Source organism: Ascaphus truei, chromosome 12, assembly GCF_040206685.1.
Source record: "Ascaphus truei isolate aAscTru1 chromosome 12, aAscTru1.hap1, whole genome shotgun sequence".
Lineage (NCBI taxonomy): Eukaryota > Metazoa > Chordata > Amphibia > Anura > Ascaphidae > Ascaphus > Ascaphus truei.
The window spans coordinates 39,789,097-39,859,727 of NC_134494.1; the positions used below are offsets into that span (position 1 = coordinate 39,789,097).

A 70,631-nucleotide genomic window follows, 5' to 3' on the forward strand; every position below is an offset into this window, starting at 1 on the left:
TTAAAACAGATAAGAAGCACAGAGTGACACACTGTGAGTGCTCATTTGCATGTCTTTACCCAGAATCCCTGGTTGCAGTGTAAGCACTGTATGCTGAGAGATAATGGGGAAGGACAGGGTTGCAGACCTGGCTGAGACGTGCAAGTGAACCACAAGTGGAATTTTTGTTGTTGTTGCTAATTTCTAAGGCCAATTAATGTGTTACTTTTCCCTGGCTATCTTTTGTATAGTAACGTCTGTGATGTAATCTTCCCACAATAGCGTGAATTTGCAATCACTAAACAACATTACAAATTCCAGTAGGAAGTGTAAACATTCGAGAGCGGGAAACGTTTCAGTAACATATAATTAACTCCTTTTATTTATCCGCTACCCACCCCACCTCCTCCTTCTCACGTACTCTGCTCTCCGTAGTCAGCACTGCTGTTCTTGTGTTCAAACGCACACATACTATTATAGGCAGGAAAACGGTTTCTAATTCCATTAACTGCTACCAAAATCTTCATTATTTACTCTCTTACGTACAATTGCAACATATTTGTTTTATTGCTATGGATTTAGATGTACTGTCTTCATTTTTTCGCACGTAATGTGGGAATGCTAAAGATAGCGTTATTATAAGTTGGTTGAATTTTATTTTCTAAAGCATCTTAATGAATTGAAAAAGAGTGTCAACTGGGTTTAACGTGATGTATTAATCCCGGTGTCGGGAACAGGGGGGATTTCTCACTGGGTGTCCCCCACGTGATTGTTATTCCTGTTACTCAGGTTTGCGAGGAAGAGTACGGGGTAATGGGCTGTGATGCCACAGTGGCGTAACTACACCTTTAGGGGCCTCCAGACGAGGCGTCATGATGTCACTGCGTCACATGGCGTGACGTCCTGTCACTATGACGTCGCAACGCCATGGAGGAGGGCTACTGCCTCTCCGGCAATCAGTTTAATTGCTGTGGGGAGGAGGGTGGGGCTCTGTAACCACTCATGGAGGGGTCATCAATAGTCCATAGGGAGGACCCCAACTCTCTTTGGGCCCCCACTCAGATGGGGCCCCCGGGACATGCCCGGAATGTAGCTACACCACTGGAGAGAGTTTTAAGAGAAAGAGAGAGATGCCAGACTGTTAGAAATTGTATCCTAAGGCATGGGAGCGCAAACATTTTAAGCTGCGCCCCCCTGCCATGCCTCCCTCGGTCTTGCGCCCCCTCTCCTATCTTCCAAATGACGCTCCGGGTCACGTGATGTCACGTCACCTGGCCCCTGGCGTCACGTCACATGACCCCGCAGCGTCATTTGATGCCGCGTTGCCATGGAGACGCGTCTGAAACAAGGTACGTTTCCTTGTTGCAGAGGCCTGGCGCGATCCCCCGGCATTATATTAAATGTCTGGGGGAAGAGCACGGGGCCTCTGCAATGGCCCGCGCCCCCCCAGATAAAACCCCCCTCCTCCCCCCCCAGTTTGCGTACCTTAGGAATATATGAGTGATTGATTATAATGGCAGCTGACTCACGCGGCTATCCGATAGTAAAGGGCGGGACTAACACCTAAAGATAGAGCTACTGAGATAGATTTCAGATTTGGGAAGAGGAACAGATCTGTGATAATTTAGGACTATGCCGGAGTCAGCGGCAGATTTCCAGACAGACAGACTTGCCGGTGTCTACCGCCTCCGTTCTGCCGCCCTGCTTCTCCTTCAGAACCCTGCGTCAAATGACGCCGCGGACGTCACCAACGTGACATTGCCCGTGTATGGTAACGCGACATCATGACGTTGGTTGACGCTCGATTTTGAAGGCGAAGCAGGGCGGCAGAACAGGAGTGGTCGGCACATGTACCTAAGTTCTTCCCATTAGGTCCACTAGGCTTAAGAGCGTGGCAAAGGCAAATGGCAAATGGGGGCGGACCTGACACTGAACGTGATGACTTCTGAACTTCAGACAAGTTTGAGTTCCTTATACTTATATGAAAGATGCTATTCATACGATCCAAACAGACAAAGACACATGGTGAGGCCTTATTCAGCGATAACACTCAGAATAGGCAATGCCCACGGAGGTTTGTTTTTCTCTGCATGAAAACTTAGCAGATTTGCACAACAGTTGGGACAGGAATCCATCGGAGAGAGGAACACCAAAGAATGAAGAACGGATACATCAGGAAGGACAAATGACAAGTCGCCGTCTTGAAGACCACATGTAAAAACTGAACGCTGACATTTCTATCTTGGAAGAAGATATGATGGCAAATAACACAGACACACGTTGAGGAGGACACATTCATCGTTTGGTTTTACTTAGAATGACCATATTATTTTACCTTCTCCCAGACGCCCCCAGCCAAGTGCAACACAGAGGAAACCTGGGTCAAACAAATCGTCTGGGTTCGGTAAACATGCTGGTTGGATGTTCTCATCTAATGGGGCAAAAATGTAGGCTTACATAACCACACATGCTAAACCCCCTAATCGTCACAAAAGGGGTAACAAGGTAATAGCCCACCCAGTCCGCCCATTCTCCTATCCGCTACGAAATCTTAGGCTCTACTAGCCCCGTACTTAGGTTCTACCAGCTTTGCTGGGAAGATATTCCATGAACATCAGTTACCAAAGGTTATGTTGCCATCCAACTCCAGCACCGCGATGTCAAAGTTGATTGGTTGGCTCGGTTTAAAGTTGGGATGCCTGATGATGGTTTTTATGGAGAATCTCTTTTCCTCCGGCTCCTTCGCGGTGAGGTCAAAGTCTCCAATGAAAACTTGTAAATAGCTTAAAACGTTTCTGTGAATGACAAAGAGTGATATGGAAGGTTTGCCCCACTGTGGTGTCAGTGTTTGGGGTCTTTACCAGGTAGGTATTTGAGAGGGCAGAATCATATGAACTGGACCAGAACGTGACTGGCACAAGTTTGTCCACAGGGAGGTGTCCAACTCTAGAGGTGTCCACTGTTCCCATCTCGGAACTTTCACAATGTAAAAATGGGGGCTGTCAGCCAAGGGAGGGGGGGACAGGAGGAGGGGTACAACTTGTGCATCGTTGCCACATTCCCTTTAAAAGTGCAATCCCGCTAGCTGACCTAAAAACAACATTTTGATGGACATACGTAACCATGCTTGACGCAAAGCATAGCTGCTTTATCTTTGAAAATTAAGCAACATTTCTTTTTCAGAGAACCCCTAAAGGTAAGGTGTAAGACGTGACTAATCCCCAAGCAAATCTCCAAAACCGCATAGGGGGTGAGGTGGGGAAGTAAGTTCTTACATAAGGGGATGGGGGAGTAAGTTCTTACATAGGGGGATGGGGGGAGTAAGTTCTTACATAGGGGATGGGGGGAGTAAGTTCTTACATAAGGGGATGGGGGAGTAAGTTCTTACATAGGGGGATGGGGGGAGTAAGTTCTTACATAGGGGATGGGGGGAGTAAGTTCTTATATAAGGGAATGGGGGGAGTAAGTTATTACATAAGGGGATGGGGGAGTAAGTTCTTACATAAGGGGATGGGGGGGGGGTAAGTTATAACATAAGGGGATGGGGGAGTTAGTTCTTACATAAGGGGATGGGGGAGTAAGTTTGTACATAAGGGGATGGGGGGTAAGTTTGTACATAAGGGGATGGGGAGTAAGTTCTTACATAAGGGGATGGGGTAAGTTCGTACATAAAGGGGATTTAGGGAGTAAGTTCTTACATAAGGGTATGGGGGTAAGTTCTTACATAAGGGGATGGGGGGTAAGTTCTTACATAAGGGGATGGGGGAAGTAAGTTCTTACATAAGGGGATTTAGGGAGTAAGTTCTTACATAAGGGGATGGGGGGGTAAGTTCTTACATAAGGGGATGGGGGGAGTAAGTTCTTACATAAGGGGATTTAGGGAGTAAGTTCTTACATAAGGGGATGGGGGGAGTAAGTTCTTACATAAGGGGACGGGGGAGTAAGTTCTTACATAAGGGGATGGGGAAGTAAGTTCTTACATAAGGGGGGGGTAAGTTCTTGCATAAGGGGATGGGGGTAAGTTCGTACATAAGGGGATGGGGGGGAGTAAGTTCTTACATAAGGGGATGGGGGGAGTAAGTTCTTACATAAGGGGATGGGGGGGAGTAAGTTCTTACATAAGGGGATGGGGGGTAAGTTCTTGCATAAGGGTATGGGGGGGTAAGTTCTTGCATAAGGGGATGGGGGGGGGAGTACTTCCCCTTTAAAATATATGTCCATCTTTCTGAACATGGCTGATTTCAGTTACAATTGTAAAGGATGGTTTAAGTCAGGGGCGGGCAACTCCAGTCCTCAAGGGCCACCAACAGGTCAGGATATCCCTGCTTCAGCACTGGTAGTCAATTAGTCCCTGCTTCAGTACAAGTGGCTCAATCAGTCCCTGCTTCAGCATAGGGGGCTCAATCAGTCCCTGCTTCAGCATAGGTGGCTCAATCAGTCCCTGCTTCAGCATAGGTGGCTCAATCAGTCCCTGCTTCAGCATAGGTGGCTCAATCAGTCCCTGCTTCAGCATAGGTGGCTCAATCAGTCCCTGCTTCAGCATAGGTGGCTCAATCAGTCCATGCTCCAGCACAGGTGGCTCTATCACCTGTGCTGAAGCAGGCCTGTCCTGAAAACCTGACCTGTTGGTGGCCCCTGGGGACTGGAGTTGCCCACCCCTGGTCTAAATCATGTAATAGAAAAATAATTTGGGAATATAACAGCGCGCAAATGCATTAAACCCAAACGTCACAAGTCCCCAAAAGTAAGGCGAGGGAGTTGGTTAAAGGAATAAGCCAATTTTCACAGCATTGTAAACAGAGCCGCACCTTCACCCAATGAAAGTAATGACCTCCAGAGCCCTTACCTGTCAGACACACAATGAGCGGCTGTGACCACGTAGGTAGAGCTCACAATGGTTCCTCCGCAGAAATGTTGCCCATTGCGCTTCAGAGAGGCCTGTGCGAGATGAATGATTACGTGGACACCTTTCTGTAACTAGTGACTCTCGGCCGTCCATGCATCATGGGACATTAAGCTGATGGAAAGGGCATCAATGTTTAAAGACGCATCCCTTCCACGCGTGATCTGCTGAGTCTCAGCTCAATATACTGATTTCATGTGTTGAATTGAAAGGGTCAGATTGAAAGTTGCAACTCCCCCTGAAATGTATTTTGTATTAACCTTGCCTGACCACGGGAGCTCCTCTGTGGTCCCCCAATATCTGGGGACACCTAGGTCTTTCCTAACAATAACTTCAGACATAGCAGCCAAGGTCACCAATAGAAAGTCGCAATATCAGCAGTTTTCTATTGGTCCCTCATTCCCTCTAGAGTGTAAGCTCTCAGGATCAGGGCCCTGATTATCTCTTTGTAACGGTTTGTCCATGTTTGTGCTCACCTGTATGTAACCGTTTGTATCATGATCATTTCTTTGTGCCCCCATTGTACCGCGCTGAGCAATATGGTGGCGCTTCACCAATAAACCATAACAATGAAACCCAGTAGGTGCTCTTTAGTGTCACAGAGTACCATCGCTCACAAACAATTACACAGTGAGTCCGGAATAAAACATGCACTTACTATCCATGGATGTTGCCCTTTAGTTGCTGATTTTCCTCCAACAATTCGCGATTGTATATTGTAATTCATTTTATCAGCGTGTTGTGTGAGCTCGCCGCATCGACAAGCTATTTCAGAACAACAAGAGATTCCGGTCAATAACACACGTTTGGTATCGCTTTATCAGCCAAGCACAAAACGCTTTACTGGTTGTTAGCGTCTCAGGGCAGGAATAACTATGTGCCAGTTCTAATCCTGCATTCTTACATTCTCCCCTAACTTTGCAGTGCGGAGTGCCAGTGACGCTGTATGAATAATAATGTTGAAAATAAGCTGCAGTCTCTAGGTGGAAAGCGAACATATGCCCCATCTAAGGACTTCTGCTATCCATGGACCTAAAGGATGGATCATCTTCTAATTTATTATACCAAATCAAGTCAGCAAAACCCTGCAAATATGGGAATTTCAGAAGAAGTTTGCACAGTGAGCATCTCGAATAGACCCAATAGTTTTGCACATGGGCTGAAACCCCACTTCTACCTGGCAACTTATGTTCCCACTTGAGATAAAAGGAGAATACTTTTGACAACACGTTTGATATTTATTTCACAATTAAACCGTGGTTTTCAATCCCCATCCTAGGGACAACTTAGCCAGACCAAGTTTAACGAATAATCAATGAATTTCCAAGTGCCTTTGCTCTCTTGTTATATGTGAATGTGTAACTAGCTGGATATCCTTAAAATATGGTCTGGGTGAGGTGTCCAGAGAAGAGGCTAGAGACACATTGATTGATTGATTATTAGTATATACAGGCATACCCCGCTTTAAGGACACTCACTTTAAGTACACTCGTGAGTAAGTACATATCGCCCAATAGGCAAACGGCAGCTCGCACATGCGCCTGTCAGCCCGTCCTGAACAGCAAAACCGGCTCCCTACCTGTACCGAAGCTGTGCACAAGCGGGGAGACTATAGAGCCTGTTACAAATGCGTTATTTACATCAGTTATGCACGTATATGACGATTGCAGTACAGTACATGCATCGATAAGTGGGGAAAAGGTAGTGCTTCACTTTAAGTACATTTTCGCTTTACATACATGCTCCGGTCCCATTGCGTACGTTAATGCGCAGTATGCCTGTACACAATATAGCATTTAAAGGCATGTTGTACATATTTCTCTGAAATTGGAACCTGCTGGAGGATTTGACAGTGAAGAATGTGATTAGGATCGGGAAAGAAAAAGGAAAGGCAGAGAAGCGATACCAGGCAGATTCATTACACAACACAAAAAAGTGTTGCTCGTGCTACTGCTGTTTTGTGACTCCAGTAGCATAAAGTACGTTTGTGCCGTTTGGTGAATCTGGCGGCAAGTGATACCGAAGCTATTGTATCTCATGGCTTGTACTGCTCTACACGTTGGTGCGATGTGCCTACCAAGCCAATGGAACCACCAACAGACAAGAGTTTCATTCTCATTATTCAAAGGTCCGGCCATGATCCCTAGAGGAGAACTGACAACAGAAATGGGTGCCGGCCAGTAGAAACCAGGTCATCATTCTCCCCGCTCATTGGCTTGCACCGTAACAATAGCAAACCAAAAACACTAAGAAAACAAGGCGTAACAAACCCAACAGTCGACTTCAGAGTCTCCTATGGTTGTGCCCTTACCTTTGCCTGGGTCCAAAGGTCCCGAATCCCCTTTCCTCAGAAAGGCCATCCATGCCAGTGTGAGCAGGATCGTTCCGATGGATCTTTTTCTTGCTGGCATCTTGGTGAATTTAGCAAACCAGGAAGCGGCCAGTAGTATTTTTATAGAGGGAGAGAGGGACACGGTGGGAGAGTCGACATTGACTAATTAAGGATCCAGTTAATTATTGACTCGGCCGAAGCACTTGTAGAGTCTTCAAATGTAGCCAAGCATTGTACCTATTCCATTCGCAGGGCACGGCTGTGCTGCTGCGCCCCTTCTTAATTCAAAGCTGTGTCCATGCGTAGGTCGAAAGTAAGAGACAGCCCGGTAATTGTTCTTCACCAAAATCATTAACATTCGAGTCGCAAATAACTATAACCCGCAAGTCTGTGCTTTCGGCTAGTAATTTAACATGCGGGGCGGATCCCGTGCTCGACAGCAGAGTGGAGCAGAAAATGCTGTCTGTAAAAAACGCATCGCTTACCTTTATACCACCTGTTTACATGGACAGTGACTGCAGACGAAAGCCCATGTGGTCCATCCTTCTACACGCGTCCAGTCCTCAAGGGCCACCAACCGGTCAGGTTTTAACAATATCTCTGCTACGGTAACATTATCTATTGTTACAGTTTGCAGCCCAAACTGCTGGGAACATTGGCAACAAATGATCGCAAACAGGAAAATGTTGCAAAGATCTTGCACTGCTGAAGCCGGCGACAGAAATCAAAGGATGCTCAGTAAATGAAAACGCATTAAAAATGGCATTGAGAGTTGAATAATAATTTTTTTTAAATAGTCACTATTATCTAATACTACAGAACTGATTTATTTATTATTTTAAAACCATAAGATTTCATATTTTGCTGCTCTAATTAGCTGAAGCTTCACCACTGGCAGAGATCGGTAAAACAGGTACAGTGCTGCTAAATAGGCACCGTCGGAGGGTTTACTCTGTTTATCTTCTGTATATTAAAGTATAATACAGTGTTATTGTACTTTTAGATCTTAATTAAATTAAGAGCAGTCAACTGAACATGTGCGGGATTTATTCATCTCCGTGCCTGGAACAGGGATGGATTTCACTGGGCCTCTCCCTATTATAATCTTTAAGGTTCTCCAGGCGTTTCTCATATGGCTTTTAATTTAAAATCTGTATTATTTGCACGACTTTCCTTGGGATTTTTCGTCCTCTTAAGTCCTAAATCCATTTCTCAGAAAGGAAATCATTAAGAAAAAAGAAAAAAAAATTTTTTCAGCAAATGACACAGAAGCAAAAAGAAATCAAGTCTCCAAATCTTTGTATTTGCTTTACAAATCGTTTAGCACATATTTAAGCAGAAGACACTGACCATATCTTCCGAGTGAGAGAAAAGCAGCCGCTTTCTGGAAAAATATTGTTCAATCAATGTGTGAGAAACGCGTAGCGGACTTCTTACTGTTCAGATCAGGCACCTTGCCATCTGGTTGCCATTTGGTTACTATATGTCGCTTGGTGTATTTTATACACTCGGCCAGCCTTGTTGGGAGAAGTGGCAAAGTTGCGGAGACGCGGCGGACGTGGCGGACTACTTCATACGGGAATCAAGATGACGCGCGAGACCCGGAAGTAACGCAGTAGTATTGCAGAATCGGTTAATCCCCGTGCGCAGTACTGATCGGTACAAGCTCGGCATCCACCTCCAGACCCAACGTTAACCGGCACGGCAAAAGGAGCTCTGAACTTTTATTTACTACTGGACTTTTTACCTCTTACACGTAAGTCACTACTTGCATTATTTACTGCATTTGTTAATACATATTCCTTCACCCTTGGCTCCTGTGCTTTTTCCTTTCTGGAAAAATAAATAAATAAAACCGTTACGAGCAAATATTCCAGCAAAAAGAAGAAAGATTACATGGAGCACGCGGCAGATTGGTTAAGGGACAACATCATCAAACACACGGATGTAATATTGAAACGAGGTCGTACGTCAGCAAAACAATAAAAACTGCTGTTCCGCAGGCTAGCAACACAACCACTTGTGTTAAGAAACAGGTCAGCCAGAGGTGCCAGCATGAGTCCATCGGCTCCATAAGGGCTGTAACGGCCGGACCGGCTGGTGGGGGCTGGCCGTGGGAGGGAAGAGGGGAGGCAGGCTAAGGGCTGGGGACGCCCTCCACGCCCACCGTCAGTGGGTCTTGGGGAGGGTTTAGAGGGGTTTACAAAAGGGGGAACGCTGGACTAGGAGGACAGAGAGTTCCTGCCATGGAACCAGGTAGGGATATCGGACTGATGGACCTGGTACAAAAGTCGCCAACCCCTCCCCCCGTATCTGGAAATCCTACCTGGGCACTTGGCAATCATCGCTCTTGTTCAGAAAAGCGTCTTGAAGAGAGGTGGCAGCATACTGCTCCGGAGGTTCCTGCAAGCCCAGAAACGCGTCAGGGAAACGCACACCGGGGCAGGACACATGCTGGCGGGGTGGGCCATTTTTTCTAAAACTACACAGCCTCAAAGGCATCACCAAAGATCTCATAGTCAGGAGAATCCTGGTAGGCTGGGATAGGGGGGAAACTGGAAAGGCAGATCGAAGGGAAGCAATAACGTTGGACAGACAGCAGGCATTTTTTGGCACCTTCTGAGTCGGCGAGCTGGTGGCGGCTTCGAAACAACGAGCGCTAATTCAGTGTTTGTTGCATGCGAACGTAGTCCTCAACCAAATGCCGATCACGTGAAAAATACACAGGTCCAAAACAGATCAGGGTGGGGGTATGGACCCCAAGGTATTTGGGATGCATTCATTTAGGATTGGGGCAGTGACAGCAGCTGCTCCGGAAGAGGGCTCCATGGTAGAGCAAATCAAAAAGCTGGGGAGGCGAAAGTCCAACACGTATAGGTCTTACATCAGAGCCAAAGGGCCCTCAAATCTGTGACACTGTTATGTCTTCTACCAGGTGCAAGCGGTAAAACCCAGGAAGTGTGGATAGTGGGCCACTCATTGGTTTATTAGGCATAGGACAGGGTGAGGAAGCAAGATCTGGGCCCACACCAGGGCCTAGGAAAAGAGAGGATGTATCTGCGATGGCTGGGGAACAGAGGTATGTGCTGGGATGACCTGCTCCCAGCCCTGGCATAGGCCCTAACCGATTTCAAGGCAAGACCGGGCATCACTCTGTGGCACCTGGTTGGGAATGATCTACCGCAAAGCAAATAATTGGAACTGATTTATCAGTGGCAACCAGACTGCGCCCATTTAAAGGCCCTGTGGAGGAGGGTAGTAATCTTCTGGCTGGAAATCATCCCATGAATGACATGGAGGGGGATAACAAACTGGGTGGGCGTGGGCAAATCCAGAAAGAGCATAAGCACAGCCATGGGCAGGCTCATCCTTGCTTGCAGTGGAATAGTACTCAAGAACGGGGAGATTAATACAAGAGACGGAAGTTGGCGCAGGCAAGACGGGGTGCATTTGTCGGACATGGGGCTGGATACATTCCTTGCGAATATCAAAGGGATCTTGCAGGAAGAAGCGGGGGAAAAGGTCACAGTTTAGGGGGGAGTGTCAGCCCTAGCTTTACCAGTCCACAGCGGCAGAACTTCCGCGTCAGCCATGCTCAGCGGTGATGCTAAGGACAGGCAAAGGTGCGGGTGCCTGCTGTGCCGGAGGGCGCGGGTAGAGCCCAAACTAGGGATTGATAGACTGGGGGCAGCGGTGGTGCCGTCGGGCCTGCTATGCCCAATCTAAGCGTGGGGAAAGCAGGATGCCGTCCGAAACGGCTGGGTCTGTGCTGCCATGAAAAGGGGGACTGTGAGCGAAAGCATCCTGGGCAGCTAGGGGGCGGGGAGGGAGCGCAGCCGAAAGGTGGCGGACTAAGATCTACGCCTTCGATATGGGAGGGGTGGGTGAAAAGGCTCCCCCCCCTGTTTTGCCGCATTGAGGCAACGGGCCTCACACATTAGGGCAGTTTTTGGGTTTTTAACATGTGGTTAAAAATAAATCTGTGACCTTTGTCTTCTAACCTAATGAGCTGTCTCGTTTATTACGGTGTTGGGGTCCTTATTGTAATGGAGGATCGGAGCATTAAACCTTTTGGGTTCTTCTCACTAAGGACAGTTATGAGTGTCACGTGTTTGTGTGGCGTTATCTTAGCTGCAATTTACTTTGCTTTCCAACATGTTACTGCTTTATATGTTGGGTTGATCTGCTAAAATAGGTAATCCAAGCGCCTTTAAAAAAAAAAAAAAAAAAATTACATTTTATTTTACACAGGATTGGAGCATGGGGTCTCTGGCGCAGAACGCCATTAATTTCACCTCTGTAGACCCCCTGCTTCCATAGATACTTACCTCAGAAGGGGGTGCCAGTATCTCTCTGCTTTTTAAAGCTACCGCATCACGTGGGCCAATAGGAAACCGCACCGGATGACATCACGGCTTCCTATTGGCCATAATGTGAACCCTGCTACCTAACCGGGGAGGCTGCCGGTACTCCCTATGAAGGTAAGTATCCCTGGAAGCAGGGGGTGCCTGCAGCTGAAATTACTGGGGTACAGCTCCGGAGCCCCCCCCCCCCCCCCCCGCTTCAATCCTGTGTAAAAAAATAAAAATAAGGGTTACAAAAAAGCGCTTGGTTTGCCTCTTTAAATGTATATGACCTTGGTTAGTCAACCTTCAAAGTTAATGTAGCTACCGAACGCCATGATAAGCCTGGGCCATATAAGAAGCACACGTGCGTTTTATTGCCCTAGAAGGTGCAGCATTGTCCCCATTAAAGCGTAATGATTTTGGAACTCACTCTGGCTCATTAATTGTTTCAAATCTGCTTGCTGCTAAATTACCCAAAACCGGACCCTCAGCCGTGCTGTTCCCAGTGAATGACATGTTCCACGGAACATTCTCAGTGTTTCGTTGCCCAGGGAGAATGCCTTGTACGAGCCCACAGTCTGGTAAGAAGGGGCGATGTTTACGCACAGGAAGAAGAGGTGTGAACTTTATGGCAAGTACACACATATCTGTTTTGGGCTCATATGTATCAAAGCAAGAGTAAAAAACGCGTCCCGGTGTATTCACAAAGCAAAATCCCATTGAAAACAATATGGTTTTCTCTTTGATACAATGTGTGTGCCCCAAAATTGCACTAAGTTTCCCTTGGGGGGGGGGGGGGGGGGGCGGGGGAGGGGGGGAGGGAGGAGGGGGGGTTTGATGCCTGAAATTTGCTAACGTCTGTAATAATGTGCTTGTCACTTAAATATCCTTGTTATTATGTGCTTATTACTTACATATCCTTGCTATAATGTGCTTGTCACTTAAATATCATTGTTATAATGTGCTTATTACTTAAATGTTCGTACTGACACTCCCAGAATGACTCACTAATGCCTGACATTTCTCGACTCTTCCGTAATCCAAATCCTGTCTATTACAAATGAAAGAACTGGAACCAATATGGGGCAAAGAATTTCGTCTAACACGTGAGTGTGGATCGAACTTGTGTTTCTAGAGATGGATTTTTTGGGGCTCTTTGGGCCAAAACTACAAAGCTCAGGTAACTTCACTTTGTCAGTGCCTTTGTGACGTACGCTCTTCATCAGGGGTGGGCCACTCCAGTCCTCCAAGACCACCAACAGGTCAGGTTTTCAGGATATACCTGCTTCAGCACAGGTGGCTCAATCACTGGCTTAGCCAAAGAATCAGTCAAAGACTGAGCCACTGATTGAGCCACCTGTGTTGAAGCAGGGACATACTGAAAACGTGACCTGGTGGTGGCCCTCCTGAGTCCTGACCTCTTGGTGGCTGTACATCATGGCGTTCTTCCCATTTTCTAGGCAGCGCTCTACAGGACCCTCCCTTCCTGGTCAGCGCTACCAGGAAGCGATCACATGATCACTAGCGCCGAATTATGTTATCTCCTGGAAGGAGCACGGCCTTCGTTAGAACGGCTGTTAGTGCTAATGATAAGCAAACATCCGAGAGAGGATTATTTCAGTAAGTACCCATTGACTTATATACCGTCCCAAGCCCCTCATATAACATGTGGAGAGATACCTGGCATTATGTATTGGGTTACTTCCCAAGGTATCTCAGGTGTATTCACAGCTATATCTGTATAAAGTGTATATATCTGTATAAAGTGTGTATCTGCTATAAAGTGATTGGGGGGTTATTAAGTTTATGGTTACTATTAAGATATTGCCTCCTGCAGGTGGATACACAATTCTAGTACCCAAGCTTGTCTGAGTCCCAATTTATCACTATATATATACACACATGCACACACATCATCTTTAACAGACATCCCTTGCACAAACGACTCTCTGAGATAAAATATTAGTTAAAGTGCACTATATAAATAATTCTACTTATTTTACATTTTTCTTTTAGATTATTTGTACACTCTGAGAATTTATTTCCTGGATAGAATCCTGCAAGATATAAAAGAATCAAAGAAAATACCAAACCGCAGTATTTCTATCCCTTAGTGAGTAGGTATTAAATATATTGAATAATCAGTTACTAATTCAGACCACTAATGTATAATAAATATTAAAGAACAGTTAGTAATTGTCATGATAGAGAGGGTTTGGCCCGGGATTAAAGGGGTTACACCCCATTTGGCCACCCTCTACTCTTACCTGGGAAGCAAGGGGTTAACTGGACTGAGGTCCAGCCATGTGTTTTTTTTACCTTGCTTCAGTATCCAAATGTTTATTCCCCTGTATAACTGTATTGTGTTATCCTGGTGTTTGCACTCACACCTACACTAGGGTTGATGCGGGAGGGAAGAGGTTAATGTTACTTTAGTGATTATAGCCCTTTGTTCCCTTTTCCCGCCTTTTCAGGCTCCATTTTGCAGCCGTCCATAGGTCGCCATTGAGCCTCCATGCTTTCTAATGGCAGAAGTAGCGGTTTTGGACCTGTTTTCCAGCGACGACCAGCAGGTGGCGTCCGAGAGGAGGAGCGGCGGTTTCCCATTGTAAGTCAATGGGCTCATTGACTTCAATGGAGATTCCTCAACGCCGGCCTCGAGGAACAGGTTGGCAGCCATCCAAACCGCAGACCGCAAAAGCGGATACAATGTCTTTGAAAAGAGTTTAATCACTTTGGTCAAGTTCAAAGACAATTGGCGTGGGAATCTTAAGTTCTAGGGCCCCTGGGAATAAAGTTCTTTTTGTCCCTAGCTCCTAGGAACCCCCACACACAATCCACACCGGGTCCAGGAATGAGAGACCCCCGTAAGGGGTCGAGCGGAGAAGGAGGGTTGCGCCATTGACTTCAATGGCAGAGCGGCGTTCCCATTGAATCTAATGGCGGCGTGCGCCATGCATTGTCTATGGCGACACGGCCATTGATTCCAATGGGGAAAAGCCGTGTGGCGTAAAAACGACTAAGTGTAAAATTATGAAAAATGTAAGTCCATATCTCCGGTTCTGGAATGACCAGGGGGATGGGATTTGGGTGGCATGTAGCCCAGGTTCCGGCTTTAATGCATGACCCTTCTCAGCCCCCTCCGACCAACCAGACGGAGTGTGGACGAATGTTAAGATTTGTGTTTTTCCATAGGCTCCAATGGCGGCGCTTCCCCATTGAAAGCCTATGGCGGGAAATCCAATTGACGGCAACGGTGGAGCCCGCCATTCAATGCTATGGCGGCGGACCCCATTGATTTCAATGGGGATTTAGTGAAAAGCAGAGATTCATTTTTAAAGGGACGAATCCTGTATTTTAAAAAATGTATTCAAGTACACTTCTGTATCTCCGGTTCTGGAGGTCCCAGAGAGTTGTAATTTGGCCAATATGTAGGCTTTAATAACTGGCAGATTTCGACCCACTGGACCCACCAGAACGGAACTTATTAATATGTGAAGATATTAAAGTATATATGTGATTTTGGATCTGCTCTGAAAATGCAGACCCCATTTGCTATGCTAATAGGGCAGGAAGGGCATCCTGAAAGAATTAGCATAGCCCTGTGATCAAGAGTGATCAAAAGGTAACTGCCCTGATTGTTTATACTAGGGGCAGGAACAAAAGAGCTGAGTGTTTTTAAGTGTGGTACTTCACACTTACAGGGGAAGCCAAAATCTACTTCAAAGAGATTTTTCTAGTCAACTCGGCGCCAAGGGTTGAGAGTAAAGGGTTGAAATGGTATATACGTCAGAGTCCCCCCTTGCCCCTTACTCAAATGTCTTCATGCATGGTCTTCATGATCTTCATGTATTGTCGTGATGTCTACATCTGAACCTGAATTATGGAAGAAATGGCCCATCCTGTATCCTGATGGCTTTCTTGTCCAAACCTTTCAGTAAGTGCTATATTTTGTTTGTTATTTGTATATCTTGTTGTGTTCACCTTTTTCAAGGAATAAATTATATTTTATCATATCTAAGCCTCGTTCAGTTCAACCCAGATATATTTTTGTGTGTATTATTAATAGCCTGTTACAAAGCTATCGTCACAGTAATAATAATAATTATTATATTGTAATCAGTCTCTTGTCATGAAAGTTTTGCTGCCCAAATATAGGGTGACCTTTCCTCTTCATCAGTATAACTTCAAAAACAAAAGATAGGCACAAACCCGCATTAAATTATTTAGTTTTTTACAATTAAGAGACACTATAAACAGGTTGCACTCACACAAATAAGAGTGATATATTTGCCTGGTAACGGAGTATTTCCTCCCGCTGTGTAAGGCTGCTCTCCTCCGTCACCGAATGCCAGCTCCCCGGACTGACCAGACCTCCTTCACCTCTTGTCCTGACCATCGCGGCAGATCAGGTATCCGGCAGCAGCCCCGGAGGACACGGGTAATCACCAGCAGCGTCCCGTACTGCGATCCGTCTGCAGCACGCCACGCGTTCAGGCACACGCGCCGACGCGCTAGCCGTTCTAGGAGTGAAGAGGTTACAAAGTTGCTGCAACCAAAAAAAACAATAAATAACAGCGATCGGGTGGAAAAGGTGGCCGGTGCTTTCAAATGTCACAGTTCATTTCCACAGATGGCTTAACAATGTCAAAGTGTTCTCACCGTCACACTCGGAATAATTGAAAAATGTCACCGCTTCACCTTATGCTGAGCTAATGAACTGTTCTCTAGTGTGACACTGTGACCAACCTGTAGAGAGCATCACATTCAGCTGCCATTATCTTACACTAGGAGCGTTCCCATCATGCAGAACAAAAGCACCAGGCCCACATAACTCTTTTGGCGCCAACATGACGCAGACATTCTATAATCTGGCACTGTGTCTATGTATCCAGCCAATGTTCTTGTCATGTGCACGTCAAATCATATAATTCGCGATATAGATTGGCGCGAACTGTGCTGGAGTCGAACACTTTTGCGCGTCACTCAGGAGTATATGACGCGCATCGAAGATTCTTCTGTTGGTGCCCCATAGTAAAAAGTGCGTGTGGTTGTGTGTGTCGAACATAATACAAACGGCGCACGATGGATACAGTTAACTAAAGATGGAAAAAGAGCTAATTAATAAGTATAGGACAGAAACATTCCAAAATGTTTTAAAGTAGCATTTCATTCAAAATCCTATGTTTTTGTTTATAAACCAGTTGTGTAGTATTAGATAGTACTTGTTTTGACGCTGTATGCCTTTATTAATGGAGTTTTCATATATAAAGCTTCCTTGGGTCACCAGAGAAATCATTTAGGAAGCCACAGCACTTCCACTTTTAAAAAAAAGCGGCCATATTGTATGCCCCGGGAAACAGGATCTGCGCCGATCGATCCCTTTCTCTGATCCCCCTGCCATGTCTGAGGTCCGTCTGACTGATTCTAAGGTTCCTGCTTTCAAGACAGCTTTACCTTTCACTCATGTTCCCACATGGTTAAATATACTTATTTCTGAATCCTCTAAGACAAGTTCCCCTACTGCTGGGTTCCCTGCAATGTTTGATACCTATATCTTTGATTCTAAGGCTCTTGCATTAACGTTCCCCACAGTATTTGGTATACCTATTGTTGATTCTCAGACTCCCACTTCAGAGACAAGCGTATATTTCTCTGATCCCTCTGCAGTACGTAGTATAACCGCTGCTGATTCTCAGACACCCACTTCAGAGACAAGCATATCTTTCACTGATTCCCCTGAAGTGCCTGTTATAACCATTGATGACTGTGGGACTCCCGTTTCAAAGACCAGTTTAAGTATCACTGATTTTTCTGCCATGTCTAAGGTACCTACTGTACCGTATTATTGACTAAGATTCCTACATCAAAGACTAGTTTTCCTCTCACTGGTTTCTCTAGAGTACCTTATGTAACCCTTCATGAGTCTGGGACTCCCACTCCAAAGACAAGTTTATGTCTTGCTGATTTTCCTGCAGTACCTGATATAATCCTTAGTGACTCAGGCTCCCACTTTAAAGACGGACGTATTGCTCACCGATTCCTGCGCAGCTCCTGATGTGCCCTTTCCTGATTTTATGGTGCCCACTTCAAAGATAAACACACCTCTCTTGGATTTCCCTTCAGCGCTTGATGTTCCCCTTCAGTATCTGATGCTTCCTCTGTGGATTCTGTGGCCCCCACGGCAGAGACACGTTTCCTGTACATTGATTCTATTGCAGAGCCTGATGTATCTACAGCAGGTTCCAAGGCTCCCACGTCCAAGACAGGTTTGCTGCTCACGGATTCCCTGGCATCTGTGTTGATGCATTCTGATGTCCACCTGCCCAGGGTGCTGGCCTCCTATTGTCGGCCGATCCAATGGCAGAGAGCTACTTTGTCACATCATCTGTCACAGATAAGTTGCTACTGTATGTGTGACTAGACTGGACCTTGACAAGAGGATTGTATCTGTGCCTTTCATTGGGTCCCCTCAGTCACTGTCCATGTTGTCCTATGACCGGATTCAATCTGTGGCAGAAAATTCTCATGAACTTCTACATGCTGTTCAGAGTAATATAATTACTCCACCAGAACGTTTTCCTTCTGATTCCGACCGTCTGTGCTTCAAACTCCGTACTTTGGGACTATTGCAGAGAAATTTACATCCATCTTGCGGTCTTCTGATTGGCTTATACAGCCTGTACCTGAGTCTCCAGTTGTGCTACCACTTTGCATGTCCAAGTATTCTGACTCTCATCATGGACTGGTATCTATGTATACGGAAACGGCTGAGCAGCAAGTCTTGGCCTTTGTGTTGACGATGCCTGTGATGTTACCCGAGTCTCCCTATGAGGCATTCTACATATCAAAACTTGCAGTACCACTGCGTTCTGGCTCAGAGATGGTACTCGCTAACACGTCACTGAGGAAGCATTGGCGAAACGCGTTTGACGTTTTTTGGCCATTACAAGCCACCGTAGTGAGGACTTGACTCCCCTGTACTATTTGGCTCGGCGATCCCGCCATCTGCGCATGCGCACCGGAGCAGGGAGCTGAAATCTGTGTATGCTGAGGGACAGGCCGTTTTGAGGAGGACATAGCCTGTGCACGGGCTTCTGGTAACTCTCAATCCCAGCCACCCGAAGTGAAGATCAACACAGCAATCATCTGCCAACAGGGAAACAGCCAGGACAAAGCAGCCCAACCCAGGAAGGGATCCGTTGTGGAGTCTGGCAGCATCTCCTCTCTATGCCTGAAATTATCGGCCGCTTGTAAGTGTTCAATCTCTTTTTTTCCACTGTTAATAAATTTTATTGCACTATTTTTTCCCTTTATTTTTTGCTAAGGAGGATACCAGGAGGTTTTTCCTCACCCTCAACAACACACAGCTATATAAGGAGAAGAGTAGAAGAATTCAAGATATTAGACATTTTGATGTAAGTGTGTCTCCTTCATTTAGCAGTATCTTTCAATCTCCATTGATCTCCCAACACCCCTACTCCCCCCCTCCCTCCCCAATCAAACGAAGAGTTGAGTATAATCACTGTATTGGTCCCTTACTGTGGTCCCCTCTCTTCTCTCCCTCACTTATATGCCTTAAACGCCGTGGAGCCACAAGCAGAGTAACGCGCCGGAGGACCCCCCTTTTTTTCTACTCGCTAACACAGTCTTGCCAAAGGTCTACTACCCGTCCGAGACGTCTCCACAATAATTCGAAGTTGCCAACATCACCGAGCTAGCCAGGTTCTGATCGACTAGAAGGCTCTCCTGAAAATGGGTATACTGTAAGGGTTCCAGTCCAGGGTTTTGCTGGAACTTGCCCGTACATGGCTGTTGTGGACATCTTGGTTCCTGGCAAATCTCTTCCTGGACTTGGTAATTGGTTGCACCTATTCCAGGGCTTAAATAGCAGCCAGTGACTCCCAGCCCCTGCCTGAGCATGGTATGCTCCATGTGTTCCTGGCCCCCTTGTGTTCGTGAGCCTTCCCTATTCCTTTGGATTCCCTGGTGCCATCCCCAGCCTGTGACCCCGACCACTGCTCCTGTGCCACCTGCCTTGACCTCTGCCTGGATTACGACTACTCTAACAGGACTCTGTCCCCTGGCTCCGGTTGGTGATCATATACCCCTACCGTAGCTCTGCGGGCCGCTTCCTACCCAAAATGCAGATAGCAAACAATCTGTACACACTACGCATCATCATTTATCATCATTTCTTTTTTTAAGTAAAAGCATGTCTCCACTTAAGGGGGCACCACAATACTTTAGTCAATTTAAGAACAAACTAAAATGATATGCAATTAATTTTGCTAGACAAGAAAAGCCAGAAGGAAGAAATACATCTTACACCGAGCCTGACACAGTGGTGAAGTTGATCTACACCTGCGCTCTGGCGGTTGCGAGTTCCAGACCTCTGATGCTGCACACGAGAAGGCCGTCCACCCAGCATAGGGTGCAGTACCCTTGGCACGGAGAGGCAGATCCCCCCCCCTAGGGACCTGAGATCATATCTAGTATCCATTTGGGGCATTAAACGACACTGCAGGTAGGCAGGTCCTTGGCGTTGCAAGATTTTAAAAGCCATAACGGTCAACTTGAACCGAACCCACAAGATTACTGTGTGCCGGTGCAGATCGCGTGAGATGGGAGTGATACGCTCAAAGCGAGAAACACATCTCAGTGTGCAGCGTCCTGCACAAGCTGGAGCCTCCGCATCAGGCACACCGGTACTCTTGTATATAAGGCATTCCCATAGCCCAACCGCATCGACACAAAGGCATGGACCAGTGTGACTCAATGTTCATAGATGGCATGAGTGGACGCAAGCTCCGAAGCTGCCTCAGATAGAAAAACCCGGTACTAACAACTGCAGCCACTTGGGCTCTGGTCAAAGAGGATGCAGAGGTTACGAAAAGGGGACATGGGCAGCGGCTGTATACTATTAATTAGGGGCAGCTCTCCCTGTCCCATACTCGTCCTGCCAAACCAATAATCATTAGTTCCATCTTGTCCCAAGTTGAGCTTCAGCCAATTCATCTCCATCCATGCCGTTACCTCGTCTAAGCAAGCCGTAAATTTAACAGGGCTATCTTGGAAAGAAACATAGATCTGGGTGTCATCAGCATACTTCAGACCATGCTTCCGGATGATCTCGCCCAAAGGTCTTACATAGACGTTGATCAGTAATGGTGACACACACCCTTGAGGGACTCCAAAGTGAGCAGCCCCACCGGTCACATATGGGACCCCATAGCCACCTGCTGGGTCCGGCCTTGCAGGAACAAGGCAACCCATGTAGTGTAGTTCCACCGATACAAGCTAAGTACCTCAGGCGGTGCAGCAGCAGCCCATTATCAATCATGTCGAAGGCCGCTGAGGGGTCCAACATGACAGGGGCAGAAATGCAGCCCTTGTCCATGGCCATCAATAAAATATTCGCCACATAGACCAGGGACAACTCAGTTCCATTACTGGCTCTAAAGCCAGACTGCGTGGGATCAAAGAAGCCGGCCCTTTTCAGACAATCTTCCAGCTGGGTGAAAACTACCCTCTCCAATACTTCCCTACCATGGGAAGGTTGGAGATTGGACGATAGTTGGTGAGTACATCAACATCTAGACCGACTTTCTTCAACAGAGGACATACCAACACCTTTTTCAAGGCTACCAGCATCTCCCCCACCGGGAGGGTTCTGTTAATGATCTCCACCCATCACAGAGCCACTGCACCCATGGTCTCAGAAACCACGATTTACATTTTTAAAAGTAATATGTTTCCAGACCGTGTGCACAAAAATAAGATTTTGCCATTTTAATTGTGCATCCCATGTAAAAACTTAAAAGTAGAATAATTAAGACCCAACATTTGTGAGGTAAGAGTGCTTTATTTATATTTTTAACTTCTAGCACAAATATACATTTAAATCACTCCGTCGATATATATAGAGGTTCATGAGGCCGCCATATATCAGGACTCTCCGTATAGAAGTCTGCTGGTTCTGTTGCTTCAGTAAAGCACTTAATTAACCACTTTTCGAAAAATTACTAGTATTTTAACTCAACTTTGCACAGGAATACAATGCACATCCCATTACTGCCAACACTCCTCCTGTGTCATCTCCTCTTCGCTGTGATGTTCCCATTTTGCTGCCAACACGTCCGCCCACCAACACTGTAAGGTTTTGAAAGCTCTGTGTACACTATAGAGAGAACACATCCCTAAAGGTGTGCATCTCGTCCAAATTATTGTCTTTGCTCTATGCTATCTCCTTATTTACAAGCTTCCACGGAAGCCCAATCCAGAGGTAGCACCCTCTCCTTTATTCACTCAAGTAGAGAAGGGTATTTCATGTTTGTATTCCTGTACATTATCATTTCATCAATAAAGAGCATCAATGTTGATTCCCTAAAAGGTATCCCCACCAACAATCCCTGCGCCTCTGTCAGAGCTGCATGAGGGAAAATTGGTTCACATTGATCAACATAGGCAAACACCTTAGATTGTAAACTCACTGGGGCAGGGATTTTCTTCCCTATTGTCTGATTTTATTTGCATTGATTGTATTATTTTTTTGTACTGTATAGCCTCTTTTGTAAAGCTCTGAGTACAGTGGGCGCTATATAAAGATAGGCTAATACTAGGGTAAGGCTGGGGGTGGGGGAAGGGAGAGAGGGTACCCTTGCAACAGCTAAGAATATGTTCTGTGGTGCTTCTATCTGGGGTAGATATGAACTAATACTTGTGAGAGAAAGGGACCCCAATGGAGAGCACTCAAACAGATGCACAGAATACACAGAACAAAAGAAAAGTGTATGTGTTGATAGGTAATATGTACACGATAAAAAACATTTATTGGAGTCTTAACTCGATATTAAAATGAAGTAGGACGCTAAGTGCCCAAATAATTGAGACTCAATAGAGCCAAAAAAGCGCAGCGAAAGTAAAAAATACCAGGTCTCAAGTGTATAGTGTAGGCTGCTCCCCTTGATGATATGTGCTTTGCTTTGAACAAACTTACTGCAGTGACGTCATCACGTCAAAGGGGCGGGACTATCGCTCGTGATCGGCGCGCTCCCGGCACCCATACAAACTCCCTAACAGAGAGTTTGTTCAAAGCATTGAGCTTGAGACTTGATTATACAGAGCAGCAACCGTGTATGTACTAGTGAGAACACTAAGCATTAGCCAGTGTGTATACAGCCACAGAGCAGAAGCACGGTGCCTGCCTTTTTATGCTACCAGCTTCTCTCGTGTTTTTATTGTTCCTGAGTGTATGTAGACACTACTTGTGTACTACAATATTTTTTCTACCTACCTGGACTTATGGTCACTTGTGTACAGCAGGTACATCCATCAAGATATCTGCATTAAGGTATAATTCAAGTGAGTGTGTGTGAGTGATTTTTTCACTCTCATGGTGGCTTGACTTGCTAGCACCCCCCAGGGATTATAGCAGCGACCTGCTGATCTAGATTACCTTATGACTGGTGATTTTAGTCTGTCCCTTGGGAGCTTACTATAGTAATTACTCACCTGTTCCACCTACCTGCATATACCTGGTGACGTGATATACACATATATACCACTCACTATTAATAGCCACAAGTGGCTGTACCTGTGACCAAGTACTTACGGACACAGTCTCCAGGAGGCACTGATTACATCTGGCTCTACCCTGCACATATCATCAAGGGGAGCAGCCTACACTATACACTTGAGACCTGGTATTTTTTACTTTCACTGCGCTTTTTTGGCTCTATTGAGTCTCAATTATTTGGGCACTTAGCGTCCTACTTCATTTTAATATTGAGTTAAGACTCCAATAAATGTTTTTTATCGTGTACATATTACCTATCAACACATACACTTTTCTTTTGTTCTGTGTATTCTGTGCATCGGTTTGAGTGCTCTCCATTGGGGTCCCTTTCTCTCACAAGTATTAGCTATATAAAGATACACATAAACACATCTAAATTCCAGATGTTAGCGACAAAGTTGGAATAGTTTAGATTAAATTCTTACAAATAGGGGCTGTCCATGTTAAAATGGACAAGAAGCTAAAAGTGACACTGTGCTCAATTGCATGTCATTACCCAGAATCCTTTGCTGCAGTGGAAGCATTTAGATAATGGGGCAAGGCAGGGTTGCAGACCTGTCTGAGACGTGTGAATGTGCTCACACGTGGAATTATAATTTGCTGTACAAACAGCTATAAATGTATTAAAAAGGACAATCACCAAATGCAATAATGAATTCCAAAGATATTTAGTTTCCCCACAAGATGGCAGTAGAAGAAACAGCTTTTAGAGTTTGTGAATTGTAATAATACATAGTTACAAAACTTAGTTAATAAGTTATGGGGAGTGACAAAGTGACACAATTAATACTACGTTTTTTTTACATAGAGACTGCTACAGTATAAAATGGTTTTCCAGACATTCGGCTTACGCTGCATGTAATAAAAATGGCGAGGGATATTAAATATTTTAATCAATCTGGTACTTCAGCAGTTAACGTTGGTTAGAAATTGTGTTAAAAATACAACAAATGTTTTTATGACGGGTCAAACCCCTTCCTGTGTCTGTGCTGATCTAGAAAGAGGGCTTATTGGGGAGCTATCGCTTATTTGGGGGCTGATGGCCCTCTACAAGGGAAAAATCTATCGTTTTAAAGGCTGTAGAGTGACGATAGTCAGATCATGGGCAGTCAGACTCAAAGAAATCCTTATTCAACAAAAGCTGCCAAAAGCGCACACAATGTGTGCACTGTAATATTGTGCAATATAATGGTCCAATAAGACCTATAGCGAGAGATGATAAAAACCTTAAATCAATAGCCCATAAGGCAATTATTAAACACAGTGTACTTCAGTGATTGTGAAAGTGTAATACCCCAAATAATCTTATTGGAAATACAAACTTCCCTCTGGGAGTCAGGGGAACTGCAGCTGGTCCAAGGAGGGGGATGTCAAAGCATCGCCATCTATAGGAGCAGGGAGAGAAAAGAAAGCGCAGAGCCCCTCGTAGCGTAGTAATCTGAAATATATTGTAATAATATAAAAATGGTGAGATATGCACCATATATTATGCATCTATCAGATGGTCACTATACTTTATCACACAGTGACTACTACCGCTACTGTATATGATATCAAGGTGATACAAGTCTGCAGCTTCTGAGGACCATATACCTATTATTAAATTGGGAATAGTCACTTGCACTTATTATGGGTTCCTCTGACTCCACTATGAGAACTATCTATGTTTTTAACATTTGAGTGTTTAATGAATTGGATGTATTAAAATGTTATTATTTTCATTTTTAACCCTCTCCTGACTATAGTACACCACATAGCAGAATCATATTATAGGGTATTATGCCATATACCATTTACTAGGCAATGAGTGCACAACCAGGGGTGCTTTTTTGACCCTATTTCTTGGGGTCGTTCGTTATACGTCTTGCTATACATACCCAGAAATCCACTAATTTAAAGGTGCTAGCTAAAACCTCATGTGCATGGTATATGTTCTAATAACTAATATCAATCTTTTACATTAATACTCTCACTGATATGCCCACTAATTATGCGTAATCTACAAAGTTAATAAAAGTGCATAAATAACAGCTCAAGACCTGAGTAAATACATAAACATGTTAACAACAATATATATGAAAAAATTGTTGTATACAAAAACAATACAAATCTAAAACATGTGCAAATAAAATTAACAACCAAAGTAAATATCTTTATCAAATGAATAATTTAATGAACAAGAGAGGACTATTGTTTGATTGTTAAATTAAAACTGGCTTGTTTAAGAGGACAACAAATATATTGAAAATGAATGCATGCTAAACGGTATACATCACAATTGCTATACAGTACTAAATAATATTAAATAATGATCAACTGTACATCCTGTCATGAAGAATCACTGAAAATGACTATAAATAGTATTACCTAATTGGAAAAGAGAAGGAATTATTAGGCAGAAACAATATTACTGGATACCAAGTGTATATATATATATATATATATATTTATATATATATATATATATATATATATCATACACAAAAAAATGAATACTGCATCAACAGCCAACAAATAAGTGCATTATCTAAACCTATCTTTACCAGAAAAATAACTGAAAAGAAATTACAGAAAAATAATTAAACTGCTAGGCGGTGCTTGAGGAGTAAAGTAAATATGAAAACACAGAGAAAGAAACCTCTAAAGAGCACTCAGACAAATGATGCAAAGTAATGATAATAATTTATTAAATCAAAAAATAATGAAAAACAAAAACAGCTGACTGAAAACCTGCCTGACTAAACAAAAAATAAATTGAATTAGGACAGACCCAAGGAAAACTAAATTACCATATAAAACCCAAACATAATATGATCAGTACCTAAGATGACATGACCACCATGGGGACAAAGTACCCATGACGATCTAAAACCGGCCGCTCGTATATTACAGATACTAAACAGAAAAACAATAAAGGAAAATAAATAATAAACCTTTAAAGAAAATACATAGAATATGGTAAAAAATAGTTAATAGGCATGCTATACCAGTGTGCGGGGCTCTAACTAAAGAAGACCTATAGGCATGAAACTATACATATAGGAAATGACAAAAAAGAAACATCATTTGAAAGGTACTTCAGTGACCTCTGGTAAAACCCAAACACAGATGTCAAAAAGATGGATTAATAGGAAGATACTCAGCTCCTATAATAGTATGACACTGCAGTCTCTGGTAAACAAAGTTACCAGTTGCTATATATATATATATATATATATATATATATATATATATATATATATATATATATATACAGTGTTCGACAAACCTATACATTTGCTCGCCCCGGGCGAGTGGATTTAACCCCCGGGCGAGTAAATATTGGCCCAAGCAGCACACGTTTGGTACTAGGTGGCGAGTAGATTTTTTTTGTGTGGCGAGTAGATTTTATGGTGATAGGTCAACCACTGTATATATATATATATATATATATATATATATATATATATATATATATATATATATATATATATTTATTAATTGGTAACTAGAACTGGATTAGGTATTTGCCTGAATGCTATCAATGCTAATTGCATGATTACTAGAATATACGTGAAAATCAGGAATGTATCAATAGAATATGATGACATATGAAAAAAGGTGACTAGTCTACCTATCTACATGTCAATATATTATCTATATAAAAAGAAAAAATGTAATACATTGGAAAAGAAAAGAGAGAGAGTGCGGACTGCAATGTATCCCAGGTCACTAAGTGTCTCAAATCAACACGCCTGCATCATACAGACAACGCCCCTCAACTTCGAATCTAAGTGAATAAGTGTAAAAAGTGCTTATGTGCAACAATTTGATGATAAATATATAATATAATTAAATGAATATAATATATATATTATATTGTAATACTTTTGTCTCAAAGTATTACTTATTTTATAAGTGAATTAATTTGGATAAATAATTGATAAATGTGTACTATATTAATGTATATGTGTGCTCCTATTTTATCATTATTCATATATAATGTAATATTTATTAAATTACTCTATACTGATGTAAAACAAAAAGTGTATGAGAAAAGAGTCAACAATGTGCCAATATTAATCTATTGAATAAATGCAAGTATATATATATAATATATACACACACACACACACACACAATCTTTCCTCTCCCCTCCCCCCTTTCCTTCTTGCATTTATTCTTGCATTCATTCGAGTATATATACACACACGTGTGTGTATATATATATATATATATATATATATATATATATATATATATATATATATATATATATATATATAAATTTAATGTAGGAAGTATTATCCAATACTACAGGACTGATGTATTTAATTTAAAAACACCCATTGGCTATTGCATGGATTGCTTCTTTAACCCCCTGGCTGCCGGAACCTGTTCTGCAATGTCTTGTGGGCCTTTTGGCATCGTCACAGACAGGGACAGGGCTCCCTTTTTAGGTTCGCAAAACACAAGGAAATCCGAATTCCGTATGGGATATCACCAGCGGCACCTGAGTAAATATTAGGAGATGAAACTGTTGATTGTGATATGGTCGGAGGAGTTGTCTAAATGTTTTGATTGACCTTTTAGAAACCGAGCCTACAGCTGCTCAGCATGTGAGGCTGTTTCTCCAGATGCAACATCCTGTAAAAGAAATAGCTGGCATTTTACCCTGCCAATGCATCGTGCAGGATAAACAATGCCCTCATTATTTAACACAAATGCAGATCTGATCCGAAGAATAAACTATACATATGGAGGGTTTGGCATAAAAACAGCCATAGAAATGCTTTTTGAAACACACAAAGAAACAATTCATCTGAGTCATCGGGCACCAGAAAGTTTTAGCAGTTTGGGATATGTGCAATTCTTTATATCACCACTATAAGGAGCCTCTGTGTAGTTGCAGTGCCGCCTCAAACCCGAACATTACTGTATGAACAGCAAATAATAATAATCCCGCGTGTGAGCATATTCACATCTCAGACACGTCTGCAAACCTGCCTTTCCCCATTATCTCTTAGCACAGCCTGAAGCCCCCCCCCCCCCCCCCCCCGCCAACATGTCAGGTTCAGGATAACCCAGCGTCACCACAGGTGGCTCAGCCAAAGACTATCTGTGCTGAAGCAGGGGTATCCTAAAAACCGGACCTGTTGGAGGGGGAGGGGGTGGGGGGGGCTTGAGGACTGGAGTTGAGCACCCCTGTATTAGCAAACAGTGCTTCCACCAGTCAGGGATTATGGGTAATGACATGCAAATGATCATTCAGTGTACCACTTTTTGCTACATTATCTCAAATGCAAGAACAGTGATTGAGTATTTATAAAACGCGACATTCTCCGTGCCATAAAAATTCGCCCAACTCTACTGTTAACCGGCGCAAGGAACTTAAGCTGTAAAACGATGCAACCTAAAGTGGGGTTTCTTTCTTGATGTAACGAGCTTAAAACAATTGAGCAATTGTCACTTAAATGTTAAATAAATAAAAAATGTGTTCGCACTGAGCCGTCCATTAGGCAGCTCCCCATTGGTTCGCAAGACCAGTGAACAGCCATTTTGTTTGCCCTAAAGCAGGGAGGGAGCAACTCCCGTACTCAAAGGCCACCAACAGGTCAGGTTTTATGAATATCCCTGCTTCAGCACAGATGGCTCAATCCTTGACTGAGCCACCTGTGCTGAAGCAGGGATATAATTAAAACCTGACCTGTTGGTGGCACTTGGACTGGAGTTGCCCAGCCGTGTTAGCGGGTTTGCTGCTTGCGATGCCTCCGTGAATAAAACCCGACGCGTTTGTTGCCGTTAAGCTCCTGTGAGCAGCCAGGATTGTTGATTTCATTTACCTACGCCACGGAGTTGAACTTCATTAAATATATTTTATCCAACATGAAATAGAACGACAAACACTTTCCTGAAACACCCTTTAGTAGGGGGTTTGCATTGCCCAGTCCTTGCTGGCTACAGGTTTCTCCGGCTTGGGTATTGTAAGGTCTTATTTTCTTACATATCAACGGCTTCAAACTATCATGTGTTGCCAAGTAAATCCGTCATCAAGCACACAGCCGCAAATCCTGCTGGATGTGTTAGTTTAAGTAGCACGCTCTGCTATTAAAATTGCATGGGCTCGGTCTTCAATTAAACCAGGGTCAAAAGTGAAATGCTATAGGTTTCTCTTTCCAAATGAAATATTTACATGCACCAAGAAAGAAAGTGAAAAACAAACAAAAATATATATAATGTGTCAAGGGTGATGGTTTATAAAACTAGATACAATCGATGTGAGGTTTCAGGTTGAATATTTTTGCTGTAATTAGAAAGATTATACTCGGTGGGGAGGGAGACGATTTTTAAAGTCTTGGTAATGCTTCGAGTTGGATTTTTATTTATAGCTGGTGCGGTTTCTGCCCTCAGGAGACCAAGAAACAGCCCCCTTACAGTGCGACAGGAGGGGACTCTACAGCACACTCCTCTTGTTTCTCATTAGTTTAAAGACCTTGAGAATCCAACTCACCAAAAATAGAACAGAGGCTGCAAACACTTTACACTTACAACCGGGATGGGTGGTGTGCGGGTGTGTTTCTGTACAACCAAGAGGGGTGGTGTGTGGGTGTATCTGTACAACCAAGAGGGGTGGTGTGTGTGTGTGTGTTTCTGTACAACCAGGAGGGGTGGTGTGCGGGTGTGTTTCTGTACAACCAAGAGGGGTGGTGTGCGGGTGTTTCTGTAAAACCAGGAGGGGTGGTGTGTGTGTTTCTGTACAACCGGGAGGGGTGGTGTGTGTGTTTCTGTACAACCAGGAGGGGTGGTGTGTGTTTCTGTACAACCAGGAGGGGTGGTGTGTGTGTTTCTGTACAACCAGGAGGGGTGGTGTGTGGGTGTTTCTGTACAACCAGGACGGGTGGTGTGTGTATGTGTGTTTCTGTACAACCAGGAGGGGTGGTGTGTGTGTGTGTGTTTCTGTACAACCAAGAGGGGTGGTGTGTGTTTCTGTACAACCGGGAGGGGTAGTGTGTGTTTCAGTACAACCGGGAGGGGTAGTGTGTGTTTCAGTACAACCGGGAGGGGTAGTGTGTGTGTGTTTCTGTACAATCAGGGGGGGGGGGGGGGGGTGGTGTGCAGGTGTTTCTGTACAACCAAGAGGGGTGGTGTGTGTGTGTGTGTGTGTGTTTCTGTACAACCAGGAGGGGTGGTGTGTTTCTGTACAACCAAGAGGTGTGGTTTGTGTGTTTCTGTACAACCGGGAGGGGTGGTGTGCGCGCATGTTGCTGCACTTTAATTTTATTAGTGGTTAAAAAACTTATTTCCGGTTCACAGGGCTAAGCTCTGCGCCCATGTCACACATCGCGTCTGCTTATGCCCATTTATGCCTAATCATTCATGCTTTTGTGAGAACATTTGGGGATTAAAGAAAAACTAATTAATAACTATTTTACACTTCGTTTTCCAGAAACAACATCTGCCACTTGCATATCTCCCATTTCTGGAAGCTGAATGGCAAGACATCCATTGCTTATCTGGCACTGAAAGGGTGAAAGAGCAACACTGCGCCGTCAGGGATGTAATTATCATGGTGCAACGACGCGCACTCTGATGTGGCAATGTGAGGTCAGCAAAATGCAGCTCGCCCGCTTTCTAAGTAAACGGACATGTTGGTGTCAAGATGTTAAATGACCATGTTTAATTCCATCCAATCACTAATCAGCAACATAAGCAAAATGAGTCATTAAGATGGACTGGAGTAATCAAATGCTTCATTGTCCGTTTCAGCAGCGGATGGTCCACCAACAGCCTCGCTGGTAAGAGCTTGGTGTTTCCTGGCACACTGTCATTCATGCTAACGCTTCAAAGCAGCAGTTGTCCCCCCCCCCCCGCCCAGCCAGAAGCAGCATATAAAACACCTGTAATGTTAGTATCTTGCACCGCTATATTTTAATATATTTTGTATTAAAAATATATATCATGATTTCATAATCTGTAGTGTCACGGTAACTTTTAGACTGTTCTGGACTCTGGAGAAGAGTTCCGGTTTAACTTTCCAGACACAAAAGCAGCAAGACTTGCATTTAAAAAAAAAAAAAATTCGTTGTGTATTAGACACTTAGTGCATTTAAAAAATATATATTTATTTTCCAACTCCACCTTCAATGAGTTCTAATAAGGCACTGAGCATCCTCTGGCTGCTTGGCAACCATTTAGAATGTCACATCCACAGTTTAATGAAGGACCTTAGACAGACAAGAGGGGAAGGAGTGCAGTAGGTGGCACGGATTAACCACGATGGTTCGTTCGTGCCTCTGCGGGGGAGGGAAGAAGTGGCTCAGGCTATCGAAATGCTTCTTTTAGAAGGAGTATTCAGATTTGATGGTGGCGAGAGAAGGTGCTTGGCATATACAGTGTGAGGGAAAATGTAACCTTTTACCATTGGCCCTGTTATGCCCCTCACATGGTTCTTTAGAAGCATACGGCTAAGCACATTCATAAAAGTGTCCGCTAGTTTGTTTGTTCCATGTCCTCAAATAAACAAGGGAGATCAAAGATCCAAAGTCTGCATTGAATACAGATATAAAAAACAAGCTACCTCTCATCTCAAATGTGTTTACATTAAGTACTGGTTTTAATCAGCGCTAACCCAATCAGAACACAACAACTTTATATAATAAACTCAGCAGATATCTAAAGTTCCCGGATAAGATACTGCAACTTACTGAGGTTTCACACTTATTATAATAACAAACTCCAGTGTGGTCTCTCTGAATGGCCCTTATTCTGTAAGCTGCTCTAGTGCCGATTCTGCCCGATTGCACGGAAAGCCCCATAGAAGTCAGCAAGAGGAAGCGGTCATCTAGGCCGAGCCCACTCAGCGAGCAGCATTTAACAAGACCAACAAATACGTTGTTCCAAACTTACACCAAATCTGAATTTAGAAGCCCGCCCAGTGACCACGGTGGTCAGAAGAATTTAAAAAAAAAAATAGTTTACACTGGATCGCAAATGTGGAAGAAATGTAAAATAAACCTCCGCTGGCTCAGGCAGACAGTGAGCGACTTGGGCCATAAGTGCTAAATGTTGCCAGAGCGTGAGAGATTCAAGAGTCCTAAATGCTTGATAACAGCCAAGATTGACAGTAAATATTACAAACCATATACTGTAGATATATTATTGACTGTAAGCAACACCTCTGTGCTTTATTGCACTTGTACCAATACTAATACGTTGACGGCTTTTAGAAGCACGGGATCACAAATTGCACCCTTTGTTTTTGTGTAGTAGCATCTGCAATTAACAGAACTCAGCGTTTTTTAACCAGGGTTCCCCGGGCACCCCTAAAGGGTTCCCTGTAGTTTCAGGTCATTTTAAAATTGTACCAAATACAGAAGAATTTACAATGCATCGGATCTCAGATGCGCTATTAGAGAGGGTTGCGGTTCCTCAGAATGTCACATAGGGTTTGATAACCTAAAAAGGTTGGAGACCACAGCCATAACTGATAAAAAAAAAAACCACTCCATGAGAAATGTAGTCCGGAAGGAGACGAGAGAGAGCAAAGTTATGATTAAAGAAGACGCCAAAGAAATCACAAAAAGTCAATTTATTGAATGTTTTGTAGCTACGGATGGTCTCACACGCTAAGGCATGGTCCTAAACCATGGCAGAGATTTAATAGCTACACAGGTTTGTAAAAGCTATGACATTTTGAACGATGTATTACAGAAAACAGTTTAGCTTCAACAGGGAAGCATTTCAAATGTTTTCCAAATTAGACCCACACCTACATAAAATAAGGTGCCTTGGAATTAACCTTACACCCCGATTAAGCACTCTACATGTAATTTTAGGTAGGAACAAGTTTCACAAATCTCAGCTAAACTTCAGCACAAATGTTTACATTAGCAATTTGTGTTAAACAAACCAGATAAGATACCGAGAATCTAAAGGGCTTGTAAGAGTCAATTAACTAAGTACATGCTATGAGCAGATTCTAAATGGGAAGTTTTATGTTTATGCAAATAATGCTTTACAGGGAAATCAATTGAATGTTAATGATTTTTTTTTTTTTTAAATAAATTATATTTAAGGAGATGCATTCATCTCTGAATATACATGTAAAAAGGAGGAAAAAATGTGACAAGTATTACACTGCTTATTGCAGCGATCATCAAGTTCCTGTACAATAATTAAACACTTCCTAAACCAGGGGGGGGGTTTTGTTTTTGTTTTTTAAACAAAAGACAAAGCCCTAATGCTGCAGCCATTTTGTCTTTTGTTATATACATGGTCCAATCCCAATAATACTCCTTTTGACAAAAAAAATATATATGGTGTGGTGGGTTTGGGTTCTGTGCTTGCAGGGGTTGTATGTTTTGTTCTGGGGGGGGGTTAAGCAAAATTCAGGTTAAACGAAAAAATAAAGAAAAAAAAAACCACGCTGGAACAAAAGAAGTGAAAGAGAAGTGACTTTGGATATCCCTTAGTGAGTGGTAATGGGGAGATCCATTAGCAACTGTAAAAGATGTTACCAAGAGTTCTGGAGGTTTATTCTTTATTGTACAAGCACTACAAAAAAATAATTAGCAACCGACAATGACATTCCTTTTAGTGGTCACTTTGTTATACCGCAGTTATATGCAACACATACAGATCAAACAGCATTATTCATTCATTTCCTATGCATATAAAAACTACGGAAAAGGTTCAAACCTGGTGCGATTTGTTTTTGTAAATCAATGCACGGCAAAATGGTGTGAATACAAAAACCAAACAAACAAAAACAAACAACATGCGTTGAAATAAAATGGAGGCAGGGAGGAGAGTTAAAGCAAGAGAGAAAATAGGGCATTCAAGGGAATGAGAGAGAAAAGGGACAAGAGAAAGTTAGAAAGTGAGATGAGGTAACAAACAAGGGAGGATTTCAAAAAAAGGCAGACAAACTAACAGGGCTTTATTCACAAAGAGGCATCATAAGCAGCAAGCCCGCTAACGCAGGGGCGGCCAATGCCAGTCCTCAAGGGTCACCAACAGGTCAGGTTCTCGGGACATCACAGCTTCAGCACAGGCGGCTCAGAGGCTCAGTTGACTAATTGAGCCACCTGTGCTGAAGCTGGGATATTCTGAAAACCTGACCTGTTGATGGCCCTTGAGGACGACAGTTGGCCGTCCCTGCACTAAAGTGAAAGGCAGAAACATGCACAGCAGCTTTGTGAACGGACGACGACACACGCAGGGACCACATGGTGCCGGAGACCATGCGCGCCACCATTAACAACTTGGGGAAAGGAAAACAGTGGGTGTCAACAGTTAAAGGCCCGAAATGTCATGCACATAAGGCAAAAATATAACGTGACGCTTAATTATTAACTGTAAGTGAAAAGATTTTTATGCAAAAATCAAATGTTATGAAATAATTTTGCGCCTTTCTAATGCTGGTTCAATCTGACTTGTGTAGTTTATCTTTAAGGTACACTTGACATGTCATAACGCAAACAGAATGTGTTCTCTGGCCCTGGGATGGTGGGGTGGCTGTACAGAACATGACATAGTACATTTGACAGGTTTTGTGCAGTTTGCCACTGTATGCATAGATGTCCAAATACAGTGTCCAGTCCTCAGTATCTCATGGTGCTGGACGCTCGGAAGTAGGACAGAAACTTGAAACACAGACTAACAACAAAGTACCAGATGTTTCTAGCCATCTGTGACCGGGCTATGAACACACGCCAGATAAGCACCACGAGGACGGTGTTGAAGCCGTAGCGGATATTCCGTAATCTGTGGAAATCAAACCAGATACTTAGAATTAGCTTGAACCATTCAATATTTTTTTTTTTTTTAAATAATTTTAAACAAATGTATATATGTACTCCCCCGACCCCCCCAGCCACACAAACCACCCCCCCCCCCAGCCACACACACATACACACACACACACAGCCACACCCCCAGCCACACACACACCACACACCACACCCCCAGCCACACACCACCCCCCCCAGCCACACACAACACACACCCCCAGCCACACACACACCACCCCAGCCACACACACCACAGCCCCCCAGCCACACACACCACACACCCCCAGCCACACACACACTGTACACATTAACGCCTTTCAAGTAAAGAGAAGTTGGAGGTTCTCTGCTCCTCGCCACATTGCAAGATGCAGAAGTTTCCTTAACAGCGGGATAAACCGTCCTTTATAAACCAACTCGCACACAAAAACACGGAATCCATCAAATGTTTGGAACGAGCACAGGAAATTGTTGTTTTCAATAAAAAACATAGGACCTACTTATTTAAGTGCTTCCGTGCCGCTGGGAGACCGGACATTTCTTCATTTAATACATATTTTTTGGTTCCCATGCAGTAGTTTTCCATGTACTCTGCCCAGTGCAGCTGTCTGACATCAAAATTAAAAACCTGCAAAAAATAATAATGCATCAGTTTCCAATGGAAGCAAACCAACTGAACTTCATTAAAACCCATAAATGAAGGTATGCAAATTATATATTTGGAAAAAAAAAGGCATTTATGGTCAGGTACTTGCAAAGCAGAAGAATAAAATTCAATATCCTTGCTGCTTTTGCCATGATAAAAAATAAAAAATAAAGTTCAGTACATAATCCACAAGCACCTGGGAGAGATAGGACTAACCGATTTCATGGCAATAAACATTAATAGCAAATATTCTTCATCTCTCCCAAATCACCCTGCATGAAAATTTCATATACTGAAAATAGGTTGAAGGCAACAGTTGAGTTTTGCAAGTTAAAATGGCCAGGATATCGTCTCTGCCCACTGGCGGAGAGAAACTGCACATTCAAACGCTAACAGTTTGACTGAAGACTGCCCATTAATAATGCCGGTTGTGAGGACTGAAAAGGACTTTGCTTCTGGCATTGAAAAAAAAATCTCTGGACCCCATCCTTGGTAAAAAAAAAAAAGACATTTGCTTCGGATACCAAATTACTGTTTGCAAGTCTAAAATGTTTCACATAGAACTGCTCAGGCAGGGAATACTGTGGCCGTATTACATACAATTACATTTTTTGATTTCTTTTGACCCCATTGAGTGCCGGAAGGGCTGCAATGCCAGAGTGCCTCAGCACATCTGTCGGACATAGGAACGCTCCTCTGCGATCACATGATTGTTTGGTCACCACTGTGGCGTGAGCAGGACGGGAGCATCTTCCGGTGGAGCTCTGCTCATGATCTACACTACACAACCAGCAAAAAGCCATGACGCACGGGCTATGGCAGAAGGGCTCCTGGTGCAGGCCTTCAGGAAGTACAATGTATCGGTACGGTGACCAATTATCGGCACAAAAGGTGTCTTATGTATAACGGGTCAGAAAGTGCCTTCTTGTGCCGGAAAGGGTGTCTTTCGAAGTAGCACCACTTAATACAGGTGTGGCCAACTTGGGCTGGCCTTACCTCTTGCGGGGGCCAAGGCAGCGGGGTCCCTCCACCAGGCAGCGTCATTACATCACGGAGGTGGTATGTGACATCTCGTCATGTGATGTCGGGTCGCCATGACAATGCCATGCTGCAGGAGGAGGGGTGATGCTGCCGTTCCAGAGAAGGCGAGACCCCCCTAGACACACACCTTGGGGTGAGCAACTATGCAGGGACTCCCTAGCTCCCTCCTCCAGCTCTCCCCTCTCCTGTCGGGCAGAAATTGGATCCCGGTTCCGACAGGAGGGGTGAGAGAAGGGAGTGCGTGGGCCCCCCTGAAAGTGCAAGGCCAAAGGTAACTGCCTTGCCAAAGGCCAACAGGTGTTTTTTTTTATAACTCAAATTTTATTGTTTTTTTTTTGATATCTTAACATATTGAAACACAACATTTTCTGGTACTTTCAAAGATGACCAATCCATTCCGAAAAAGCAATACAGAAGAAAGGACATAGACAACAAATAGACAAACTGACCGACACATGGACAAACTATACAAAGGGAAAACAGGTGGGAAGGGAGGTGGGGGCGAATGCAGGCAGGATGCTTCTACTGTGCACACTCCTGTAGCGGACGTCCTCTCAATCCTCTATCACTGGGTTTTGTCTCTGCCTCGAGTGGCCTCACCTTATCCTATTTGGTTATTGACCTTTAATGTCTCGCTCCTAAATTATCTAATCCGTTGTCATAGGAGAACGCATGTGTGTTTATCAAAGCATGGAGGTGACATCATTCACCCCCCGGGATATGTCTGTTCCAGCCATGGTGACCAGACTTAAATGTTTAGCGCCAGTGTCGTTAACTAAACGTGTTAGTTTTTCCATCTGGCAGACAAAGCAAATCTTTGGGATAGATGGAATCTCTGCTTACATAATGCTGCGAGCTTGCACCTCGTTGCTGTAGCAAAATGAGCAATTAATTTATGTTCTACTTTGGCTAGTCCCAGTGTGTCTATTTAATAGGAATAGCCAGGGATCTAGGGGAGTGGTGAGGTCAAAAATCCTCTGTAGCCAATTGTGACTGTGAAGAGGTACCCAGGCCATGAAATAAAGGCGCTATACCCGGCTGGGTGCCCCTGGGTCAAAGTATTTTTGAAGTGTCAGTTCTGCAGTCCTGAAAATGTATTATAACCTGTCTGAAAATGTGCACGTAAAGCATAAGTGCCTTCTAACCGGGTTTTAAGAGGTTAATTGGTTGAGGGCGCTTGTGGTTAGCGGTGAGCAGTGGCAATTGCAACATTGTCTCACTGGCTAACCACAAGACAAGCAGGGGAAAAGCCATAACCACAAAGTCAAGTGGATAATTGACTTGTGGTTAGATAAGTGGCTCAGAGTTGTTACAGTGTCAGAGGTGGTCTCATTATCCAATTAAGGTCAATTGGATAAGTGCGTCTGCTGTTAGCAAGTGAAACCTGGTACGGATACATTGAGTTCCCAACCGCAAACCACAGACCGCAGACAGGGGGGAAATGTTTAACCACACACCACATCAAAGCCCTCACCCAATTAACTATATAACTTGGGTTAGGAATGTTGTAACTTTCTGATTTTTTGTATGCAGTGTGTTAGAGAGTACCCATTAGGATTGATACAAGTTTATGTGTAACTAGTGTATAAACGCATATATGGGAATAGCCCCGGTTTTCACATATTAAAAGGTTATGGGAGGCAGGGAATTTACATGTCAGCCAGCCAGGACCCCGGATACATTAGGGATGCACCAGGTTAATTTATGATCCGCTATCCCAGAGTGACTGATGCATAACTGCAGGCCCGGAGTTCTGAGACACCCTGTGGAGATGGCTCCAGGATGTCTGCAGAGGTCCGGAGCATCAATACATGCCAACCCGATCCAAGTTCAGTCCAGACATTCTGTCGCCGGGCAAGGGGGTTTGGCCAGGTATGCTAAGCGGGTCAGGTGAAAAGTTAGCGCATGACCCGTAGCCTGCCGTGACACCCTTTGCCCGGCTGCCAGAACTGTTAGCAACCTTACTATAGGTGGGAGTTTACTTCCCACGCCGAAGATTGGTTGCCCATTGACCAGATAGGCATGTGAGGGTATTATAAGCCCATGGGTGAGTGTTCTTTGTAATACATCTGAAAGGATAGCGTGCGGTACAAAATCCGTTTTTCATCGTAACCAAGGATTTGTACCCCGCTCAGTATTTCGTCAGATCTAAGGACTGGCTAACGAATTCTGCAAGGGCAGAACGAAATTATTTAATTTGGCGGCGATACACGGACTGCAAGCTGCGCCCCTAGCCAAAGGACTGTTTCACGTCTTTTGCGGTGTATCAACCCCGCTCCTGGGAATTGATACCTAAAGACTATATTTCTTGGACTTTCGTTCTAGAAGCAGTTTATTTCGTTTTGGCCCGTTCCTGCAAGTGATTATTCGTGATATTTTTGTAATTCAAGTTGTGTGTTCTTTATGTAAATAAATACAATTAATTTTATTTCATGCTTTATTCTAAGGATCTAGATGGTAAAGTGTTAAGAAGCTTGGTCTCCCGTGACACCAATCTCTTAATTTGTTCCCATAATGGAGCCACACGTGGGAAGGACCACAGCATAAGAAACAAGTCTGCAGGCTCTCCACATTGTGTCCCAAACAATGGAGAGTAATCTGGGACAAATTTAGAAAGTTTTAGTGGGGGTAAGATACCATCGCATTAGGACTTTATATGCGTTTTCCTTTAACTTCGTACAGATGGAGCTCTTGGCTGCTGCTATGAAGATCTTTTCCCATTCTTCCTCTAGTGTCTCTCCTAAATCATCTGCCCACTGCTTCACGGAACTCAATTTTTTGGAATAATCTTTGCTAGAACGGACCACTTCCTTGTACATTCTAGATGTGAAACCCCTACTATCTGTTACCAATGTACAGAGCTGTTCCAAATTTGTTAGCGCCGGGCGTGGGGAGAATTTACTATAGAATGCACAAACCTGGAGATATCTAAAGAATTCTGAATTTGGGATATTTTTTCGTGGGTACTTGGGATAAGTGTTGCGTTTCACACCTTGGAACAAAGGGTTTCCTATCCCAAGCAGACTGGGCGACGTCAGTCTTGTGGGAAGGGGGCTAGGGAAATAAGCCCGAATAGAATAATGTCCACCCAGTGGGCAGGTATTACTTTTCCTCTCAGGTGAGGTGGCAAGGAGGGATTGGGTGCAGATAATTGTCCTCCAATGACTTGCACTCAATGCCAGGGTATAGGACTGAAATCACATATAAACCAGTGTCAGCCCTATAGCCAGTGTCTTTCGTGTCTTGTCGTGATGTCTTCATTTGAACCTGTATTGCTGAATTAATTGCCAATCCTGTACCTGATTGCTTCATTGTCCAACCCTTAAGTAAGTGTCCATTTCTTGTCTGTTATTTGTATCATCTTATGTGTTCTCCTTCTTTAAGGAATAAACTATATTTATTATATCCAAGTCGTGTTCAATTCAACCCAGATATTTGGTGTATATTATACCCTGTCACAAGTTACTGTGACAACAACGCATTATAATTTCTTGTAATGTTAACCCCTAAATATTTCATTGCATTAGATTGCCACCTGAAGTTAAAATTTATGTCCATTAGTTTCTCAACTTCCATTGGTAAATTTATACTTAACGCTTCCAATTTTGCCCGATTGATATGAAATCCAGATATCTTATTAAATTTCCCAAGCAGATTAAATACATTAGGCAGAGGTGTAAGGGGCTTAGACAGCATTAAAAAAAATGTGCCACTTTATGAGACTGCTTCTGGGTCTGTGTTCCTAAAATGTCCGGATTAACAAGTCGGATTTTCGGGCTATCCCTGCTTCAGCAAAAGTGCTGCAGTCGTTGACTGAGCCACCAGTGTTAAAGCAGGGATATCCTGAAAACCTGACCTGTTGGTGGCCTTGAGGACTGGGGTTGTCCAACCCTGTACTAAGTACATATTTGCCCTGTATGTCCGATCCAAGTGAAGTGCATTAAGAACGACACAGCATGCACAGGCATGTTTTAGTAGAATCAGTGTGTACCTTTTTGTCTTCTGAACTCAGCTGGTTCATAAGCATGTTCGTGTTCTCATTGTTCCACACCCAGGAGTTACTTGTGAAATATTCCAGCAGCATCATAGCCTTGTGAAGTCGGGTGATGGTCTTCATCATCCTTAAACCAAAGAGGAAAGAAATTAATAACTGATACAAACAACGCTACTCGATTGAAATTTTTTTTTTTTAAAAAGGCAGAAAGTGAATGTCTCTACATCTTGTGGTTTATTGGTATACGGATCAACTCACGTAGTTTGATTCAGGACGCAACTTAAAAACAGCTGGTTCTGCGATTTACAATAAAAAGGTCAGCAGCGAATGGCAGAGACGGACGCCTAAATGGCCAGGTAACACACAACACGAGACTAATCTGGGTGTGTCTCACGGTGCAGCACACCCCACTGTACACAGAAACCAGCACCGGTGACTTCATTACCAACCCATGCAAACCGGTTCATTTTATCAACTGGGGGGTGGGTGATAAAAAAGCAAAATGTATCGATGCCTGGGCGATTCCAACTACCATTCCCCAGAAAAGGGATGCTCAGCACCATTGCTGTGTAGCAATGTTTAAGTGATTGGATTTTAGATGGAGCGGTGTGTCTGGCAGCCCTGGTTTTTGAAGTTGCTCATCTTGCCATATAACCTCACAAAATCTACAAGGAAAATGAAATGACTTTGTGAGCAGTTAGAAAGAATGATATAATTATCTCTTAGTCAAACATTAGTTTTGCGCCATTCCAAAAAACACAATCTGCAAAAACATTCATCATTTTACTGCTCAGGCCAACAAAGTTATTTCTAAATGTTTAATGTTTTACGACCTTGGATTTCTTTAATACGCTACAGGGATTTCAATGCAACATGTATCTGCTCGAAGACAAACGGATAGTGAACACTGCTAACAATATTGCATTTCACTTTAATTCTCTGCTGTTTGAAGAGATTACAGAAACATGTGTAATGTGTAACATGTTCCTTTGGCAGCCAATGTGTACGAGACATCCAAATACCAGAACCCTTAGCTCTTTTTTGAGAGAAACACAATGCTTTTCTGTCCCCGGAGTTTTACACAACCCAAGGACGGAAAAAAAGAAAAGAAAAAAAAAGAAAGAGCAATTGTTTTTCAGACTGCTGCTAAAAAAAAAATTAAAATACTTTAAAGCAGGGGGCCCAACTCCAGTCCTTAAGGGCCGTCAACATGTCAGGTTTTAAGAATATCCCTGCTTCAGCACAGGTGGCTCAATCAGTGGCTCAGTCGAAGACTGAGCCACCTGTACGGGAGCAGGGATATCCTGAAAACCTGACCTGTTGGTGGCCCTTGAGGACTGGAGTTGGGCCCCCTGTTCTAAAGCTACGACACTCGATGGTAAAATAAAAGTTGGAAGCCTTTGCAAGCACATTACCGAGTTACCGTTTGCGGTGTCGGAAAAACAAATCGCTGTTTGCAACATTCACATAACGTAGAAAGAACTGACTGAGCATTGTCTACATTAAAAAATGCTATGGTATTCAAAGCAGAGGAGGGGGTTAGGGATAAAGCACATACACTGCAGTGTTATTCAGTGAAACCTCTTGGGTTATGAGCAGAAATGTTCATAGGAACTATTTCTACAAACTATTTGGGTTGGGGTGTGGAGGGGGGGGTTAAAGAGGGTGTGTATAAGCCTCCAGCACGTTCAACTGTCTTTTCCATTTGTATCTCAAGAGCACTATCCTTAGATTTACAGCCACACTATTTTACATAGATAACCATTACATTTGGAAGCAGACATAACCTATCTGCATCCAGTTGCAAACCATGTCTATTTAGATGGCTCAAAATGTGGTCTGGGACAGGTTCTAGAAATGACCTCCCAGATTATTATAGTATCGTTTCACACCAATGACCCGGTACAGCGGAGGGGCGAGCAAAACAATGCACCGTTGCCGCTCACAGCGGCAGAATTTAGGGTAACGCCTACAGTACCAAGAACCGATTTTACCGGAAAAAATGTCTCATCCTAACGTGCCTCACAAGTCAATCATTCACTTTTGGGGCCCTTGCGGTGGATCTGCTTAATTATTCTACAGCTTCTCAATTAAACAACTTGCAAGGCTGCTTTGCCAGTGTCGCACAAAAGTGGATTTCCACCCGTGGAAACTAGCGCAGAAAGGGACAAAACAAATGAGATATAGCCAAACAAAGCGTTGTCGTAGAACGCATAAAAGTACTACAAGGAGCAGGGTCTGATCCGGTTCTCGATGTATAAGAGACATGCAGAATGTGGCAACGGGACGGAAAAGAATGGGTGAAACATGAGTAAGCAGCAAGGAAAGAATTCATATTCGCAGGTTCTCCTACACACAAGCAATTGGGGAACAGGAAACTGTAACAAGAAATCAGCAAAAACACGCTGTTCCTAAAGCAAGCAAACGGATGCGTGCGGGTTTGGTTGATATGAGCTTGGTGACTATGTTGCAAAGCTATTATACAGCAAAAGAAGAAGTTTGTATCACTGAAGCTCTATTCTTTGTTAGAACTACATTACTAAAGCAGCTACATCAAGTTCCAATGCAAATGTCGCCACTAGGGAGATGGTTCGGAACATATGAGCCCATTATATTACCTTACAGTGACCCAAATACTGAAAGAGCTTTACTGCATTAAAAAGGAGAAACAAGGTTTTACAGGAGGAAGTGTCTGCATGTTCAGCTTCCTGCTTAAAGCAACAATCACGCCTGTGCAGTGCTTATTTTTGTTTACGTATTTGGAAGCAGGGAGCTAGGCGGATGTGTACGGTGGAAGCAGGGAGCTAGGCGGATGTGAACGGTGGAAGGAGGGAGCTAGGCGGATGTGAACGGTGGAAGGAGGGAGCTAGGCGGATGTGAACGGTGGAAGGAGGGAGCTAGGCGGATGTGAACGGTGGAAGCAGGGAGCTAGGCGGATGTGAACGGTGGAAGGAGGGAGCTAGGCGGATGTGAACGGTGGAAGCAGGGAGCTAGGCGGATGTGAACGGTGGAAGGAGGGAGCTAGGCGGATGTGAACGGTGGAAGGAGGGAGCTAGGCGGATGTGAACGGTGGAAGGAGGGAGCTAGGCGGATGTGAACGGTGGAAGGAGGGAGCTAGGCGGATGTGAACGGTGGAAGCAGGGAGCTAGGCGGATGTGAACGGTGGAAGGAGGTAGCTAGGCGGATGTGTACGGTGGAAGGAGGGAGCTAGGCGGATGTGAACGGTGGAAGGAGGGAGCTAGGCGGATGTGAACGGTGGAAGCAGGGAGCTAGGCGGATGTGAACGGTGGAAGGAGGGAGCTAGGCGGATGTGAACGGTGGAAGGAGGGAGCTAGGCGGATGTGAACGGTGGAAGGAGGGAGTTAGGCGGATGTGAACGGTGGAAGGAGGTAGCTAGGCGGATGTGTACGGTGGAAGGAGGGAGCTAGGCGGATGTGAACGGTGGAAGGAGGGAGCTAGGCGGATGTGAACGGTGGAAGGAGGGAGCTAGGCGGATGTGAACGGTGGAAGCAGGGAGCTAGGCGGATGTGAACGGTGGAAGCAGGGAGCTAGGCGGATGTGAACGGTGGAAGGAGGGAGCTAGGCGGATGTGAACGGTGGAAGGAGGGAGCTAGGCGGATGTGAACGGTGGAAGCAGGGAGCTAGGCGGATGTGAACGGTGGAAGGAGGGAGCTAGGCGGATGTGAACGGTGGAAGCAGGGAGCTAGGCGGATGTGAACGGTGGAAGGAGGTAGCTAGGCGGATGTGAACGGTGGAAGGAGGGAGCTAGGCGGATGTGAACGGTGGAAGGAGGGAGTTAGGCGGATGTGAACGGTGGAAGCAGGGAGCTAGGCGGATGTGAACGGTGGAAGCAGGGAGCTAGGCGGATGTGAACGGTGGAAGCAGGGAGTTAGGCGGATGTGAACGGTGGAAGGAGGGAGCTAGGCGGATGTGAACGGTGGAAGGAGGGAGCTAGGCGGATGTGAACGGTGGAAGGAGGTAGCTAGGCGGATGTGAACGGTGGAAGGAGGGAGCTAGGCGGATGTGAACGGTGGAAGGAGGGAGCTAGGCGGATGTGAACGGTGGAAGGAGGGAGCTAGGCGGATGTGAACGGTGGAAGGAGGGAGTTAGGCGGATGTGAACGGTGGAAGCAGGGAGCTAGGCGGATGTGAACGGTGGAAGCAGGGAGCTAGGCGGATGTGAACGGTGGAAGGAGGGAGCTAGGCGGATGTGAACGGTGGAAGGAGGGAGCTAGGCGGATGTGAACGGTGGAAGGAGGGAGCTAGGCGGATGTGAACGGTGGAAGGAGGTAGCTAGGCGGATGTGAACGGTGGAAGGAGGGAGCTAGGCGGATGTGAACGGTGGAAGGAGGGAGCTAGGCGGATGTGAACGGTGGAAGGAGGGAGCTAGGCGGATGTGAACGGTGGAAGGAGGGAGCTAGGCGGATGTGAACGGTGGAAGGAGGGAGCTAGGCGGATGTGAACGGTGGAAGGAGGGAGCTAGGCGGATGTGAATGATGGAAGCAGGGAGCTAGGCGGAAATGAAACCCCTGGTCCCAAATGGCTTTGGGAGGATGGGGGCGGTTAAGTGTTTGAGGTAATTTCAAGCAATCCAAGGCTTTTTTTGTGATCCTGTCTGGAAATATGAGGCTTGTTTAAGAAGACATAGGGGGTCAGATGAGGACAACAGCACCGGCACATCATGTAAATGAGGGACATCACAGTCGGAGAGTGTCCGTGCTTTCTCACACAGATATTATGGGCAGCAATGAACCGCAATATTTAACACATTATATTGTTTGGTAATGCATACAACTTAGCCATTTGATTGCAAAATAACAAACATGTTAGTTCTTACCCACTCCCAGGAAACTAGAAAATCAATTCCTTTTCAGTCATATCAAAATGTACAGAAGCAAAGCATGCAGAATAGCAACAGTGTAAATATCTTCATTCTTCTCACTTTCTTACGTTATACATTCTAGAGAAACCAGACTATACGTGGTACCTGGAAGTAACAAAACTTCTGCCATAATGGGCAATGAGATTATGTCTTACGCTGAAATATTTAATACAGGAGGCAATTCCAAAGCAACGTATTTTTTTTGTTTAAAGTACATTTTACAGACAGTAAACGCAAGTCGCTTATCTGTAACACCTTTGATCGTGAGAAGGCTGACAGGCGTGATGGCACAAGAGTATCAATATTTGAGTAAACCGCATCCAATTGCTTAAATAGGAAAGCTAAAAATATTCCCCAATGTCAGATCTTTCTAAAATCAAATAATTAAGTGGAAAAATGGCATTATTAAATGAAATAGTTTTTCTCTCTATTCATAAAAATCCATTGTACGTTTCCAGGTGTAGAAGTTAAGTCTGGCTGAATGGTTGGGCAAGGAGAATACTTAAAGGTAACCCAGTTAGGAACAAAGTGGTCCCAGTAGGAGCCCTGCATGGAACATTCCAACGTTTGCTGATTTTGTGCTGGAGTGTTTCTATAAAAATCGGGAGCTGAGATAATGACCAAGAATTCTCTACAGCAAAATGAGACCGTGTGCACCATGAACATAGCACAGGGAACCACTAACAAGGAAGGAGTTTCTATGTCATGTACGCCTACAAACACAGCCTCAAGAAAATAAAAAGGTCTCATTACATTTACCCCATTAGTGTTCCACTTTCTTGGAAAGTAAATATTCATATAAATAATATACCGATTATCAAAACCTGCTGCGCTAAATAGAGAAGCTAAATTACATCGCCCATTACACGGCACGCGTTGTATGAACAAACAGGGGATTTGAGGAACGAATTAAAAAGAATGTATGTTAAACATGCGACATCTAATGTCTTGTAGGAATTTCTGCTGAATAAATATGTAACATATAGTGAAAACAACATATCCTACAGGGAAATAGAGCAGTAGCATCATCTTTACCAAACAAAACAAGGGACTATTGGAACACTGCTGTGATAAGTGACTGATTTGCTATAATGCAAAGTTATTTGATATTCTAAGGTTGTGTGTCCAAGAGTAGAAGTGGCGAACTCCAGTCCTCAAGAGCCACCAACAAGTCAGGTTTTCAGGATATCCCTGCTACAGCACAGGTAGTGCAGTCTTCGACTGAGCCTCTGATGGAGCCACCTGTCCTGTAGCAGGGATGTCCTGAAAACCTGACCTGTTGGTGGCCCTTGAGGACTGGAGTTGGCCGCTCTTGGAAGAAGGGCCGAGATCAGTGGAAACCTTCAACATACTTGGCGGAATAAAACATCAACCCACCCCCCCCCCCCCCTGGCCACCCCCCCTCCCGGCCACCCCTCCCCCCCGGCCTAAATCCGTTTAATACCATTGAGCCCGAGTCTTCTCAATGCGCCTCCACCAGGTTAACTGCACCTCATAATGATTTTATAATGCAACCTCCTTACCAGGGTTTTTGACCTGTCAACCTGAGAAATGCATCAAACAACACTGCAGGCCCTATGTGGCTGACAGCCGTCCAGTAATGATGCAAAAGAGGGTTGGAACGGAGGGTAACATTAGGGCGCCTGAGTGTCTGTTCTAAAGGGTTCATCTTGAAGGACACATTTACATAATATTCTGAAGGAAAAATAAGGATCAGATGTAGTGAGAAAACGTACATAGTTGGACCTGAAAATTAAGATGTCTTAACAAGGACTCAAAACAAACATGGTGAAGGATTTGTGCTCATCAGATCATTCACAGGAGGAAATTACTTTTGCTGGACCAACTATCAGGGTTGAGGCTGAGCAACGAATTTGAGCAGCAATAACAAAACGCAATCACCTACAGTATGCAAGTTCTTCTCAAGCAGCACAATCCTTAAAACATGCAGGGAGCATTTATTACGTATAAGTAAGGTGCCCAAAGCAAACTGTTATAAGAGATTGCTGCAGGGGATCAGGGAGGTGTCACACCCAGAAAATAGGAAGTCCCCTGTCTGTGACCATTACCGGCCAGACCTCAACACCTTCATCATTCTGCTAAATGTAAATCTTCTGGGGAATTTCCCAAGGTAAGAATTTGATCAAGGAAAAAAAATAGGAAAGCTAAAATGTAAATTTGCAAGAAATTTAATAATAATAATAAAAAAGTTTTTAAAAAAAGGACCAACTATTGTCGATTGCTGTTGTATGAACTTTCAAAAACAGAGGTGCCCAAGAAGGGACCTTTATTTAGGATGACGATAAACAATCTAGAAATGAACTTTGTTGATCCAGTAAAAATATATCACAGCCCGTAAAGGATCTATTTCTTCCTAGTAATCAAAATCATTAACATGCTTCTTCTATTAGGATAAGAAATGCTTCTATGCAACAAACAAAGCACGGATAACCCCATTGCTATTACGCGTGGCTCATGAACACTGGTTTCTTGACATGCAAGAGGAACAGAAAAGACGGAGCTAGTTACCATTACCTTGGGCTTCTTCCAGTAATCCTGAGGTAGAGATCATACAGGAATGCTGGGGTCTTATGGCTAACAGCAATCCAATAGTGATATAAAAAGTGATTGGAGGTTAGATTAACATTGGGCCGCCTGAAGGCCTGTTCGAGAGGATTCCTCTTGAAAGTGGATATTACATGGTATTCTGAGAAAGAGAAGTTGTGCAATAATCACCATGTAATGAACTCACAACATATATCATTGTTACAGTATTACTGAAATGAATAGTAAAATACAAAGATGGCTACATGGGTTAAACATGCCATAGCTCTGCCTAATGTAACTTAGATAAGAACGGTTATCATGGCAGAGAGTTTGCTGTAAGCTAGTTGGTTTAATATGTTCAATTAATCACTATCATAAGGGCTCAAAATGTATTAGGTGTTACTTAGCATATTAGCTGCCAATGCTCGGCTTTATGCATCCCTGTGTGTAGCCTATCTTTTTCTGTTCCTCTTTCAGACTTCAAGCCATCATTTATCTAAATTGCAATTGTAATCTTACGCAAAACTAAACGTAAATTAATTAGAACCATATTTACTTTAGTCCCTTTATTTGCTTAGAGGATTAATTAGGTCACATATAGATATAATTCCTATAATTAGACATTTGTGTTTGCACCCGTGGTCTGTGTGGGAAAAATAATTAGGTAACATTGTTAATGTTTTATGAGAAAATGTTGTAATATTTTACATTAAGTTACTTATGCATTAGGTTTGTACTTCAAACAGGCAAACAACTTGTACATTGTAAAATAATTCTACATATTAACACACTGCCCGCTTTCTAACTAAACATATATATATATTTTCATAGTGCACTTGAATAAGATTTTAGTGCATTCAGCCGAGAAGGTTATAAAGTATTTCAGTACAATCCCTTCCAACCCTTCTCCGCATAAAGTGGGCTACACGGCTTTGCTTGTAACACCAATTATTTGATCACGGTACATTAAGGCAGGAGCACTCAACTCCAGTCCGCAAGCCCCCACAACAGGTCAGGTTTCTAGGATGTCCCAGCTTCAGCACAGGTGGCTCAAATCAGAGGCTCAGTTGAAGACTGCACCAGCTGTGCTGAAGCAGTGATTGATTGAGCCAACTGTGCTAAAGCTGGGATATCCTGAAAACCTGACCTGTTTGGGGTGTGGGGGGGGGGACTTGAGGGCTGAACAAGATCTATTTTATTAGTTTTGTTTTAATAAAATGTCACTTGGGTTCAGATTATACGTTCCTTCTATACATAATTAGGTATGAGATTATAAAATGCTGAACTAATATCGCATCTTAAAGAACAGTTACTGCTGGAAGGGCCCAGCAACACCCTACAGGAAATATATTACTGGTAAAATTACGAGCAGAGGTCCCGTACACGGCCAACTCTAATAACGCGTTTAAAAAGATCGGGCGACAAATGCCATGGTTTGCAAATGGAATAAATAAAAAAAAATCGGAGATCATACCAACTTCCCCCCAGTGAAAAGGATTGGTACCGCCGGTGGTGCAATTGTACACAATAATATTCCTAGGTCTGAAAGAAACAAGAGAAAAGAGAAATACATTAACATGGCAGGTTTGTAGAATGTATTTCAGCCATATTTTCATAAAGCACGGTATTAAAATAAACCAGTGTCACCTGCTGTACCTATTAACGCCAGAGTACCAGGCGGCTGCTAAAGTTGTATTGACAACTACATCGACGGGGATGAGATCTGCCACTGCATTGTTGGAAGCCCTCATGGTTCGGAGAATTCCCTTTCCTGCCTGGAAAACACACAGTCCCTTTCAGAGAATGCACAGCAGGTAGAAAGACCTAACTTAAGGATCTGGAGGGGGGTACTTACAGCGATGAAAAGACCACTAGGACCGTTGAAGTTATCGATCCATCCCTGCGTGAAGGGGGGAAAAAAACACATATTTAACTCAAATTCCACTGCAACCAACTTTCAGAAAATGACTCTCACCATCATAACCGGAAAGGCAAAAACTGATGGAGGCAATGCAAATAAACGCAGTTTAACACCTCTCAAACACCAGACACTCATCTACACCAGGAGAGGCCAAAGCCAGTACTCAAGGGCCACCAACAGGTAAGGTTTTCAGGATATCCCTGCTTCAGCACAGTCAACGACTGAGCCACTCATTCAGCACAGGCGGCCGAGCCACCTCTGCTGAAGCAGGGATATCCTGAAAACCTGACCTGTTGGTGGCCCTGCGAGTTGGCCACCCCTGATTTATACAAAAAGCCAATACTGGCAGTAGAAAGCTTTGGGAAAAGTGCAGAGTAAGTGGGCCAATAAGTGGCCCTCGTTTGTCACCAATTCCTATGTTCAGCTGCGCCTTTTAACACAGCCCCAATTAATACTTTATGTCGCAGCACTTCCCATCATGCAATTCAAGCACACCATAAAAATATTACGTTATTAGTGACATGATACAACAGCCTAACCAAAAAAAAAAAAAAAAAAAGTGCACTAAGAAAATGTTATATTTACAGAGTATTAAGTACATCTGATGGTGAAGGATGCCTGGTATTAATCTGAGCAGTGTGTTCAGCAGGGATTAGGAATACATCAAATGTTAATACAGGGCTCACTTACAGGGAATGGCTCTTTCCAGCTGGCACCGACAATAGACGGTCTAACAATGGCTATGTTCAACTTGCTGCCTTCTTGCTGCACTACATACTCCGCCAGTGCTTTCGTATAGGTGTAGGTATTCGGCCTGTCGCCTATCAGCTTTGGAGTAATGTCGCTAACCAGGCTGTCGTCCATCCATCTGTCCAAAGGCAGAACGTTGTCATGTTAAAAACAAAATGAATAGGAAGAGGTTGAACAGGGGAGGTAAATGCATTAACATTTTCGTACAGTACAGGGCAGCAGAATGTCCCTAGTCTTCCCGACCTTTCATGCGAAAGAATACCGCGTATTCTGCCTACGGTCATGCCGCACATTTCATGAATTCCACCCTTTGTGTTCTGATGAATGGCTGCTTTAGACAGCTAGATCTGTCGAGACACTGCCAGCCACTTGCAAACTCTCCCATTTAAAGTAACGGATACTCTGCATAATATCTAGTGGGAAACAAAGTATTTACCAGTTTGGTAAGTCAGGAGAGAAAAAGGGAAAGAAGTGGATCAGGTTTTGAACGTTGTTTCACCACATTTTCTTGGCTCTGATCATTGCTTAATGTGGATGCATTAAAAAGCCGCTCGAGTATGTGACCTCCTGCTAAACATGGCAATGCTGTTTTGTTTCAAGGTTACGCTGAGGATATGCAACCCCTTCCATGTGAAAATCCATTGCAGGAGCCCCCAGTACAGTGTTTAGTATCAGTTCCTAGTCACATTATATTTATTGGAGATTCCATTGTTAAAGGAGCAATCCCGTCCCAAATTGAAATAGTTAACGGTATTGAAACGGGGAGGGGTGGTGGAGGGAAATTTGTCCAGCAAAGTTGAAGCGCGCTAGTTCCAGCTCTGGGTAACCCCCCCCCCCCACCCCCCAATCTGTTTTCTGGGGTAGTTACATAGTTATTTAAAACATGGCAGCCACAGTCATTCAATAGGAAGCCACAACGTCATCTGCTTCCTGACCTGGATCTGCAAATGGGATAAAGCGGTAATTTCGCCCGCCCCAAAAATAAAGGTTTTTTTGTACCTTATAATAATTAGGGAGTCCTATAAAGTTAAACACCTGGTTAAATATAACTGCAGCCTGTTATTTTTGGCAGGACTTTCAAGAAAGAAAAAAGTATGTGTAATGCCCCAAATAGAGAGAGACACGTATGTATTTGTGACCATCCTGGTCCAGCCATGGTGCCCCGGTAACATTGGAATATTTGCCTTGCATGGTAAATATGCCGAGGGGTCAGTTGCAGAGACAGGAACAGGATTCTCACACAGAGACATGAATGTGAGGAGTAATAAATAAAATGTTTAAAGTGGCAAGTCTTCCTCCTGCCTCTCCCTGTGAATTTTAAAGGTGCCCCGCCTGTTACCGGGTGTTAGGCCTGTAATATAGTGCGCGCCAATGATAATTGCCTGTGTGAGCCCGACGTTGCTATAGTTGGGACGCGCGCGCGGCCACGGAGCGGTGGCGAGGAAGATCTCAGGAAACACAAGAAATTTGATTTACGCGCGACGCTGTGAGTCAATCACAGTGCAGCCCAACGCTGTGATGTCGTCACAGCCACGCCTCCTATCCGCACGTGTCACGCTTGCCCTACAGACACTAAATGCGCACACCACGTGCAACGCCGTGCGCCCACGTACTAGATTACAAGTTTAGATGGAGTTTTTGGAAATGTGGAGGGGAAACACTATAGATAGAGATGAAAGACAGACCGACAATGTTTAAAAGGGAAGGCTTTCAAAAACCTTGACGGCTCATGCTCACTAGCATCACATTAATTTATCTACAGGGACAGTTCAATACACCTTTCATCGCACGATAACCATTTGGGTGCCCAAGGATATCGCTACTACGCTTTCGTGTCTGGGTCTCAGAACGCAGTAGCTACGAAGTAATCAAATTGCTCGTTTTTGTCGGAGAAATAGTGTTCTGCGCTCCACGCGCGATTCATCAGGACGAGGGAGACTCCTACCCTTCATTAAGTGACGGCGTGGTCACATGATCGAGATTAGATTTATATTTGCTGTATTTACCTTTACTTAAAAGGGAACCAAGATCACATTTGTACCCGCAACAAAAAAGAAAAGAAAGGTTGGGCAGAAGGCAAAAGTTTTATTGAGGTTGTTGTTAGAAGCAAGAGAGTTGTCAGCCTCGGGACAAAGATGCAGTAAAGCAAGTTTTAAAACTGGCCTGAAAAGAACAAAAAGGGTCATTATCCAAGAACTGGATGAGGGAGAACAGGCTTCCACCATCATGTCAGAATAACCAACGGCAAAGTGGGACATGTCTCTAAAACCAATGTTTTACACGCCCGGTGATAACACTTATTTCTACAACTGAAATCATAGTAAGTCTACAAAAGTGATAAATATAAAGACACTTGTGCACACACACACACGACAATATTTGTCTTCTACCACAATTCCAGTTTGTTGAAAAACAAATGAAAAAGAGACTTGTGTTTTGCCTGCTAAGACAACACCCTTTCTTTTATTCAACATGATGCAGCAGGGACTGGCTTATCCCAGACAGAGTTAGCTATAGTATTTGGGTCATCACCCACTTTAAAAACCTAGCGGGAGCAAAGCAAACACCAGAAAGCCATGGATAAACTCTCTCACTGTATCCATTTGCCCATTAATAAATCATATCCATCAGCACTCACGTAACAATCCAGTAACGTGTCTGGGTGCACCAATAGAGAATTGATATTCAAAATAAAGTTGATAACATTTTCTGCCCAATTCCAAGGTCTTACAAATAGATAAGCACACTGTACCATATATGGGATTTTCTACATTATACTTTAATGTCTGTGCAACAGCACCCTGTCCCGTGGATTACGTCGTTTACTGTGTGCCCCGATTCCCCTGAATACCGACCCCTCCCCCCCGACAAACACACACACACACACCATTTAGGGTTTGACCTTTGTAGTTCGATTCCCACCAAGCAAGTCACTAGATTAATTCCCTGAGGAATCAAGTGACTGATCCAAGAAGTGCAAAGCATGCTACTGCCACACCAACACCTTCGCAAGGCTCAGATAAATATCCTTGTATGAATATGATGCTGAAAAAAGGCTTCACTGAAGCATGAACCAGCTTGTTTTCATTTAATTAAAGATTTAAAAGCACCGTGCCTTGAAAAATATGTAAAACACAATCATTGCAGTGCTTTAACCACATGGATTTGTAGGCATTTAAAATGTACACTTAAAAACCTCGAACCGTCTTTGCGTCCAACCACTATGGCTATTCCCAGGGACGACCATCTTTAAGACACCCAGTCACGTATACCTAATCCCATGTGTTGCCCAACAGACTAAGAGAGTGATCCAGAAAATGCGCTTACTCTAAAGATTCAATGAGTTTCCTGGGATCCACGGGCGGCGGGTACACAATCTCTTCAATTTGCTTCCGGTTGCAGTTTGCATAGGCAGTGGAAACATGTATGAACACCTCCAGCTTCTTCATCCGCTGGGCTAGGTAAAGAACTTGCCGTGTTGCAATAACATTTAACTGCATAGCGTCTCTGCAAGGGGGGACATACGGACAAGGTATGAAAAGCTTAAAACGGAAGCACAGATCTTAAAAATAAACAGCACCTGAGATTGTGCACACACGACAATCAGGCCCTCACTCCGCTTTCTACGTACAGGATTCCTTGCAGAGCTCATTGGTTGGTGAGGGGAGTGAGGAATCAGGCATGAACCATGCAGTCCTCAGGGTGGTCATTTCAACATGTACACACACAGTTAAAGCAATATCCCGTGTGTGTGTGTGTGTGTGTGTGTGTGTGTGTGTGTGTGTGTGTGTGTGTGTGTGTGTGTGTGTGTGTGTGTGTATATATATATAAATAAATCAGTTCTATACGAGGAGAAAATACTTGTAGCATTTAAAAACAATAAAAATAAAACCATTTTAAAGACATTTGTAATGAATTCTAATGTAACAGGCATTTTTGTGCCTATAGCAACCATATACAAAGTCACATCCCCTTCCCCTTCTGAAACACCATCACATTTGTGAGCCCTGCCCTCTCTCTAGCAGTGAACCAATTGAATCTTGTGCCTGCCTGGTCACATGATCTATCTCACAGAACTTTGGCTGTCAGTGCAGCAGAAGAGGACCCAACATGCATTTAGTGAAAGCCGAGGCGAATCTTTGCTGATCAATTACAGGAGAACAGATCGATCAGCACCTTAGCTGATCACTTGCCAGTGTGCAGATTGTGTTAATGCATATATTGCATGGAATTTATTTTTAAACGACAGCTTGAACTGCAGCTTTAAGATGGGAATTAATACTTCCAACCAATAGGTCACACCGCTTACATACCAAGTAGGCAGCCCTGCCGCTGCAAGCGCTAAAAATAAGACATTTCTACCCATGTTCCTAGTTTCCTGCTCACAGGTTTCTGTCAGTAATGCTGGGGGGGGGGGGGGGAATGAAACAGTTGAACCGCAGCAAACTTACCTGAGCGATTCATTGAACCGGACAGTGGCCGCACAGTGGAAAACGATATCTATGCAGTCTATTAAGGTTTCCTGGTCTTCCTTACTGAGGTCAAGTTCTGGCTGTGTCAGTTCACTACTGATGGCAATCACTTTTTCTGTACTGTCCGGCTGTTCATCTCTCAGCCGGTCAAACAGCTGTGTGGGGGGGGGGGGGGGAGGAGAGGAGAGAGAGAATGGCGTTAGCAGACATACAGTAATGGTTTCCATTAAAACTGGAAATAGATGCTCATTCCTTGCTGTCTCTCTTTGAAAAGCCGTGTTTAACCCTTTCAGGGCCGGAAGGGTAGTGTCACCGCCGCGTTCCTCTTCATTGTAAGTCACGTCCTGCACAGAGCGGACATTTTATGATGTGGCAACTACAGCACTGTTACGTGGTGCCCTGGGAGGGCCACACCCCATGATGTGGTCGCTATGTCCATAGGGCAGGGCTGCGCAAACTTTTTGGCCTGCGCCCACCCTGCCTGCTCGCAGCCCCCCACTTACCTTTTCTGAAGCGTTATATGCTGTCACATGAGGCCTCGCGTGGTCCCCGGCATTTAATTTAAATCTTGCGCCCTTTTGCGCACCCTTGCCATAGCGGGGACACAGGGTTACATCTACCACTTTACAAACGGATACATGTGTAATAACGACAATATCTTTCCTAGAAATTAACTAATAGCAGAAAATATGTTTAAAACGGTGTGGTGGGGGGGGGGGGGAATTGGAGAATTTGACAGGTATAAAAGTATTTTTAAATATATATTTCTAATTTTATAAGCTTTATCAGCCATTAAGTTTATTTACGGCCATTTATTCATGGTCCTAAGCAGAGCTGCTAATAGAGCGTCAGAAACGTGGCTCTCTGGGGTTAAACCAGTAATGGAGAAAGCACAATAATTATTAGAAAGTTCTTAACAGATGCATTAGGTTACAAATAATGCAATACAAAGAGCCTTACATAATTCATAGAAATCAAAGCGCTGATGTTTAATTGCAATCTTTGCAGAGCCCTGGGCTAGCACAAGTCATACAGAGGAGCATGTGTATGCCTCAGGGTACTTCCTGAAGACTAAGGCATGTATTATACTAGGTGCTTGCGCGATGTTGCACGCGCATTTAGCGCCTATAGACCAAACGATGATGCGTGCGGCAAGGAGGCGTGGCCATTACGTCACAATGGTAGGCTTCACTGTGGTTGTCTCACAGTGTCACATGGCACGGCAAATGTCTTTGTATTTCCACCAAGCTGGCGCGCCAACGCTGTCTGCTGTGCGCACGTCGGTAGTGGATACACTGTCATAGAAAGACAGGTATTTTTCATTGCCGTGCGTACGCGCTTGATATAATACAGCATTTGGTAATTACGGAGGGAATCACCACATCTGTTCTTTTTACATGAGGACATTAACCCTTTGCTGGTTGTGCCTTTGGAATACAGGAATTTGGCTGTTGCCTGCATATCTTGCACCAAATGGCCAGGTCTATCTCCTGCCTTACCAGGTAATAAAGTTACATAGTTACATAGTAGACGAGGTTGAAAAAAGACATAGGTCCATCAAGTTCAACCTATGCTAAATTTAGACAACAGATACTTTATCCTATATCTATACTTAGTTATTGAACCAGAGGAAGACAAACAAAAAACCCCATTAAAGGGGAAAAATTCATTCCTTCCTTACTCCAAGAATCCCTGGATCAACATCCTTCCCATGTATACTTATTTGGTATATCCATGTATACCTTTCCCATCTAAAAAGATGTTTAACTTTTTTTGAACAAATCTATTGTATCTGCCCAGTCTCCATGGGTAATGAATTCCACATTGTAACTGCCCTTACTGTAAAGAACCCTTTCCTTTGTTGCTGGTGAAATTTCCTTTCCTCCAGTCTTAAGGGATGGCCCAGAGTCCTTAGTACTGCCCGTGGGATGAATAGTTCCCCCCACCCCACCCTCCCACATGGAGGCAAGCATCTTTGTGGAGTTTAAAGCCCCCGGTCACCGGGCCAATAGGAAGCCGCACCGGACAACACTGCAGCTTCCTACTGGCCCTGCGGGGCGCGGGAGTTTTTAAACTCCGCCATTACATGAACCACATAGCAGAGCGGCTACCCCTACGGAGGTAAGAATCTCCAGAAGCAGGGGTCAACAGACCTGAAATTAATGGGGTTCAGCTCCAGAGACCCCCTGCTTCAATCCTATGTAAGAAAGAGTCAGCTTAGACTGCCGCTTTAAGCAAGACATTGCTCAATTATGGTTCATTTAGAAGCAACTCTGTACTTGTGAAAATCCTTCTCTATTTACATAGTTCAGTTAATTATTAAAAGGATACACTGCACTGCAAATCTTTTATTTAAAAAATACGGCTTATAAAAGATCTTGTAGATGTTGAATTGTTTGCAAACTTTCTGATTTACCACAACTTGCAGAGTGTGTAATAGTGTGCAAGCTTTTCCAAGTTTCTCATGGATTATAAGCTTTGCGAGGTTTCTTAGTCGGTATAACTATAAGCAATGAGAAGCTCTGTGTAGCCAGGAAAACATACTGCAGTCGGCCTCTAAAACCTAATTAACCATGTGCAAAATGTTCATGCATCATCATACACAAACGATGGTATCTATGAGACCTCACTGAAGCAACACTACATACAAACTGGGTGCATTCAGTAAACCTGCAAAACCTTAACAGGTATCACAATTATTAACCCATCACACCACTTCTGTAGGGTTTCCTTCTCTGGTGGTCTCCTTTACACTCACTTTGTTGGCGTCCCACAAGACCCAGTCGTAAGCTTTTCTCCCTCTCTCGCTTGGCTTTCAGTATCATCTCTATGATGAAGACACCAAAATCTACCTTCCTCTTACCACCTCTCCCCTAGTATTGTGTCAGCAACCGTCTTTCAGTTATCACTTCCTAGATATCGCGCTGCTACCTGAAGCCTAACAAAAAACTCTTTCTTTCCCCCCTACCACTGTCACCCAAACTCTTCTTCACGTCACAATCTTGTCAACACCACATTCCTCACATTAAGTCCCGCCTCCTCCATCTACGAAATATTGCTAGAATACACCCTCTCTGAAGTTGCCAGAAACGCGTTCCCTCACTCATGTCCCATAGGGACTACTGCAACCTCATCCTACCGACCCCACAGTCTAATCCAGGGGGGCGCAAACTTTTTTCCCTGCGCCCCCCTGCCGGCTGTCCCCTCGCTCCCGCGCCCCCCCCAACCCCAACTTACCCGCGCTCCGGCGTAATGACGTCACGTTGCCATAGCAACGTGACGTCACATGACCTCGCAGCGTCATTTTGACGCCGCGTTGCCATGGCGCCGCAGGGAGGAAGCCACCGGAGCCACCGTAAGTTAGGTTTACAGAGGCCCTGCAGCTCCCCCGGCACTTAATTTAAGTGCCTTCGGGAAGCGCGCGGGGCCTCTGTAAACCCCGCACCCCCCGTCGGCAGTGTCGCGCCCCCCCTGGGGGTCGCGCCCCACAGTTTGCGCACCGCTGGTCTAATCCATCCAAAATCTTGCTGCCAGACTCCTATCTCACTCACCGCTCTTCACCTTCTGCTCCACTCTGCAAATCCCAAAACTGGCTTCCCGTATGCTATAGAATTGAATTCAGAATCCTAGCTCGGACATACAAAAGATCTCAATCATGCTGCTCTCCCCCTCCCCCCCCACACGTCATTTACATTGGAGGTCTGGTCTCCAAATACACCACTGAAAGCCCCTCTCTCCACTCTGTCCATAACATCCACCTCTTTTGTAATCTCCCCTCACTCCCGCCTACAGGACTTAATCCCGTGCTGCACCGTCTGATGGGGCTTGTTCGGAAATTCCCCACTCTTACCATAGCTGTCAAGACTTTTAAAAGCTCCCTGAAAACACACCTTTCCAGGGAAGCCTACGTGACAGCCGCACCCCTGAAACTCCACCTTGAGGCACACAGACATGGGAAGCTCCTTACACCTTCCGTTTCAACCGTGCTCCTTACTTCTTTCAGGATTGAAAGCAGTCACCTGCAGGGTCTTCAGTATCTACTGTATCGGTTGCATTCATTTGTTCTTACTTTGTATGCCATCCTGTTTATTGTATGTATACCATTGCACAATATGTTGACGCTTTATAAATAAATAATACAGTTAACAGGTCAAACGTCGTTACATCTCCAATAAATTGCTGCACGATTCAAAGGTTACCTTCTGCAGTCAAACAGAAAAGCCTACAGCCAAGGACAGAGATGGACAGTAACATTTAAATTATGCAACATGCGTAAGCGAATCAAAATCCTTTCCAATGAAGCATTACTTATATGACTGAAGAGTTATTTTTGTCATTGAAACCTTTCCACGGCATGAGCTGCACATGCCAATGATGGTTGGATTTTATTCCACTCAAAGTACTAAGAGTAGCTGACTGATACACACACACACACACACACACATACACACACACACACACACAATAGGCTGTACTGTTAAACTGGAACGGGACAAAACAAAAAACAATTTATATATAGTCTCCATCTCTTTCCTGGAGTCAGGAAGTAGTCCTCTTGCACACCATGGCTGGAAGTTCCTAAGCTCTGAGGAGCTATATCGGACCTCACTGCTGACATAAATGTCCTTATCCGTGGGACCAAGCTCCAAGGCCCATTAATATGAGCTTCGGGAAACTCCCCAAGTATCAAAGAAGCTGCCAAGCATTCAGATTCCTTAACACAACAATTGAAACCAAGATGCTTTAGATTTGTAAACGCAGATCTCTGTACTTTTAGATGTACAATCTTAACCGCACAGTGAACTGTTTCCCAAGATTTGTAACAAGACCCTGTACAAAAGTGTGTGTTTTACATCAAGGTAAGAACTTAAATATTCTAATACCTCTTCTATAGTATATTTTTGGCAAGTATATTGCTGTGGTCTTGAAAATAAAAAAAGTGGATTGTCAAGGTGTGTGTGTAGCCCGATTGAAATGAAACCAGAACAGCGACAAATAGGCTGCTTCAGTTCTCCAGCCTACCTTATAGCCCATCATTTCGGTAACTCTTTCTTGAGGCTTCTGGCTGGCTTTGGGTCGGACCAGGACATAAACCGCCTTGACGCTGGGGCATGACCTCAGGAGTTTCTCCAGCAGAACCTTTCCCATGAACCCTGTTGCTCCTGTGATGAGCACATTCTTCCCTTTGTAGAAGTCTGGTATGGATATCATGTTGAACCAAGTCCTAAAACACACAAAAGGGAATTCATGAGCTGCACAGAACACCTTTTTACCAGCTATAGTGTCCCCTACCTGAGGGGTGCGCTAATTTTTCAGTCTGCGCCCCCGTCTGCTCTCCCCACCCCCTTACCTGTTCTCCGGCGTCTTCTGACATATCGCCATGGCAACCCTGCGGCGTCATTTGACGTCGCGAAGCCAGAAGCTGCACGAGACCAGGTAAGTGAGTTAGAGGCCTCGCACACGCGCTCCCACTGCATTTCATTTAAATGCTTTGGGGGAAGAGCGGTAAACTGCTGCGCCCACCCCAGAAAATCTTACGCCCCCCACTTTGCACACCCCTGCCCTACCCAATGCTTTTAAACAGGTGGCAGTGAAGGGTCCCTGATCATGCAAAGCTGTGCTGTCTACAACCAGTAAAAGGAGCCCAGGAAACCGGCCTAGCAGTCGGTTCTCAAGGCCTGATCACAATCACTGATGGAGAAGGGGACTGGCATTGTTGCTTTATCTAGTGTTGTAGTTTCATGAAGATGTATGAAATGACCAGCATCCAAGGCCTTGAGAAGTGATGGAGAAGTAGACAAATCGAGGATCAACCAAGTGCGCTATAAAAAAAATTAAAAAAAGAGGAAATTGAGGATCAAGAGACTCGGTCAGCTCAGTGTGTCCTTGGGCAAGGACCCAGCTCTGTCTTGGAAACAAAAAACACTAAAACTGTCAATGAGACAGAATCACAGCACCAGCTGTATAAAATGCAACAAGATCATAACAGGATGGGTGGAATTCATTGAAAGTACTTCTGAACATTCACAACACGAAGATAAAAAAAAAATCCTATGCCAAAGAATGCAGTTTACTAAAACCAACTGCGGAAAATACCATTACCGAATCTATGGAACAGTGAAAATAAATAAAAATATATATATAATATTTTTTATTTGTTTTTTTCATACATACATATACTTTTATTATATACAGCCTTTGATTACCTTAATTAAAAACAAATAACCTAAGATGCTGATCAATTAGTTCTCCCGTGATCGATCAGCAAACATCCTGCTTCCCCCAGGGTTCACTAAATGGCTGCCTTTCAGTTTCAATCAATTCTTCAGCCAGTGTAACTCAGAAGCTACAATGTATCCTTATATCACCAAGGCAACATTATCGATTGTTACAGTTCGCCATAAAAACTGCTGGGAATATTGGCAACAAATCGTCACAAACAGGAAAGTGTTACAAAGATCTTGCACTGCTGGGGATGTGTGTTTGACTTGCTATAGAAATCAAACGATGCTCAGTATATTTAAAAAAAAAAAAAAAATAAAAAAAAAAAAAAGTGGTTAGTCACTGTAGTCATTTCAGGAAAGGAGGAGGAGGAGCAGGAAATTTTAATAATAGTTTGTCCTTCAATAAATAACATGCTAGTCTCGCTAGAAGCATTTTATTCAAATCTTTGTTGTAAACCAACTGGTAGTTTACAAAACGTAACCCCTTAAAAAGTTTCACAGCACCATCTTAAGAATATTAAACTAGGTGTGGTTAAAGCACCAACTGAGATAGTTATCATGTCATACACAGGATTACAATGTCAAATGACCTTGTAGTTTATTATAGAATACAGGTGGGAACGCACCGACACACCTATATAAAAGAATTCATATTTTATGACAACACGGGATACATTCTAGTAATATATACTGGCAGGTAGCATTCACTACAGCTTAAAAGTGTGACGGAACGGGAAAATCAATATAATGTCAAATCTACTTAAACAAAATTATACTAGATAAGATAAAGAAAGATAAATAGACAGTCTTATCAGAATAAGCATGTTTAACTCCAATCTATTGATTAGCGCAAGCAATATTCCAGTAAGTGGGTGCTTAGGTGAATGATGTTCTATAAACCACAGAGTAAGTAAACACTCAATAAAATACTTGACTTGCTCTGGGCTCAGAGATCTGTATTTTACGTACAGCCTCGTTTGCGTTTGAGTCTGTTTCGTGGGATGTGTGGAAAGTGTATGGTACAGACTGGCAACATTGTACACGGTTTTCACATCAATAGACTGGGGTGGAGAAGAGGGGGGTCTAAAGCAGGGGTACTAAACTCCACGCCTCAAGGAACCCCTCCCCCAAACAGGTCAGGTTTTCAAGATATCTCTGCTTCAGCACAGGTGTCTCAATCTCCCCTGCTCTAAAGTAGGTAGGGAGAAAAAAAAAAACATTTCAGTGCCGCAGGGTTCTGCCACCTCTGTGGCCACTGACCCTTTGGCACTAGTAATCATGTGACCCGCACACCCTTCTGTTTGCGGTCAGCACACCCCCCATCGTGAGTAAGGCCGAGAAACCAAGCAAAAAGGCCATGATGTTCAGTATCTCATATGGGCCCGGGGGGGGGGGGGGGAACACCCTTAATGATGTACATCAATAGGGCACTAAAGGGGTTACATTTCTTAGGGGCCTCCGAATGGGAAAGGGTTTGTCAATCAAATGTTCTTTGCCCTTAAAGATAAGGGGAGCGGGGACTCTGGCTGTACAAGCACTTGCTGATCCCAGGAATTAATCCATTTTGGTCCTAGAAGGGACTTCCCCTTTAAGATGGTAAATACAGCACCAAGACATGAGTGACTGCCCAGGAAGAGAACAGACGGCATAACCGGATGTTGCAGGACCTGCGAGCAGTAAACATGGAGGAGACTTCCGTGTCGTTTCTGAGAAATGAAGAAATCTGACTAACAACATGGCCACCACTCCGTGTATATATATATATAGCAAGGGAGACAGGATAAAAGCAAAATACTCAATAAATAAGCGATACAATTCCCTCGCTCCCTTCTGTCTCTTTGAATTGTGCGGCCTATTTAGATGCACCGGATTGCACGTCTGGCTGTAGATCAGGTGTGTCAAACTCCGTTCAAGGGCCACTGATTGAGCCACCTGTGCTGAAGCAGGGATTGGTGGCCCTTGAGGACAGAGTTTATCACTCCTGCAGTAGATAAATCAAACGTCCTCAGGCCATCTCCCCTCGAATGTATTTCGTTATAGTGTGTGCTATACAGGTTTAGCTCAGCTGGGTGTGTCCGTACCGGCAGACGGACAAAACCGTTGACTGCATGAAAGGGTTTCAAATGCGTTAGTTCAGGTAAAAGCAGCAATCCCTCCAAAAGCCGACATAAGGTTAATAATATAAAGTTAATAACTTGTCCCGAGCAGGTCCTGCTCTTAAAATACAAAGGATTCTCGTGTTAATATCATTTACGTAACGTAGAACATGTGTGTTACTGCGATGAACGGCAGACTGCAGTGGGCTCTGGGAAGAGTGGGCTTCATTTTAACCTCCCTACCGTTGTGGCTTCCTATTGAGCTATGTTACATAGAAGATAAACCTCCATGTTGTTTCCCCTGGAGGGGGAATATCATTTACGTAACGTAGAACATGTGTGTTACTGCGATGAACGGCAGACTGCAGTGGGCTCTGGGAAGAGTGGGCTTCATTTTAACCTCCCTACCGTTGTGGCTTCCTATTGAGCTATGTTACATAGAAGATAAACCTCCATGTTGTTTCCCCTGGAGGGGGTGCTACCGGCAGACCCTTCCCCAGTTCTCAGGAACCAGGGTATCCCCAGAGTTGAAATGAACACTGTTCAGCTCCAAAGACCCCTGCTTCCTATACAGGTAAACAAAGCGCTTCCCCCCCGCCCCCCACCCATCAAAATAAACCAAGCATGTGCAACACACACACACACACACACCTTAACCCCAGTACTCTGGGCCTCGCTATTTATCACGGGCAGACAACACGCCCTGTTAAATGTATCCTAATGGACACAGGCTGCAGGTATAACAAATAGGAGGCCTTCAGGAAGTAGCCAAACCAATTTACTAGGCGAGGCCGTAATGAGCTAAATGTAACTAATGGCACTGATGTTAATAGCTTACAGTAAGTAGTTAACCCCTTAAAAACAACCATTATTGAAAAGCATTTCCACAGGATTTCCTGGATTTCCCATGGGAGAAGCGCAGGGATTCACTTTCTGTTTTTGCACATATGTATGCCAAACTTTTCACCAGCAGCATGCTCCTTACATGGAGAAGCGCAGTGAATATATACATTTGTTTTACATTTTCTGCTGGGCCGAATTAAATCCATATCAGCATGCTTCCAGTGGGCACCACTATTAGGGGGTGATTAATGTATTTAGCCAATCCACCTGTAACTGCTTATTGAGCAGCATGTGGGAGGTTAGTCCCTCCTTTTCAGGTATATCATCTCCCAGTAAGGTCCCAATAAATTCACTTTACTTGCATACATGTAAGTATCTTCACTGGTATATACCAGTTTGTAACTGCACTAAGTTACATAAGCTTATGCATAGTATATTAACACCTCCAGGGTATATTTCACAGAACATTTGAATGCATTTAGCATAGGGACCTGCTACTAAGACTTACCTTGACGTTGGTTTGCAGGCTTGTCATTATTTGATCAAAGGATGGAACCAAAAGTCGCCTTTGTCTAACAGACGTAGGTTTCACTATGTATATTTATCTCCCCGTTTATTGTAAGCCCAATGGGAGAAGCGCAGGGATTCACTTTCTGTTTTTTCACATATGTATAGCCAATCCAGCAGCATGCTCCTTACATGGAGACACACACACACACACACACACTGACTGACGCACACACACGCACACACACGCACACACACGCACACACACACACGGAGACACACACGGAGACACACACGGAGACACACACGGAGACACACACACACACACACACACACAGTAAATTACATTAATTTGAACAGATCTCAGTCATTGAAAAGTATCGTCATAACATGTTGAATATGGGCCCACGCAGTGTGACAGACAAGAGTCTTCGTTGTTTGAACAGATTAAAATATTGAGCCATTTAAATGCCAATGAGAAATCACCTTCAGGAATCTAGAGGCAATTCAAATGAATGTCTAAAAAGACTTTGTATTATCTGGATTAGAAAGTCAGAGCATACCTACAACAGCCTATTTGGACACATTCCACTACAGCTTTACAGATTTGTGTTTTAAATACACTTGGCACTGAAGCAGCCAACATACTAACCGCAACTTTACAGGAAGACAAATAATTAGGATTAGTCTTTACACAGAATACGGACAAAATGTTTGCATTTTGTTACCAATACATGTTGGTTTTGGGAAGCTTTCCAAATGCTGTAGAACAAATATGATCAAATAGAAAGCGTACAAGTATCTAAACCTGTAAAATGCAGTGTATTTAAAATGAGAGGCAGGACAAGCAAGACCGCGCAAGTGATCTCTACTATTATATTTATTTATAAAATGTGTTAACAGGAAGTAATACAGTGCGAGTTACCTCTCGTTTTCATGTATGTCCTGGGCACGGAGCTATGATGACAGATACATGCTTACAAATACATAGTTACATTAAGTGAGCCGGGTTATACATTATATACAAGACATTGCATGCACAGTAAGGCTGGGGCCATGGTACAGCAAACCGTGCTGAGCGAACAGACTGCCATAAGACAGTGTTCGCGTCTATGCCGCTTGTGGGCGCTCAAGAAATCAGTTCAAACTGATTTCTTAGCGCGACAGGCCGGTCGTCCAATGAGGGTGAACCAGCTCTGTGACGCTCCTAGGCACGCCCCCAACGGCCAGGTAAGCACCCGCTCTCTGACCAGCCTCTGCACGGGCAAAGGCACCATGCCCCGGGACTTAGAGAGAGTATATGTTATAGGCGTGTGCAGTGCCGTCTTAACACATGGGCACGCTGGGCAGGTACCCGGGGGCCCCACGAGCATAGGGGCCCCACGCTAATCTATGCACAGACCAGAATTTAACCCTAATCTTTCCGATCACCCGCCTCAACATTCAAATCTCCCGCTAACTCGGTAGAAGGAGAAAAATGGCGACTTGTAGCGGAGAGTTGGCGTGTCTGCATTCGCAAGAGAAATGTTGCCGGTTTTATTGCTTGCAATGTTATGGAAGCAGAATATTGTAACGGATTCGCGGGAGGCAATTAAATGGTTTTGTTGTAGGTACCAATAAATATAAGTTTATTTTATCGATAATTTACATTTTTATTCCTGTGAGTGGTTGTGTAGGCCGGGCCCAGTGCACTGCTTTGCCCGGGGGCCTATAATGCTGTGAAGACGGCCCTGGGCGTGTTTAGCTACAGACGAGGCGTCAATTGGAAAAACAGAACAGTCCTGAGGTAATCCAAGGAGTAATATTACTGACGCTTACAACTTTTGCTTATAATTTAACGTCCGTTCACATTATAAAATTTTGAACAAACAAAAAAAAAAAGCACTCAGGATGCAACAGCGGCAAAGAGAAGCAGTATTGGTGGCGAAGGTGAAATTTGGCTTAAAGGCCCTCTTTGGAGCACATCCACACTGTGCGATACCAGGAAAGAGACGCTTTCCAGAATGAACTTGGCAAGCTACACTGAGAAATACAGTCTCCTTTCTAAGTGGAGATGTATGAAACTTTCGTCCGATGTCACAAAATGTGCGTTTTTCATGCACAGCTGAGAGTTTGCAAGCGATTCACAAAGTCTTATGTTACAGGCGTAGCAACTTTGCTAATTTCTCTAAAATGAGAAACTAGATTTGATTAATGTTAGTAATAGGACTCGTCATATTTCGCTCACTGTCTGACCATATTTCACTAAAAATTTGCAAAATCTAAGACTCATACTTGGCAAAATGTTTCCAAGGAATCGAACATTGTGAAGAAAAATTTTAAAAAGTTTCCAACTGCATTTTGGATGTTTTCACACATCTCCATTTCCAAGGAAGACATCACGTATGCTACCAAGCCAGCAAACTGCGCGTGTACAATATCAGTCCTTCCTGCGCGCGTACAATATCAGTCCTTCCTGTGCAAAGTGCTATTCTCCAATCTTCCACCATCACTCCTTGTGAAGAAAATACATTTCCATACAGATTTGAGACTTTATAGGAAGAGGCTAAGATGAATGAATATAGAAAGAGAGACATTTCCGCTAAGTCTTAACACAGAACTAGAATTTATTGGTGAATCAACATTTTGATGGCGTGGAGAGGCGGCCAAAATGCTGATTAACCAATAAATGTGAATACTACATTAGTACTGATTAAATCAATGGGTCTCGCACAGTTGTACTGCATGATTGCGGTTACAGAACTTTAAGGAACAAATAAGCTTCTTAAAACTCTGCAGTACTCCACTGCAAAATTAATAACAGATTTGTTATCAATAACCAATTGAAATGGTGCCAACTGTTGCTTGAATGTCAGCTGCGCGTGCCAGAAAGTACAGCATTAGTCACACAGCCAAAGGAAGCACAGAAATATGTTTCCAATTGTTCTGGCCTCGAACAGACTTGCAATCCGTAACTATTAGCTGAGCAACACACAAGTATAGAACTGGTAAGTTCACTTACAAACAGGTTCACATACAAAACACCAACATTACAGGTTAGACCTCGTTGTGCAATTCCTGGAAAGCAAATCAAAATCTAGGCTCAGGACTTAAATAAAAAAATAATCACATTTTGACCCTTGGCACAATACAAATGTATCCTAATAGTCTGCCATTGGGTCACATTTAAAATGGCAGTCCCCATTTCAACACAGGCAGAAATCCTGGGGTAACATTCATTCTCTCTGCTAAAAACTGATTTATAGACCAGCATTTCCCCCAACGCAAGAATAACTTGAGCTACCTTCTTTCCAAATTGTAATGGGCTATAAACATTAGTCTCGGAGTAATTTGCTATGTGAGGTGTGTATGGTTCGTGCCTTTTGGATGTGTAGGAAGAGACAGAAAAAAGCATTCAAAAAAAAAATGGAATAATCTCTTCTAGAAACATTTTCAAAAGCAGGAGCAAAAATTTGCATTTCCACCCTGAGAATGATCATTCTGCAATACGGAGTCATACGGACGAGACCAATAAGGCCTCCAGGACTAGTGTCAAATACATCCGATAACAGCCTCTGCTGAAGGTCTTCAGTCGCTTACTACAGTGTCTCTGCTTTATCTAGGCCGCCATTACATAACCAGAGACAGGGAAAAAAAAGGTCTTTGTAATAAATATATACATAGTCCATGTAGAAGTGATACAATTAATGATTAGCTGATGTGTAAAGCAGCCGTCCCATGTGTGTACACGGAAATAGTCGCACTCCACTAAAAATGGCGTCCTGCCTGGGTGCAAACCACAAGTACTGGAACACGGGAAAACAGAGAATCCTTTTTCAAGGCTCCTGTAGTGAGCGGAAAAGTTGTTTTGTCAAACTTTTTTCTTTATCCCTGGTGTGCCAGCTCTATATCCATCTATCTATATATTAAATGAAACAGGGGTGGGGGGGTCAGTGTCTCACAGGATTCGCCGCTGCTCCCGCAGTTCTATTAGTGACAGTGGCAGCTATATCTGTGTCAAAACTGGCACACATCTCCGGACAGCAGGACCACCTTTCCGCTCCAGGAATCACTCACTGGTTCAGGTATAAAATTAAAAAAAAAAAAAGGAGCAGCCAGAACTGCTGCTGTAAAATTAAATGTATATTAAGTAGCCTCTTATGGCGCCTGTGCATTGTTACACTAGGCTGCTAACATATCCTGTCACAATGGATAAAGAGGAAGTGAGATAACACACACACACACACACACACACACACACATTGTGTGCCTGCAGTTCTGCTCAACATGATTAAGAACCCCGTGAGGTTTCAAAAGCTTGTAACTTGTCCAATTAACAAAAGAATTACACTGCAGCACGAGAGGCCACCTCCAGTCCTCAAGGGCCAGCAAAAGGTCAGGTTCAGAATACCCCTGCTTCAGCACAAGTGGCTCAATTAGTGGGTCAGTCAGTCAAAGACTGAGCCACCTGTGCTGAAGCAAGGACATCCTGAAAACCTGACCTGTTGGTGGCCCTTAAGAATGGGAGTTGCCCACCCCTGCACTACAGTCTGCTACAAAAACCAAGAAAGAAAGCCTTCCCCAGGGAAGGACTCTCTCGTTGGTTTATCCTGCGTATGTTAGGTGATGGCAGAAGGTGACAAAAACAACATGGCAATGTCAGCAAGAATGAAATTAAATATTAGACCATTTGCATTCCCAAAACACATATTCCAAAATGCAAATACAACATTTGTATCGGGAACAAGAGGTAAGCAAGGTCAGAGCTCAGTTAGCATGGGCACCGTCGACATTAGCAAGTAGGTAAACAAAGCGGCCTTCGTTCTCTGCAGGAAACCTCGCCAATACATATAAAAGCATAGCCACTGTTTTATTCATAAGACAATACAGACACTGAAAGAGGCATCACATAACACCTCACAGAACACGTGGCCATCAAGAAAGTGGATTTCAGCAAGTCATACGTGGGGGGCGAACACGGCGCAGCGCCACTCTCCCATTGTCAATAGGGAAACCGCTTAGGATGTAGGTTTTAATGACGCTGCTTATGGAGTGAGAGACCAGTGGAAGTCACTAAGCCACAATGTCCGCCTGCTGCAGGCCACAATCGAGATTCACAAGTCAAGGTGCTTTCTCCAGCCTCACACGCATCACTGAATTTCCGGGTCCTCACGCGAAGATTATGGGAGGTCGCTTACACGGAAAGCAGATGGGAACGTCACAAGGCTGCTTTTATTCCCCAAATTGTGGGTCACTTTACAGCAGAATGTAGCCACCAATTCTCTGTATAGCTAGAATACGTGAGGCACCAACAAAACACACCCTAAGGACACACAGAATGTTCCACTCCCGACGAGTAGCTCAGCACACAGTTAAAAAGGTAAAACGCCTTTGCCTCATAAATACCGGCAGAAGTTGAACAATTTCCCATCTGTGACTCAGCCCTTGCATGGAGTTATTAACCCTCTACTGCCAGCGGTGCACAGAGCAGCACTGCAAACATGCAGAACTTCCCTGGTTACTGCAGGGGTGGCCAGCTCCAGGGCCTCCAACAGGTCAGGTTTTCAGGCTATTCCTGCTTCAGCACAGGTTAGCGGTTGACTGAGCCATTGATTGAGCTACCTGTGCTGAAGCAGGGAAGGCCTGACCTGTTGATGGTCCTTGAGAACGAGAGTTGGCTAGGAATAGATACAAAGGGATCATAATGATGATAAATATGAAGAATTAACTACGGCCTGAAATTTGGGACCAGGGAGACTGTGTGCAAGGGGGGGAGAGGGGGGGAGAGGGGGGGTGAGGGGAGAGGGGGGGGTGAGGGGAGAGG

General features: G+C 44.0%; 2 protein-coding genes and 1 long non-coding RNA gene across 7 annotated transcripts in view; 1 reads left to right on the top strand and 2 right to left on the bottom strand.

Moving 5' to 3' along the window:
• OVCH2 (ovochymase 2) overlaps window positions 1-7,306 on the bottom strand; it is a 44,973-nt gene extending 37,667 nt beyond the window's left edge. For both annotated transcript variants that reach the window (XM_075567405.1, XM_075567404.1), the window contains exons 1-5: window positions 7,194-7,306; window positions 5,541-5,647; window positions 4,826-4,917; window positions 2,602-2,774; window positions 2,315-2,410 (exon numbers count right to left, since the gene is read on the bottom strand). In XM_075567405.1, coding sequence (XP_075423520.1) covers window positions 2,315-2,410; window positions 2,602-2,774; window positions 4,826-4,917; window positions 5,541-5,647; window positions 7,194-7,293 — 568 coding nt within the window. In that variant the 5' untranslated portion in view covers window positions 7,294-7,306. The remainder of the gene's footprint in view (window positions 1-2,314; window positions 2,411-2,601; window positions 2,775-4,825; window positions 4,918-5,540; window positions 5,648-7,193) is intronic.
• A 4,710-nt stretch (window positions 7,307-12,016) lies between these two features.
• LOC142463828 (uncharacterized) lies at window positions 12,017-31,010 on the top strand. Its single transcript, XR_012787514.1, has 4 exons — window positions 12,017-12,141; window positions 12,628-12,740; window positions 13,577-13,673; window positions 30,565-31,010. It is a non-coding gene; the product is annotated as an uncharacterized LOC142463828 (long non-coding RNA).
• A 1,681-nt stretch (window positions 31,011-32,691) lies between these two features.
• FAR1 (fatty acyl-CoA reductase 1) lies at window positions 32,692-60,413 on the bottom strand. Of its 4 annotated transcripts, none has more exons than XM_075567408.1 (11): window positions 60,181-60,413; window positions 55,138-55,313; window positions 54,014-54,193; window positions 50,627-50,804; window positions 49,871-49,915; window positions 49,663-49,790; window positions 49,490-49,557; window positions 46,992-47,163; window positions 40,585-40,714; window positions 35,407-35,534; window positions 32,692-34,883 (listed from the first exon to the last, which is right to left on the bottom strand). In XM_075567408.1, exons 1-11 carry the CDS (start codon window positions 60,367-60,369, stop codon window positions 34,721-34,723), a joined length of 1,557 nt encoding a protein of 518 aa, XP_075423523.1. In that variant the 5' UTR covers window positions 60,370-60,413; the 3' UTR covers window positions 32,692-34,720. The 4 variants fall into 4 exon arrangements, with proteins under 4 accessions (XP_075423523.1, XP_075423524.1, XP_075423521.1 ...); XM_075567409.1 differs by having other exon boundaries at window positions 40,585-40,743; window positions 47,036-47,163; window positions 49,672-49,790; window positions 60,181-60,412; XM_075567406.1 differs by lacking the exon at window positions 46,992-47,163 and adding an exon at window positions 48,004-48,175 and having other exon boundaries at window positions 60,181-60,412.
• Between the last annotated feature and the right edge of the window lie 10,218 nt (window positions 60,414-70,631).

What these genes read in the sequence shown, in the direction of transcription:
- FAR1 (XM_075567408.1), bottom strand. Translation starts at nt 60,369, where the DNA reads ATGATATCCATACCAGACTTCTACAAAGGGAAGAATGTGCTCATCACA. An exon ending in TTTTCACTGGGGGGAAGTTG is followed by an intron (nt 47,164 to 49,489) that starts GTATGATCTCCG and finishes TTTTTCCTTCAG; the next exon opens with AATATTATGTAAATGTGTCC. An exon ending in TGAGTTCAGAAGACAAAAAG is followed by an intron (nt 35,535 to 40,584) that starts GTACACACTGAT and finishes TATTTTTTGCAG; the next exon opens with GTTTTTAATTTTGATGTCAG.